Source organism: Schistocerca serialis, chromosome 4 (assembly GCF_023864345.2).
Source record: "Schistocerca serialis cubense isolate TAMUIC-IGC-003099 chromosome 4, iqSchSeri2.2, whole genome shotgun sequence".
In the NCBI taxonomy this organism is placed as follows: Eukaryota; Metazoa; Arthropoda; class Insecta; order Orthoptera; family Acrididae; genus Schistocerca; species Schistocerca serialis.
Window position 1 is genome coordinate 647,123,163 of NC_064641.1, and position 68,026 is coordinate 647,191,188.

Here is a 68,026-nt window from a genome sequence, read left to right on the forward strand (position 1 = left end):
AGCTGTTTCATCTTAGTAACTCACAGAGGTAAGGCAGATGTGAGGCATCACATTTATACGAAGAATCATACAACTGATTCACGGTAGCATCGACATCAAAGCCTATTTCTACATTCATCAATAAAGAAGGTACCCAGGAAGAATTACTCGTTGTCAAGCATCATCAATCTTGCAGTTCCCTCGATAGTACCGTAAAACTGAATGCCGCAGTGTATCCTGACTGCAAAGTCGCTGCCAAGCAATCCACAGCCAGGAACAAAGCTACAGCAATTGTTAACAATATTCTCGCACCACACACCGTGTCCGAAGGCATAAGACAATTGCAAGAAGTTTCATTTTATGGCATAGGCACCGACACATCGAACTACAAGCCTGAAAAGATGTTTCTTTTAGTTGTTCTATATTCAATAAATAATTGAGTTCACTCCGAAATTTGAGGTCGCGACAATGGCTTTCTATACCACAGCATTTGATTACACAAGCTATTTCTTTTAATATACATCATGTATCTGATTGGATGACGCTATCTGAAACCCCAGATACGGTGATCACTGGAAACAGTATTATGTACCTGACTAAAAGTATGGTTAAGATTCCAGTCGACAATTGTTTGCAGAATCATATGTGTCTGAAGAGCTTTCTAGAAACTAAGCGTGACTCGGAGGAATGGAAGTCTAAACACTCCGTGGAAGTAAGGTGGATTTATTTTCTTAAGGAAACTGAAGACCAACAAGTCGACTGCTGCCAGAGACTGTAGAATCAATCTTACAAATGGTTCAGATGGCTCTAAGCACTATGGGACTTAACATCTGAGGTCATCAGTCCCCTAGACTTTGAACTACTTAAACCTAACTAATCTAAGGACATCACACACATCAATGCCCTAGGCAGGATTCGAACCAGCGACCGTAGCAACAGTGCAGTTCTGGACTAAAGCGCCTAGAACCGCTCGGCCACAGCGGCCGGCATTCAATCGTACAGTGCCAGTTTAACTACAAGCTGAGTTGCATTGAGTTTTGTAAATACGTACAAGGGAAAAAAGACTTGCTGAAAAAGGTTAAAATCGGGAACATATGGTGTACCAATTACTTCTGCCGCAACAAGTTCATTGTAATTGTTCTAAATAAAAAGTAATTATATTAAATAATTTTTTTACTTCTTATCCACTCCCCCATCTCAGAGTGCGCCAATGAGGTCCTGGGTAGATATGACAACCAGAGCCCTTAACCAGTATGGTGGGGTCCTGGGAACTCCAGCCACTTATATTATTCTGTTATTCCCACAGGGGCCGCTATTAGGAGCTGTGGTTCACAGTACCTTTCAGGCAGTAGCTTCTGAGCTGTTGACAGAATTGGTTGTTCTGCAGTAAGTGATTTATGAGTTTTATTCAATTATTAGTGGGGCGTGGGATCCGTGTGATCCCACCATATCATTACTGAAACTCTTTTATTAAAAATAATTGATATTGTTTCAGTCAAAAATGGCATATTCACAACGACAGTCGATGAATGTTAACGATCCCAATTTTCTGCAGTGGCTGAAAGGTGCTATGAGCGATTGTGGAAGTGACCAGGACTTTGATCCGGATTTGGAAACTGATCGTAATTCGAATTCGGAGTTAGATAATGGTACTGATGACAATCAGGAATATGAAGCCGAATCAGGTATTTCTTTGGGAAATTAAGAACAAGGATGCAGTGTGCAGGAAAATGTTGCATCTCAGGGCATGACAGCTCAGAATTATTTTGGAAAAAATAGGTTCAAGTGGTGTTCCACTCCACCTGCCATAAATGTATGAACCCATTTACCAGGAGTTATAGGTCCTGCTAAACTACTTGGAAAAAGTTGCTCTGAGCTAGATGCTTGGTCTTGTATTTTTACAAATGATATTTTAGAAGAAGTATTATTACACTCAAATATAAAAATAGTGGGCATAAGAAATAACTTTAGCGATAACAAATATTTGGTAGTAAATATTGATATTGTGGAGTTGAAAGCACTGCTTGGCCTTATCTTTTTTACGGCTATTTTCAAATCAGATGACGAGGATTTGAACTCAATATTTGCAGCTGATGGGATTGACAGAGAAATTTGCAGATGCAGATTTGCAATAATTTTAGCTGCCCTCCGTTTTGACGACTCAATTACTAGACAAGAGCGTGCAAAAACAGACCCAACCGCAGCAATTTCTCACATATTTAATCTGTTTGAATCGAGTTTTTTTAAAAGGGCGTATCTCATGCTGAGTAAATTTTTCAGGACACACAAAAAACTGTCAACTCCAGACTACGAAACATAGATGCTTTTTGGTGGTTTTATGAGATTAGTACAGCAATCTCTGAGTTTATGTGAGAAGGGTTTTCAACTTTTGTAATTATGCAATGTATAATTGAATTATAAACTTAATTGATTTACGCCCTTTTAAAAAATACATCCTCAATTTAAAACTCATATCAGAATTAAGCAAACTTTGCTTTTTTTTCAGTTTCGTTTAATTATTTTTCAAAGGTATACAAAATACTATAAAGAGCAATGGTTTGTGATGCAAATCATAATAATTACTAAAAAAATATAATACCAGTACTGTGATCAACCACATGCGGATATTCTTGCTGTAGTTCAAACTCCCGAGTATTATTCTTTTCCTCATTCAATTTGAAGTACCTACATCTCGTAATTATAAAACTCATCATTTTTATCATAATACACGTCTTCTTGTTCCTAATTACATACTGGACGCGGAATTCCTGTTTTCATTTCAAATACAAATTCTTTATTATCGATGTTTTATGAAAGATTGTTCATAAAAGTTGTTTACGTTAAGAAAAGGCAAAAATGAAAAACCAAATCCTCTTTATTTGGACCATGTCCGTTACTTTATACCGCGGAGGTAGATGAGTATCGTAGAAACATGAAAAGCAATCGTTTTCACAGTATCGAGCACATCATACAAATGCTGCATTTTTACATTTGCTACTGTACCATTACAATATGAACCCAACAGAACTGACCTGAGGCCACATCACTGCCGAACGCTGGCGGGGTATAGAACGGCTCGTCATAAAAGAAGCAGAGAAAATGCTGCGCCTGGTTGGCTTCGTGGATTCTGTTGTCGATAGGCTCGTTATCAACGTAGCAGGTGACACTTCCAGAACTGAAATGTATTTGTCGGATTCGGATAAGGAAAGACCTAAGAGATTACCAGACGACTGACTGTAAGTAATACCTTCAGTAGCTTCAATATTTAACTATACTGTGAAATCCTTCAATACTCTCTTACGTTACACACCGCTCATGCAGAAAAATTACCCTGTGGTTAAGTCAGGAATTTTCATAATTTTTGTTTTTAATTACAACAGTACGTTAGCTAAAAACGATAACGTGTTGCGGTTTGCGTCTAGTCGTCCAAGAACGTATTGTGGGAGATTTGCAGTGTATTATTTCATTCTGTTTAAAAAATAAATGACATTCGAAGCCGTATTGCTCCTCTGATCATCTCTTTTTACGTGTGAGCCGCAACTAGGCGTGTCACTGGAGGCTAGCTGTACCAGCTGACCGGCCAGTGCCATCCAAGTTAAATGCGCCAGTTTTTGTTGTCCCATATTGTCGCCAAGTTGATGAGCGCGCAACGCACAGCACAAAACACACTCTTATTGTCGTATCTGATAGTACTTGAGTCAGGCTGGCTGCAGTCCCACGTGAAACTGAAATCCAATGAGGTTACCGCAAACGCGGAAGAATACATAGTGCAATGTTTACATCAGGTTTATTCTTATGATGAACGGATTATAGTTACAGGCAGCAGATAGCATGTTACAAGCGGACCGCAGTTCGCTTGTCCATTGTAATTGTTCATGATGCTCTGATAACCTCGCTTAAATCTTTTATTTTCCATTTCCATTACCATATCCTTTCCCTTTTTGTATGTACTGTGTCGGATATGGTTGCCATGCTTGTCGTGTAGTAACACTATTATTTACAGGTTGGTTTCCAAAGACGGGTTTAGGCTTTTGTTTATCTGCAGCTTTATGTTACCTCTTCATAAATCAGGCCAATGGAATCCAAAACTGACAAAAAGTACTCAGTGTCATGTTCTGATGTGGTTTCTAATTTTTCCCTTATTGTGGCGGAAGTCGGTTCTTTAATATATTCAGTACATCCGCCTGTGATATGGGATTGGTCCAATAGCTGGTCGTTTTTAAATACTTTTCGAAATAACCCCGAAAGCTTCCATGCTTGCTATTAAATGGTGCCGGGTTAAAGACTTCACGTTTTACTCTTTCTTGAACGGCTTCCGACTATAGTTGAATTCTTTTATCTTGGTGGCTCGCGCATGCCTGCCCAGACGCGGGAGATTGCTGCGTTGCCAGTTCCACACGACACACGCGCCAAGAGAAGCAGCGCCATAGTATAGTATAGTTCGCAAACTTACGTTTAGGGGGGAGCGCACAGTTTATGAAGCTACCACGGCCGCATTAACCCTTTCGCTGCTACAGAGACGTGCTCCCCGCATTCCGCGCTGTGCGCGATTTTGTCACTGCACTGCTCGCCTGTGCTGACACATGGTGTTTCCGACTGCTTTGACACACTTATCATTCGATTCCACAAAAACTATTTGGCCCAAAAATTAGATTTTTACACATCTTCGTGACTGATACCTTCCCCCCACGTCCTTTGACTGATTGAAGTGCTTTAAAATAAAGCCAAACGTGCCCGGTGTAAATAAAACTTTTATTACAGTCGCGAAAGACGGAATATTTCTCAATATTACATATGACACCTATGTGCTACTTAAATTAAATGAGATATTGTTATATAGTAAATTTTATATGAAATTTAGGTGCCTTGTCCTCATTTCATTCTCAACATTATGGCAACCAAAATCGACCATATGGAAAGCATATGCTATGGACGTTTTACCTCTGCAAACTCTTCAAAATTTCGTGCAATGGTTTACTACATTTAATGCTACACAATAACTGGGTTGAACATCGAAACAAAATTAAGTCATTTATGGGGGGAAGGTATCAGTCAAGAAGTTGTGTAAAAATCTAATTTTTGGGCTAAATAGTTTTTGTGAAATCGAATGATAAGTGTGTCAAAGCAGTGGGAACACTGTGTGTCTGCACAGGCGAGCAGTGCAGTGATGACAAAATCGCGCACAGCGCGGAATGTGGGGAGCACGTGACTGCAGCAGCGAAAGGGTTAATGAAGGGACAAAGCACTAGAAATTTCAAAAAATTGCATTAAAACGAATACAATTCGTGAAGTATGACACTTCGATACTGTTTCTAAATAAAGAGAAATTTTAGCATCACACAGGATTTGAACTCTTTACCTTTCACTTACTAACCCAACGTCGTAACTGTTACGGTAGCGCAGCTCGTCCTGCAATGGTTCACCATAAGGGCTCTAACCGTCACGCAAAATTCTGACACACACTGTTGGTATGCCTATGAATAACTCGCACTTCGTCGAAGTACAATAGGAAATAAACAATTACTGCTGTTCTTTACTGCGAAAAAGCAGTTTGTGAAATTGATACAAACACTTTTCCTTGCTCTCACCTGAATTAAGAGTCTTATTGCTTGTTTGGTTTAATTAATTAATAGAAAATGAAGCAATTGGTATAAAGAATGGTTTTTCCAAACTTTCAAAAAACAAAGTGTGCTATCAAGACATAGCTTTTGTTCTATTACTTTATTTATGACTGAATGTTTCTAAAACTGAAGACACTCGTCCGTGCTCTGCTCTGCAGTCGAGATCTGGCAACGTCGTTCTCTGTTCATTGGCTGACTGTATTTTTTGACGTCAGATGCGCAGAACGAACCTAAACTCGGCCGCCAACATAAATGACGCGCACTTTAGTACTTGTCTAAGAACGCACGTTAAAATTGCTCGTAACAGTGACAACGTTCTGCCGTTTTAGTGCAGTGGCCCACAGAAGAACGCTACCTTGGGCGTAACCAACAACAAATCTTATCTTTTGAGCCTCTGTCCAGTTACGCGGAAATACGTTGCGGAATGCACTGATAAAATCTACCAGGTTCATACGCTTCCCATCTGTCGAGTACGTGGGAACCTGCCTATGTCTAAGCAACCCTGTATCAATGGAGATGGATGTTAAACATGTGGTATTATCTGACATTGGTGTGTTACTACAAGTGTGCGGAACACTGTGTGGCAATTTCACATGTGTTGTATGTACTGCTGTAGGTAAATTACGAATTTTGTAATCTTCAATTGTGCTCGTTATCGGGCTTGTGATAAGATGTAGATAGCTATTACATGGATCCGTCTTGGGCACAGGTATTTGAATATTTGCAACCTGACCTACTTCATTTGATGATTTCTTCATGGCCTATTCTACCAAGTCTACATACGCTTTGCATTCAGATACTACCTTCTGCGCTAATGTACTACTTTCTTCTATGGTACCTGTTTCTACTCTTATGGTTATATCGTCTAAATTTTTCCCTATCTAAGTTCTTTCACTTTTGGCACATTCAGATTCTAATTCCAGCTTTCTACTCTTAATGTTAGCTCCTCCACTGCCAATGGTAACCCTTCATAGTGCTTGTGTAGCTTTTCGACAGTAGTGGTCACTTCCTTTTCAGTACTACTCATTTGGTTTTGATTTGTGCTTTTACTATTATTCGTGTCCGTGATTTTCTTTAATTCACTTTCTACGTGTTCTTGATTGTCACTGACTGAACCTACCTTTTCGTTCCAAACATCAATACTTTCTTTAACGCCAGAAATAACCTCCTGTTCTAGTTGTTTTTTCATTTCTTTTAAATTTGCAAATATCTCCGTGTGTATATTTTCTGTCAGATCATTGAACTGTTGTATGACATTGTTTTGGAAATCTTCCAACACGTTTTTTTTTCAGTTTTGAAATCTGAAAAACCTTGTGACAAATCGTTACATTTTGTGTTCAAGTTACTAAGCAGTTGTTTAACTGTATTGAATTTCGTGTTCACATCGTTCACAGTTGTCAGTAATTGCTGTAATAGCGCATGGGTGGTACTGTTATCGTTGCTATTAGTTATACCTTGCATGTTAACATTCGGATTACCGATAATCGGTGTACGTCCTACGTTGTCAAAATACATTGCTGTATCATATTCCTCTGTTTCGTTTAGCAGCATTATATCGTTTCGGGGGGTGCGTGATACAGTCTCATCGACAGTCGTCATGGTATCGTCCTACTTTGTCTGTGCATCTGTGCTGTCATTTGTCACATCTGTCGTACACATATCTGATTTATGTCGGCTTTCTGCTAGCTGCGTGGTTGGCACTCCGTTTTCATTTGTCTGTTCGTGCAAATCACCGCCATCTTGGTTGACTGCACATTCTGTATTACGATCAACAATGGGTAATTTTGGTCAGTCATTTTGATCGTACTAACAATCATAGAAAAAAAACAGTAGAAAATTTTTTTATGTAAATAAATCTTGCATCTGAAACCTTGCAATTTTCTGTCAAATAGTGTTCCGAAAAATTCCGTAAGTTGTCTAAAAGTACTAGCCCATATCACGTGATCTGGGGTATTACGACGCAAATGATTGAAATTTTCGTAATAATTTACACTATACTGATGAGTCAACGTTTGTGATGATTTTTGATTCCTATCGATTAATAAATTTTCTAGTAGGTAAACGGTGAGGAAAGGGAAAGAAAGCTAAATACGACAAGACAGGCGCTACTAGGCGTAATCATGCAAACCATTGCGCAAATTTCCTACCTTCTATGCATAGTCAAGCAGCTCACTTAAGTCTCCTGTTGGTGGATAAATTGGTCTTTTTAATTATCCGATCCTCGTTTCCTAAAAATTAGGCTTTTGTTGCTCTCGTATTCATGCAATAAGAAAATAGACAATAATTAGTTTTTCTCTTACACAATAATGGCAAAATTTTTTCGTATGTTCGTTGTTCGTTTAACATTCGCTAGAAAAAGTCTGTTCATGTTTAGCTATGACTTTGTCCTGGAAAATCGGTCGCCAGTTGTGTTAGGTCTGTTGGTCGATTTTGCTAGGAGGCAACCCAACAGCTAACACAAAGAGTGTGAATCGGGATGAGATTTATGTAATGAGACGGCTCTGAGCACTATGGGACTCAACTGCTGAGGTCATTAGTCCCCTAGAACTTAGAACTAGTTAAACCTAACTAACCTAAGGACATCAAAAACATCCATGCCCGAGGCAGGATTCGAACCTGCGACCGTAGCGGTCTTGCGGTTCCAGACTGCAGCGCCTTTAATCGCAAGGCCACTTCGGCCGGCTATGTAATGAGAGATAACTGCTACTTCCAGTACTGGAATTAAAGCATGAATTCTTGTTGAAACTAAATTGGCGCCATGAACAGTCTTCCTCGCAACGTAAGAAAAATACAATGCAACGTACCAATACTGAAGTCACACAAACCGTATTTTGCAGCAAACTCGGTGCTTAAAAAAAGGTCAACTGTTCGATTACTACACTTGTGTATATATAACAGAAATCACAATTATGTTACGCTGTTGTTGTTGTTATTGTCTTCAGTCCTGAGACTGGTTTGATGCAGCTCTCCATGCTACTCTATCCTGTGCAAGCTTCTTCATCTCCCAGTACTTACTGCAACCTACACCCTTCTGAATCTGCTTAGTGTATTCATCTCTTGGTCTCCTTCTACGATTTTTACCCTCCACGCTGCCCTCCAATGCTAAATTTGTGATCCCTTGATGCCTCAGAACATGTCCTACCAACCGGTCCCTTCATCTAGTCAAGTTGTGCCACAAACTCCTCTTCTCCCCAATTCTATTCAATACCTCCTCATTAGTTATGTGATCTACCCATCTAATCTTCAGCATTCTTCTATAGCACCACATTTCGAAAGCTTCTATTCTCTTCTTGTCCAAACTATTTATCGTCCATGTTTCACTTCCATACATGGCTACACTCCATAGAAATACTTTCAGAAACAACTTCCTGACACTTAAATCTATACTCGATGTTAACGAATTTCTCTTCTTCAGAAACGCATACCTTGCCATTGCCAGTCTACATTTTACATCCTCTCTACTTCGACCATCATCAGTTATTTTGCTCCCCAAATAGCAAAACTCCTTTACTACTTTAAGTGTCTCATTTCCTAATCTAATTCCCTCAGCATCACCCGACTTAATTCGACTACATTCCATGATCCTCGTTTTGCTTTAGTTGATGTTCATCTTATATCCTCCTTTCAAGACACTGTCCATTCCGTTCAACTGCTCTTCCAAGTCCTTTGCTGTCTCTGACAGAATTAAAATGTCATCGGCGAACCTCAATGTTTTTATTTCTTCTCCATGGACTTTAATACCTACTCCGAATTTTTCTTTTGTTTCCTTTACTGCTTGCTCAATATACAGATTGAGTAACATCGAGGAGAGGCTACACCCCTGTCTCACTCCCTTCCCAACCGCTGCTTCCCTTTCATGCCCCTCGACTCTTATAACTGCCATCTGGTTTCTGTACAAATTGTAAATAGCCTTTCGCTCCCTGTATTTTACCCCTGACACCTTTAGAATTTGAAAGAGAGTATTCCAGTCAACATTGTCAAAAGCTTCCTCTGAGTCTACAAATGCTAGAAATGTAGGTTTGCCTTTCCTTAATCTATTTTCTAAGATAAGTCGTAGGGTCAGTATTGCCTCACGTGCTCCAACATTTCTGCGGAATCCAAACTGATCTTCGCCGAGGTGGGCTTCTACCAGTTTTTCCATTCGTCTGTAAAGAATTCGCGTTTTCCATTCGTCTGTAAAGAATTCGCGTTAGTATTTTGCAGCTGTGACTTATTAAACTAATAGTTCTGTAATTTTCACATCTGTCAACACCTGCTTTCTTTGGGATTGGAATTATTATGTTCTTCTTGAAGTCTGAGGGTATTTCACCTGTCTCGTACACCTTGCTCACCAGATGGTAGAGTTTTGTCAGGACTGGCCTTCCCAAGGCCGTCAGTAGTTCCAATGGAATGTTGTCCACTCCCGGGACCTTGTTTCGACTCAGGTCTTTCAGTGCTCTGTCAAACTCTTCACGGAGTATTGTATCCCCCATTTCTACTTCATCTACATCCTCTTCCATTTCCATAATATTGTCCTCAAGTACATCGCCCTTGTATAGACCCTCTATATAGTCCTTCCACCTTTCTGCTTTCCCTTCTTTGCTTAGAACTGGGTTTCCATCTGAGCTCTTGATATTCATACAAGTGGTTCTCTTTTCTCCAAAGGTCTCTTTATTTTTCCTGTAGGCAGTATCTATCTTACCCCTAGTGAGATAAGCCTCTACATCCTGACATTTGTCCTCTAGCCATCCCTGCTTAGCCATTTTGCACTTCCTGTCGATCTCATTTTTGAGAAGCTTGTATTCCTTTTTGCCTGCTTCATTTACTGCGTTTTTATATTTTCTCTTTTCATCAATTAAATTCAATATTTCTTCTGTTACCCAAGGATTTCTACTAGCCCTCGTCTTTTTACCTACTTGATCCTCTGCTGCCTTCACTACTTCATTCCTCAGGGCTACCCATTCGTCTTCTACTGTATTTCTTTCCCCCATTCCTGTCAATTGTTCCCGTATGCTGTCCCTGAAACTCTGTACAACCTCTGGTTTAGTCAGTTTGTCCAGGTCACATCTCCTTAAATTCCCATCTTTTTGCAGTTCCTTCAGTTTTAATCTACAGTTCATAACCAATAGATTGTGGTCAGAGTCCACATCTGCCCCTGGAAATGTCTTACAATTTAAAACCTGATTCCTAAATGTCTGTCTTACCATTATATGATCTATCTGATACCTTCTAGTATCTCCAGGATTCTTCCATGTATACAACTTTCTTTTATGTTACGCTGACATCATTAATTTATCTCTAATTTTCTGTGGTTGCCGATCATACAGTCTCTTCATCACGCAGTCTATCTATTAAATCTTGATGATTAGCACATATATATTTTAAGATGTCTTGCAGGATGGAAGAAATTACTGCCTCTTCTTATAGGCCTAATTGCAGGCAGAAGTCATGTTAATATTGGCGTAACAAATAAAAATATTCTTGCGTCTATGATAACACTTAAAATAAGTATTTTCATCTACATCTACATCATATTCCGCAAACCACCTAATGGTGTGTGGCGGAGGATACTTTCAGTACCACGACCTGATGCCTCTAAACCCTGTTCCACTCGCGAGTGATGCGTGGGAAGAATGGTTGACGTTAAACCTCTGTATTGAGAGACTGCAATTGGGAGATTCATACCTCATAAACTGGTAAGAGATAGAACTGATCCCCCATGGTACACAAAACAGGTCCGAACGCTGTTGCAGAGGCAAAGGAAAAAGCATGCGAAGTTCAGAAGAACGCGAAATCCCGAAGATTGGCTAAAATTTACAGACGCGCGAAATTTGGCACGGACTTCAAATGCGAGATGCCTTTAATAGGTTCCACAACGAAACATTGTCTCGAAATTTGGTAGAAAATCCGAAGAAATTCTGGTCGTATGTAAAGCACACAAGCGGCAAGACACAGTCAATACCTTCGCTGCGCAGTGCCGATGGCACTGTTACCGACGACTGTGCCGCTAAAGTGGAGTTATTGAACGCAGTTTTCCGAAATTCCTTCACCAGGGAAGACGAATGGAATATTCCAGAATTTGAAACACGAACAGCTGCTAGCATGAGTTTCTTAGAAGTAGATACCTTAGGGGTTGCGAAGCAACTCAAATCGCTTGATACGGGCAAGTCTTCAGGTTCAGATTGTATACCGATTAGGTTCTTTTCAGACTACGCTGACACAATAGCTCCCTACTTAGCAATCATATACAACCGCTCGCTCACCGATAGATCTGTACCTACAGATTGGAAAATTGCGCAGGTCGCACCAGTGTTTAAGAAGGGTAGTAGGTGTAATCCATCGAAATACAGACCTATATCATTGACGTCGGTTTGCAATAGGGTTTTGGAGCATATACTGTATTCAAACATTATGAATCACCTCGAAGGGAATGATCTATTGATACGTAATCAGCATGGCTTCAGAAAACATCGTTCTTGTACAACGCAGCTAGCTCTTTATTCGCAGGAAATAATGGCCGCTATCGACAGGGGATCTCAAGTTGATTCCGTATTTCTAGATTTCCGGAAAGCTTTTGACACCGTTCCTCACAAGAGACTTCTAATCAAGCTGCGGGCCTACGGGCTGTCGTCTCAGTTGTGCGACTGGATTCGTGATTTCCTGTCAGGAAGATCGCAGTTCGTAGTAATAGACAGCAAATCATCGAGTAAAATTGAAGTGATATCAGGTGTTCCCCAGGGAAGCGTCCTGGGACCTCTGCTGTTCCTGATCTATATAAATGACCTGGGTGACAATCTGAGCAGTTCTCTTAGGTTGTTCGCAGATGATGCTGTAATTTACCGTCTAGTAAGGTCATCCGAAGACCAGTATCAGTTGCAAAGCGATTTAGAAAAGATTGCTGTACGATGTGGCAGTTGGTAGTTGATGCTAAATAACGAAAAGTGTGAGGTGATCCACATGAGTTCCAAAAGAAATCCGTTGGAATTCGATTACTCGATAAATAGTACAATTCTCAAGATTGTCAATTCAACTAAGTACCTGGGTGTTAAAATTACGAACAACTTCAGTTGGAAAGACCACATAGATAATATTGTGGGGAAGGCGAGCCAAAGGTTGCGTTTCATTGGCAGGACACTTAGAAGATGCAACAAGTCCACTAAAGAGACAGCTTACACTACACTCGTTTGTCCTCTGTTAGAATATTGCTGCGCGGTGTGGGATCCTTACCAGGTGGGATTGACAGAGGACATCTAAAGGGTGCAAAAAAGGGCAGCTCGTTTTGTAATATCACGTAATAGGGGAGAGAGTGTGGCAGATATGATACGCGAGTTGGGATGGAAGTTATTAAAGCAAAGACGTTTTTCGTCGCGGCAAGATCTATTTACGAAATTTCAGTCACAAACTTTCTCTTCCGAATGCGAAAATACGAGGGCGGTTCAGAAAGTAACCTCCGATTGGTCACAGTGCGGGTTGTGGGGGGAGTAGCGACGCCATCTGTGCGTTCACGCACTCAACAGGTCAGTTGGCATCAAGCCGTGGTCGAGTGAACGTCGTACCTGCGCTAGTTTAGTTTTTGTGTCAGTTTGAAATGTGTGCTGCAATAGAAAACCCCGCCAAATGTGAAGTGCGTGCTGTCATAAGGTTTTTTACGGCCAAAGGATATTCTGCAGCAGCTATTCATCGTGAGCTTTGTGCCGTGTATGGACCAAGAGTTATGAGTGAAGGAGTTGTCCGTGAATGGGTACGTTTATTTAAAAGTGGACGAGAAAACGTTCATGATGAAGAGAGGAGTGGTAGACCATCATTGGTGACTGACGAACTCGTTCAGACAGTTGATGCAAAAGTTCGTGAAAATCGACGTTTCTCAATGTCGGAGTTGTCTACTGGTTTTCCACAGATTTCTAAGACTCTCTTGTACGAGATAGTGACAGCAAGATTGGGTTACCGTACGTTCTGTGAACGATGGGTGCCCAAAATTCTTACCGACCACCACAAAACTCAAAGAATGGCCTCTGCATTAGACTTTCTGTCACGTTATGAGGACGAAGGAGAACCATTGTTAAACAGAATCGTGACCGGTGACGAAACCTGGATTAAGTACGTGAACCCTGAGACAAAAGAACAATCAAAGATGTGGGCACATTCAAATTCGCCTACCAAACCAAGAAAAGCCTCGCAAGATTTTTCTGCCAGAAAACTGATGGCAACGGTGTTTTGGGATGCCAAAGGGGTGTTGTTGGTTGAATTCATGGAACGTGGTACGACCATGAATCAAGACGTGTACTGTGAACCAATAAAAAAGTTACGACGGGCTATACAGAACAAACGCCGTGGTATGCTGACTTCCGGCATCGTTTTTTTGCACGATAACGCCCGTCCTCACTCTGCTCACAGAACAACGGCCCTTCTTGAGTCCTTCAAGTGGGACGTTATCAACCATCCACCTTACAGCCCAGACCTGGCGCCAAGTGATTATCACCTCTTCATGCATTTGAAGAAATGGGTCGGGTCACAGTGGTTTGATGACGACGAAGAGCTCAAAGATGCGGTCACAGGCTGGCTCCAGGCACAAGCGGGTGATTTTTATGCAGAAGGAATTTCAAAGCTTGTGAAGAGATACGATAAGTGCCTCAATCGCTATGGAGACTATGTAGAAAAATAGTGCAAAGATGTAGTTGTAAGATGTATATATTAAAATATTTTTATTTAACTTGGTGTATTTTTTTAAATCAACCGGAGGTTACTTTCTGAACGGCCCTCGTATTTTGTTGAGCCCAGCCAACATAGGTAGGAATGATCATCAAAATAAAATAAGAGAAATCAGAGCTCGAACAGAAAGGTTTAGGTGTTCGTTTTTCCCGCGCGTTGTTCGGGAGTGGAATGGTAGAGAGATAGTATGATTGTGGTTCGATGAACCCTCTGCCAAGCACTTAAATGTGAATTGCAGAGTAATCATGTAGATGTAGATGTAGATTGGCTCTAATTACTCGAATTTTCTCCTCATGGTCAATACGCGAGATGTATGTGGGGGGAAGTAATACGTTGTCCGGCCTCCTGAAAAATGCTGACCCGAAATTTCAATAGAAACTCTCTCCGAGATGCACAACGCCTCTCTTGTAACATCTGCCAGTGGAGTTTGTTTAGCATCTTCGTAACGCTCTCTTGCAAGCTAAACGATTCCGTGACGAAACGCGCCGCTCTTCGTTGGATCTTCTGTATCAGTCCTACCTGATAGAGATCCCAGATAGGTGAACAATACTCAAGAATCGAGCGAACAAGCTCCTTATAAGCCACTTCTTTCGTCAATGAGTTACATTTCCTTAAGATTCTTCCGATGAATCTGAGTCTGGTGTCTACTTTTTCCACTGTCTGTTTTATATGGTTATTCCACTTAAGGTCGCTGTTTGTCATCAGTACTGTAGCTGTACAGCAGTGGATTTCTTTTCCTACGTATGTGCAATATGTTACATTTATTTACGTTCAGAGTCAACTGCCAGAGCCTGCAAAAAAAAAAAAAAAATGGTTCAAATGGTTCTGAGCATTATGCGACTTAACTTCTGAGGTCATCAGTCGCCTAGAGCGACGGTAGCGGTCGTTCGGCTCCAGACTGCAGCTCCCAGAACCACACGGCCACTCCGGCCGGCCCAGAGCCTGCACCCATAATCAATTCTCTGCAGATCTTACTATCTTCAGGCATTGCCATTTTGGTATAGACAATTGCATCATCTGCGAATAGCCTTAAAGAGCATCCGACACTTTGTACTATATCATATATATATATATTGTAAACTGCGAAGGTCCTGTCACACTTCCCTATGGTACTTCGGATATTACCAGTACATCAGTCGATTTTGTACCGCTAAGAGCGACGTGTTGAGTTCTATCTGCAAGAAAGTCTTGAATCCAATTGCAGGTCTGCTCCGATACTCCATAAGCTCGCTTTTTTGCATTAAACAGCAATGCGGGACGGAGTCAAATGCCTCACTAAATCAAGGAACACGGCATCAACCTGCGCGCCGTTATTCACTACACTGTGGATCTCGTGGAGGAACAAAGCGAGCTGAGTTTCGCAGGATCCCTGTTTGCTGAATCCAAGTTGATTTTTATAGAGGAGATGTTCATTTTCCCAAAAAGTCATAGCCGGCCGTTGGTGACCGAGCGGTTCTAGGCGCTTCAGTCTGGAACCGCGCGACCCCTACGGTCGCAGGTTCGAGTCCTGCCTCGGGCATGGATGTGTGCGATGTCCTTAGGTTAGTTAGGTTTAAGTAGTTCTAAGTTCTAGGGGACTGATGACCTGAGATGTTAAGTCCCATAATGCTCAGAGCCATTTTGAACCAAAACGTCATAATTCTTGAGCATAAAACATGTTCCATAATTCCACAACAGATTTACGTCAACGATATAGGTCTATAATTGTGTATATCTGTCTTATGGCCTTTCTTAAAAACAGCAATGACCTGCGCTTTTTTCCAGTCGTTCGGTACCTTTCGTTGCTCAAGTGATCTACGATAAATTACTGCTAAAAAGGGGAGCAAGTTCTTTCGCATATTCTTTATAGAATCTTATAGGTATCTCATCCGATACTGACGCCTTTCCTCCAATAAGCGATTGTAGCTGCTTTTCAGTTCCGCGACCGGTTATCTCAATATCTGCCATTTCGACGTTCGCACGTCTAAAAAGGTACACGGGCAGAATATACGTTGAAGTAATAATAAATCTTGTGAACGACATGCTCTACACTACATCGACGGATAAACAACGTACAGCTCTCTTTATAGCGCTATGCACCACGTGCGCTGCACATCCTGCACCAATAATGCCATGACAGGCTAAAAACATTGTTTGTCAGTCTTCGAGATCGTCCACCAAAGTTTATGTTGGCATTTTTCTGCTGCAAACATATCAGTTAAATTATTTTCTACGACAGTATCACATAGATAGTTTCCAGCAATATCTGGAGCTTCACCAGGCTCCTTTTTAAACTGGAAAATTTTCACACATATGGCTTCAAGAGGCAAGAATTATCGGACAAGAACAGGGAAGATTTTTTTGTGTTTCAATGACTAGATGCATTAGAAAGAATAATAATGCGTGTGCTTTGTACAGTTCCCGCTGCAATTCATCACGACAATGTGCGAGCACGTTAACAACAATGGCTTGGTATTTTGTACGGCCACAAGTGTACTGAGATCTGGAGCATTTTTGAATAAGTTTAAAAGTACAATCACATGAACGAAAGCTGTGGTTTTCTTGTATTAAACGAAAGGCACATGTGCCTGCACACAGTTTACGTTCATGCTCACATAGAACAATTTGCCGAAAGAAGCACGTTCAACTTCCGGAAGATGCGACGCTAGTACAGTAGAGCGTCGATTATCCGCACGTTGTGTCAACCGAACGACCGCTTAACCGAACTGTGTACTCGCTCGCACCTGTTACGCTCCCACCCTACTGTCCATCATCCCCCTCACTCCCAATCCAAGTTTCCCACAGTAGTCGCAGCACTGGGCCACCGCTGGCGGAACATTGCTTCTAATGGGGCCTTCACAAGGCGCTACTGACCGGCCATGCCGCCAGTCGCTGTGTTTCAACAATCAGCACACTTCCGTCGGCTTGTCTACTCGAACTCTATTTATTATGAATAGATAAAGGTTTTAAAAGTAAGTAAATGATAGTGTCTGCTAGTTTTTTGCTTAAACTTAATTAAAAATAGAACTATATTAGATTGTTTATGACAATGGATTATGCATACGTCTGTCGAGTACATCTCAATTTAGGATGTCCGACCTTTGCAAAACGTGAACACACAGTGACTGTAGGTTTACTGGAACAAAATACTTTATTGTGGCAACTGCATTCGGCGAACATGGTGAATAGGGGGTACAGCAATTATTACCGTCCGTCAAGTATTGATCGGAACGTAAACCCTGTGGAAATCGCTCTTGAGTGTACAAATCCTCGAGGGGAAATCAGTAAGCGATTACTGTAAGCCGTTGTGACAGAATCAAGAACGGAACATAAAACACAGAACGTACAAAATATATAAAAATTCGCAGCGAGGAATAAAGAATACACAAAGACGTTAAGTCGTATTTGAAAATGCAGCGCCCCCAACAGCTGCGCTTCACTTGTTATCCGCGCACACGCGATACTATACCCACAGTCCTATACCTCTGAACACACGAGCATCACTGGCGCGAACTTGACTATCGACTACGACAACGACACGCAACCGCATAGCAGACGCTAACATGTTACTTACCTCGTCTGAAGTTCCGAATTGAAAATGCAGTGCCGTTTCAGCTGGTTACCGTCAGAACAAACTGAATAAAGAACCTATTACCTGTACTGTCCTTGAATACTTAAGCCAACGAATTACACATGACAGCGTTAGGGTTACCGTCAAGCAAATCAGCTCAGTAATCCCAACTTCAGCGCTAGTGTAATTGAAGATGTCGAACTGGAACGCATCATCAAGTACGCCGTGTGAATGCACTTCTCTTTGCGGCCCGTCATGTTTGCTATATCAAAGATACGATATTGAAAAAAGTATAGCTAGTTGTACAATGCTAGAAATATAAAACACTACCTATTGAAAATTCACATGACCAATAATTAGGTTTGATTTTTAAAAACCAGAACGTTTAGGCATCTTGGCAGAATCCGATGAGAACAAGGAGACTGGACTAAAAAAATCGGAATTGTTCCTGCCTTTTTGGGACGTCAGGGCGCTTTAAAACAGAGCAAGGAGGAGCTGGCAGTCCAGGGTGAGTTCAAGACCCTAATGACTGCGCCGTCCCACACACTTTCCTAAAGGGTAATGAACAATTTTTTATAAATCACAGTAGTTAGTATAAATTGTGTCTTGTACATATAATAAAAGTAGTTGGTCGTATAATCGTATTTCATAATACATTTACTTAGGTACGGTTGATATAGCCATTCTGTGACCAAGAAAGCACGTGACATCGCTAAAAGTTATTGCTCATCATATTTCACCGTTGGGAGACCAGAATTTCACAAACTGCATGACAAACCACCTACATTGAAAATATTACAGAAACAGCTCACTAAATCGGCAGCTTTACACGAATTTCCAGAATGATTCTTATGCTAGCTTGTCCTTGAGGACTACAGTAATTGCCAAACAGTAGAGATAAAACTTTTGTGTGGAAGTCGAAACTGACTTATAAGTTAGTGAACGAACGTTTAAACAAAAAAAAAAAAAAAAAAAAAAAAATACTTTGGGAACGACATGACCAAATATTGGCTTACTTTTTCACCGCATAAGAGCACATGTATTTCTAAATCAGATTTGTGACAGTTAGCATATAGTCACGATACATGTATATCATGAACGTAAATCTTTGATTTATTTATGGATTTATACTAAAATATTTATTCTTTGGAATTGTGAACCCCGCACAGGAAGAAGTTGGTTAAATCAGTTTTGTTCTTGATGTTAGCATCATGTCGTCATCGCTTCCTTATTTTACTCCCTCAGAAGTGTATGTACATAACACGCCAGACGACATATGGGTGTCTTTCTTGGGAAAAATTTACGATCTAACGCCGCTGGTCAAACAGTATGAGGGAAGTGATATAATTAAGCCGATTTTGGCGAATGCCGGCAAAGATATATCCCACTGGTTTCAAAAGGAAACAGGGCAGGTAAGTGGACAATATCAGTAACCAGAACAGTAACTACGGATAAAGAGGAGTCTTCGATGCGAGTCGTTGGCTTTGGCGAGTGACGTAAAAAACAGGCGACAAACGTCGTAAATATTATGTCCAATATGACATCATATCAGTGTGGATTCCTTCAATGTAGCAAACTGAAACAGTGAATAAAAAAAATTTACAACGTCGCAAAGCAAGCATTTCGGATTACGAATATTGCAGTGAAAGAAATAGTTTTTAGAACGAAAAAGAAATCGAGTAGGCACTGTCGTAAAGACAGACACTACCGCTATGATGGACGTCGGAACATAAAATATGAAGTGGAAAGAATTGATTCTGGTAAAAATGGAAAGTATTCGAAAATACACCACTCAAATAATACTGTCTGCTTTGCGACGCTGTTAATTTTTTAAAACCACTGTTTCATATACAGGGTGCTCCATTGATCGTGATCGGACCAAATATCTCACTAAATAAGCGTCAAACGAAAAAACTACAAGGAACGAAACTTATCTAGCTTGAAGGAGGAAACCAGATGGCGCTATGGTTGGCCCCCTAGATGGCGCTGCCATAGGTCAAACGGATAATAGGAACCCCATTTTTTATTACATATTCGTGTAGTACGTAAAGAAATATGAATGTTTTAGTTGGACCACTTTTTTCGCTTTGTGATAGATGGCGCTGTAATAGTCACAAACAAAAAATGGTTCGAATGGCTCTGAGCACTATGGGACTTAACATCTGTGGTCAGTCCCCTAGAACTTAGAACTACTTTAACCTAACTAACCTAAGGACATCACACACATCCATGCCCGAGGCAGGATTCGAACCTGCGACCGTAGCAGTCGTGCGGTTCCGGACTGGGCGCCTGAACCGCTAGACCACCGCGGCCGGCAGTCACAAACATATGGCTCACAATTTTACACGAACAGTTGGCAACAGGTAGGTTTTTTAAATTAAAATACAGAACGTAGGTACGTTTGAACATTTTATTTCGGTTGTTCCAATGTGATACTTGTACCTTTGTGAACTTATCATTTCTGAGAACGCATGCTGTTACAGCGTGATTACCTGTAAATTCCACATTGCTCAAAATGATGTCCGTCAACCTCAATGCATTTGGCAATACGTGTAACGACATTCCTCTCAACAGCGAGTAGTTTGCCTTCCGTAATGTTTGCACATGCATTGACAATGCGCTGACGCATGTTGTCAGGCGTTGTCGGTGGATCACGATAGCAAATATCCTTCAACTTTCCCCACAGAAAGAAATCCGGGTACGTCAGATCCGGTGAACGTGCGGGCCATGGTATGGTGCTTCGACGACCAATCCACATGTCATGAAATACGCTATTCAATACCGCTTCAACCGCGCGCGAGCTATGTGCCGGACATCCTTCATGTTGGAAGTAAATCGCCATTCTGTCATGCAGTGAAACATCTTGTAGTAACATCGGTAGAACATTACGTAGGAAATCAGCATACATTGCACCATTTAGATTGCCATCGATAAAATGGGGGCCAATTATCCTTCCTCCCATAGTGCCGCACGATACATTAACCCGCCAAGATCGCTGATGTTCCACTTGTCGCAGCCATCGTGGATTATCCGTTGCCCAATAGTGCATATTATGCCTGTTTACGTTACAGCTGTTGGTGAATGACGTTTCGTCGCTAAATAGAACGCGCGCAAAAAATCTGTCACCATCCCGTAATTTCTCTTGTGGCTAGTGGCAGAACTGTACACGGCGTTCAAAGTCGTCGCCATGAAATTCCTGGTGCCTAGAAATATGGTACAGGAGCAATCGATGTTGATGTAGCGTTCTCAACACCGACATTTTTGAGATTCCCGATTCTCGCGCAGTTTGTCTGCTACTGATGTGCGGATTAACCGCGACAGCAGCTAGAACACCTACTTGGGCATCATCATTTGCTGCAGGTCGTGGTTGACGTTTCCCATATGGCTGAACACATCCTGTTTCCTTAAATAACGTAACTATCCGGCGGACGGTCCGGACAAAGGGATGATGTCATCCAGGATACCAAGAAGCATACATAGCACACGCCCGTTGGGCATTTTGATGACAATAGCCACACATCAACACGATATCGATCTTTTCCACAATTGGTAAACGGTCCATTTTAACATCGGTAATGTATCACGAAGCAAATACCGTCTGCACTGGCGGAATGTTACGTGATACCACGTACTTATACGATTTGACTATTACAGCGCCATCTATCCCAAAACGAAAAAAGTGGTCCGACTAAAGCATTCATATTTCTTTACGTACTACACGAATATGTAATAAAAATGGGGTTCCTATTTAAAAACAAACGCAGTTGATATCCGTTTGACCTATGGCAGCACCATAGCGCCATCTGGTTTCCTCCTTCAAGCTAGACAAGTTTCGTTCTTTGTAGTTTTTTCGTTTGACGCTTATTTCGTGAGATATTTGGCCCGGTCACTATCAATGGACCACCCTGTATATACCGGTATCTGTTAAAAAAGAATAAAACGCCAGAAATTACCAAAATAAAAAGTACGCATTGATATTCTCAAAATACAGCCCACGTAACCGAAATAAACCATGCTGCTAAACGAAAGAGTCAAAACTATCGCACAAAGAAAGTAAACTAGAAGTACACTTTCAGGCTCACCGGCTTTTCCGAAGTCTACTACAGTTGATATTGGCTCCCATAATTCTCGGAAATCACATTTGCTTCCTGAATACCCGTGGCTCATATAAGTCGGAAACAGCGAAATATTCCAAATAAATAATTACCTGTAAATCGAATCATATTCGGAACTAAGCCAAACAAGCATCACAACGAACGTTAGTATGTTGTCAGCCAATGACAATGGTATTGATTCGCAGATAATAAATTGAACTACATAGTTCAAATATTCGGCGAAGTCGTAAATACAAGTAGGATATTGCGAGGAGCATCATATATAACTACATACGATACAAATCAACCAGGTGCCGAATATTCGTGTTTGCATTCGTTTCCTTCGACACCTCAAGAAAATTTGCGCATTACACTTAACACAGATCTCTTGCTACACTACAGGTGAGTCTTACCACGTGTAGTTTTCTTGGCTTTAAAGAGAAAACTGTTGAATTATAACCTAAAATAGACCTCAGACTACGATGCAGATCAGCCTGTCACCACAGAAGTCTTTTCCTCTTTTCATTGGCTTCGCAAACTCACAACCAAACTGTTGTGTTCCAACGTCACCGAGACCTCAGGCTACGGTCCAGATCAGTCTGTCACCATAGAAAGATCTTCCGCTGTCAGATTCGTTGGCTTCGCCAACTGACAACTACGATGTTGCATTCCAACCTAACCTAGACCTCAGGTTACGTTACTGATCAGTGTGTCGCTACAGATACCGTTTCCACTGTAAGATTCATTGGCTTTACCAACCCACATCCAAATCGTCACATTCCATCGTAAGACAGACCTCCGGCTAAATCAGATCTTTATCGTGACATGAGGCTGTTCTATTGACTCACGAAGTAACCATTCTCTCGGAAATTCGGAACTTCTTCAATAGCTCCAAAATATGCGTCTCTCTTTTCACTCCACCTCCTGCTCTACATGTACTCAATTTCTGTCTACAAATTCGCTAACACCAACGTCAAACAATTGCCAACATCAGCACAATGCAAGAACCATGACACAGGAAGTCACTGTTAGACAAAACTAGAATGGAAATTAAAATTACGGTAATAGTGTATGCACCAGTACTTACCAATAGCGAATTAATATCCCCAGTAGGTTGGCGTCCAAGAAATTAAGGCTATTTGCGAACTATTAAAAAATCCTGATACTTCAAAACCAAACAAGAAACAAAATTAACCAAACAAAAGTAATTGCAAACATTAAAACGAAAAACGAAAAATGCAATACCATTCGAAAAAAGAAACTTAACTCTCTTTCTTTGGCAAATATGTCCTCCGCACAAACTCCATAAAAACCTCAAACAAGATCGATTTTGTGGAACATTCTTCCTCTAGAGATACCCATTTAAATGCCTATGTAGTACTCAAATTCTCTTTTTCCCTCGCCAAATAATACTTTTTATTGCCCCCAAATACTCTTCAACTGTGTTTGTACATGCCCCTGATTTTTGTCCGTAAATTCATGGTAATGATTCACAACCAAATGCACGTACCCATTTATCCAATTTCGTCTAATCCCTTACAACCAGCCCACCCATCTGACATTATGATTGACCCATCTGCTATATAGCTTTTTACTAACTGAAACACAGTACAAGCTGCCCTTTCCTTATTACCCTAAAAATAATGTCTGGAGAAGAGTGGTTCCCCGAAACAACTCCCCCCCCCCCTCCTCCACACCCATGGTCCGACAAATATCATGCCCTCGCCTACGATTTATTTTTTTGCCAAACTGCGATTTGTCAATTTCTGTAACCCCCGGTCCACCAGTTTTGCCCCGTCTCATAACAATATCGGAACAAGCTTCCCGGAAAAATGAATACCAGTCTATAACAGTTTTGCGGCCTATTTCTCTCTCATAAGCAGCAAGCCAACCAGGAGATCTTAAATAGAAAATGTAAGAACGTAATAAAATACTTTTCATAGGAAGTCTTGATTTCTCAAACCATGTCTCTCTAACGAATAGATCCCCATACAAAATCTTTTGCACAGCACCACATGAACAAATTGTTCCTGTGTTTATCCAAAAATTTGAAAATACGATGTCGTTGCCACAAACAATTAATTTGTGCTGTCTGGCAAAACTGGTGACATTCATTGATTCCCTCAATTCATCAGCCAGTTTCATAATAGTGAAACGAACGTGAGGAACATGTTGTCCCTAATTCCCACTCTTTTCACGCCTTAAAAATCAGGAGCAGAACTTGGCCCCGCACTTGCCTCATATTTCGCGATGCTACTATTACTTGAAAAGCAATTTCAAATCCCGCGCAAAGATTAACAGATTACTTTCTGAATTAACCACCGAGATTATGATCGATAGAATGTAAGGCTACACAGGAATTCAATTCAAAACAGCACCAAAACGTGACGTCACAGCAGCCATTACGTTGCAGGTCAAAGCCGACGGTTACGAGCGAACATTCCTCTAGACTAGGGTGACTAAACGTTCCGGAAAACCGGAATTGTCCCGGTTTTCATCCCTGTGTTCAGGTGTCCCGAAAATTTGTTTCGGGACGCTCAAAAGTCCCGGAATTCGGTTTTTAAATACATTTCATGAAACTTTCTCAAATTTTTGGGATTTCGCTATATTAAAGGAAATACAACACAAGAAATTAATATATTTTAGCTTATTTGTCTGAAACTTCCATTGTCCCATACTAGTAATCACAGTATCAGTATTGATACTCTCAGACAATAATTTACTTTGAGCGGTACTTTGGCCAACAAGTAGTAAGTTGTATTACTGTAACAGAGCTATGAAACCGTCCGACTGTCGCGCCACTTACTCACACACTCATTGTCAGAACAGTGTAGTAGTTGATGTTTTGTCAGACAAACTGCAATGGTTTTTTCTCATATTAGTGGTATTATTGCTGCAGTACTGTGACACGCAATGCCGAAACGTGCCTGCAAGTTCAGTGACTGTTATTCCAAGGAACGGAATTTCATTAAGAAAGGTCGTTTTGATTACGAAGCAGAGTGTTCCGTATGTAACTGTTTTATTAGTATAAGTCATGGTGGACCTTTCGACATAGTTGATCACATCAGGTCAAAGAAACACATTAACAGATACAGTACACCGAGCTGCAGTAAAACTCTACAAAATTATTTTGTGAAACATCAGTCAACTGAAGAGACGAAAGTTCGAGCAGCCGAGCTTACACTAGCCTACCACACGGTAAAACAACACGAAACTTATAGATCTAGTGATTGTACTAATAAGCTTAACAGCACTATGTTTGATGATTCTTCCGTTGCAAAAAAGTTTAGTTCAGCAAGAACTAAAGTGTCAGCCTTAGTGAAAGGAGTTATTGCTCCCCAGAGTGTAAAGGAAAGCATTGAATACATCAAAAAGTCTTCTTTCTACGGGATATCCACTGATGCCAGCAATCATAAGGCCACTAAAATATTTCCCTTTGTTGTTCAGTTTTTCTATATTAATCAGGGAATTCGAACCAAACTTTTGAAGGTGAGTTCCCTACCTAATGAAACATCTGACGAAATTTCAAGATTTTGTATGAATACTATCGAAATGTTTGATCCTGAGAAAAATAAATGTGTGGCATTTTGTTGAGACAACACCAACACAAACTTTGGTGGTTTAAAAAGACAAGGCAAATGCAACTTATTTACCAAATTAAAGGCAACATTGCATGAAAAAATTGAAAGCATAGGGTGCCCTGCACATGTTTTACACAATAGCGTGCAGACATCTGCTGACAGTTTGAGCTGTGATGTTGAAACTATCGTCATGAAGGTATACTCACACTTTTACATATATACTGTTAGAACAGAGAGGCTTAAGGAGTTCTGTGATTATGTGGGAACTGAATATATGAATGTAATGTGTCACTCGAAAACTCGCTGGTTATCACTGTTTCCAGCAGTTGAAAGAGTAATCCACCTGTTTGAACCGTTAAAAGATTTTTTTCCTAAATGAAGACAAAGCCCCCAAGATATTGGTTCAGTTTTTCAGTGACCCTTTAAGTGAAGCCTACTTATGGTTCATTCACAGTCAGCTTAGCACTTTGCAGCATGGGATAAAGGAAATTGAGGGAAGCACGAAAAGTGTAATAGAGGTAAATGATGTTTTGAAAAATACTCTGGAAACTCTTACTAAGAGGAGAGAACAGCAGTTCATTTCTTTTAATGTTAAATCTGTCCCTAAAAGAGCAGAAGTATCAGAAGCAGCGGAAAGGAGTTTTAGAGAAGAAGTTAACAAGTTTTATGACACTTGTGTAGAATATCTCAGCAAGTGGAGCGCCTCATATTTACCCTCATCGCCGGTGTTTGATTGGATGTTACTGAAGAGAGTGCCAAAATGGGAAAGTGTTGAAGAGACAGTTTCTTATTTGAAGAGTAAAGAGAATGAAATCGATGATTCCATTCTCTTTGATCAGTTCAGCATACTGACAAATTTTGTTGAAGAAAGTCTTCACAAGTGGAATGATGAAAAAAAAAAACACCATGAGAACGCCATGAGAAGTGGGTGAGTTTTTTTAAAAGCTGTGACTGTCTTCAGCATTAGTCAGAGTTGGAAATAATTGCAAGGTGTTAATTTGCAATCCCAGCCCATAATACCAATGTGGAAAGAATATTTTCGTTCATGAATATCCAGTGGACTGATGAAAGAAACAGAATGGAGGTGGACTCTCTTGAAGCAATCCTGCAAATGCTGTACAACTACAAAATGGATTGTGCCGAGTTTTATCACTGTGTCTCAAAGAACACAGTCATGATCAAGAAGGCTGGAGGCGGTGAAAAATACCCTTTTCTCCATGGACAGTCAGTTCCATCTACAAGTGCTCAGTAATATTAAAGCTCATGTTAATATTAATTGATTAAAAGTTGAATGGCTGTAAAATTTTGTAAAATCGTAATACATTTCTTTATTACTGTATACGTTTATTAAATGTCATTAATTATACAGATAATCTAGATAATATCAATCTTTTGTATCCTCTTATTAGTTATAATAATCGGATTAACAAAATGTATCAACAAAACATTAATATTTAAAATTAACATGTGGAATGAGGTGTCCATTGGCACCCAGGTGAATGTGTCTCGGTTTCCACCGAAAATAATTTGGTCACCCTACTCTAGGGAAAGGCAGCTGATAGCGGCAAACACATGGTTCAAGAACCATAAGAGAAGGCTCTACACTTGGAAATCACCAGGGGATAAATACAGAGACCAAATCGATTTTATACTAGTAGAAGAAAGATACAGGAATGGAATCAAGAAAGTGCACACATTACCAAGTGCAGATATTAATAGTGACCACAACTTACTTATGGCAGAAATAGAAATAAGAATGAAAAAACTGAAAAAGGCGACAATGGTGAAGAAGTGGGATTTAGAGAAGATAAGGTCCAACAAAGAACAAATTACAGAAATGCTGTCTCGGGACTTTCTAAACACATTACGAGACAAAGAAGCACCTGATAATGCCAACGAGTACTGGAATATGCTGAAAGAAGTAATCATTAAAGCAGGACAGCAAAATATAGGATATGTAAAAGGGAAAAGGTCAAAAAAAAAAACATGGGTCACACAAGAAATGATTTCCAAGATGGAGGAGAGAAGAAAATTAAAAAACAAGAACACTGAAGATGCAAGAAAGATATACTGAAGGTTAAATTACGAACTGCGAAGAGAAACAGAGCAGGCTAGGAAAAAATGGCTAAAAGAGGAATGTGATGAAATTGAAGAACTGGACAGGAAGGGAACATACGACTTAGTATACAACAGAGTAAAGACTATGACATGGGAACAAAACAGAGCAGGAAGTGCTACTATGGAAATTTTGAGTAAAGACGAAGAGGTAGTGTACAAAGATCGTGACGATGTCCTCCAGAGATGGGAAGAATATATAAAAGAGCTATATGACACAAATAGCAAACCAGAAACTCTGGAACTTGAATCACACAACAGTGTAAGTGATGAAGAGAAAGGACCGACCATCATAATGGAAGAAGTAAAGTCTGCCATTGCTGCAATGAAAAATGGCAAAGCAGTAGGTACAGATACAATACCGGGAGAAATACTAAAATGCTTGAACCACAATGGAATAAGAGAAATATTGAGGTTATGTAATAAAATATATGACAGTGGTGAATGGCCTGAGGACTTTTTGACAACAGTAATGATTCCATTACCGAAAAAACAAGGAACCAAGAAATGCAGCGAGCACAGGACAATCAGCCTCATTTCACATGCAGCCAAAGTGATGTTAAGAATAATTAATAAAAGACTTGAAAAAGTAATAGAGGAGAATCTCGGCGAGGAGCAGTTTGGCTTTTGACGGAATACGGGCACCAGAGATGCAATAGGGCTCCTACGAATCTTGGGAGAAAGGTTTATTCAAAAAGGAAGAGACCTATATATATGCTTCATCGATTTAGAAAAGGCATTTGACAATGTGGTTTGGGACAAGCTGGCGACTATTATGAGGGAAAAGAGAGTGGACTGGAAAACCAGAAGACTTATAAACTCATTATACCTTAATCAAAAAGTTTCAGTTAAAGTGAGAGGAGAAAGTACAAACTGGATCAGACTAGGGAAAGGAGTAAGACAAGGATGCTGTTTATCACCTACTCTTTTCAACCTGTACTTGGAAAATATGATTGACCAACGCTCATTAGATGACAAAGGAGTAGAAATTGGAGGAAGAAGAGTAGGGTGCTTGAGATTTGCTGATGACATGGTCCTCCTAGCCACAGGGGAAAAAGAATTACAGGATTTGGTGGACACCATTGCAACTAACGGGAAAAAATATGGAATGAAAATTAACACAAATAAAACAAAAGTATTGGCAATAGGAGGAAATAAGGAAATAAAATTTGTGCTAAATGGAGAAACACTAGAACAGGTGCAAAATTTTAAGTATCTTGGAAGCAGGATAGACACCGACTGGAAGTGCACCACAGAAATTAAAACAAGGATAGCAATGGCAAAAGAGGCGTTTTATAAGAGAAGGAGAATCTTCTGCAGCGGTCTGGACAGAGAACTCAGAAAGAGACTCATGAAATGTCTTGTATGGACTGTTCTTCTATATGGCGCTGAAACATGGACTATGAGGAAAAAAGGCAGAGAAAGGCTGGAGGCTTTTGAGATCTGGACATGGCGGAAGATGGAAAGAATAAGTTGGATGGACAGAGTAAAAAATGAAGAGGTACTGAGAAGAGTGGGAGAGAAAAGACAGTTACTAGATGTAATAAAGAGAAGAAAAAGAATTTGGATTGGGCATATATTAAGAAAGAATGACGGACTGATAAAAACAGTTTTAGAAGGTTATGTAGAAGGGAAAAGGAAGCGAGGAAGGAAGAGATTCCAGATACTGGATGACATGATGGACGGTACAACATACAGCAGCCTTAAGAAGGAAGCAATGGATCGCAGAAAATGGAGAGGCAAAGGACCTGCTAATATAGCAGATAACTGATGATAATGACTCTAGACCCAGTGATCACTTCATGTAAGCACGTAGCGAGAGAAGCAACTTGAATGATGCAAAAGATTAGTGAGGGTAAGTATAGTTCCTTTCGTATTGTCTGGGAGCCATACTTACAGAAATCGTCACGAAGTATTAATCTTAGATCTATGAAACGTCAGGTGAAATATGGTTAGCCAAATACAGTATGTGAATAGCATGAAAGTGTCTTCATTATTGTTTCCGTTCAGAACACTGCACTGAAATAAATGTACCACTTAATAACAATGTAGAATATTTTTGTGATTTGATAGGGTTCTACAGTCCATTACACTTATTTGACGAGTTAGCTATCATAAGATGTTCAGAACTATGGTTGTACTGCACTGCATGGCAACAAGCTCGTGAGCACGTGGACTCTCTCTCTCTCTCTCTCTCTCTCTCTCTCTCTCTCACACACACACACACACACACACACGAGCGCGCGCACGCGCACGCGCGCCATGCGATCGTTCAAGAGAGCGGAAAAGTTCTTAACCCTTTCAGACCCAAATTATTCTCAGACATGAAAAAAAATATCTATTCATTGTTCATTGTAATAGTTAAAAATGGGTATTAGAAACATAATAAATCCAACAAAATCACTGAAAACATTTTTATTTACATTTTACAGAATGTCCATTGTAATGGACGAAGAGTATCAATGGTTGTTACACCCTGCATTGTGGAACATTTTGAAACAATTCCTTCCTTTGACAAAACAATAGATGAACATTACATTTCTCACAAAAACATGAGTTTTATTCTTACAACTAGGCATTTTAGACCTTGAAGCTTCTGTATTATCATGGTACTCAGGAAAATGTCCAGTATGATCATTCCGAATGTCTGGTGCCGGACGAATCTCAGTTCTTGCTCTTTTTGCTTTTATGTCCTGTAAATCACTACTGGGTCTGCCACGTTTCACTTTGGTACTAGTGCCCATTTTTACAAGAGCTTCCCCTATTCTCATTTTAAAATGAAGCAAATCCATTGTCTCTTTCTCTCCCAGTGATTCAGTATTTCTTTTGTATTCCAACCAACTGTTCACACACGCTAAATCTACCGTGTGGAACAACATTCTCAATGTCCATTTTCTAGATTTAATAAAAATCCTATGCATGCTAATTAACATATCTATTTTGTCAACACCACCCATAGCATGGTTGTAATGACGTACAACTTCAGGCTGTGAGACAGAAACATATGTCTTTCTTAATTTTTCCCAGTGCTGTACTTCATCTTGACTACCACACAGTACAAAATTTGATGCCAGAACTACTGGTCTGTTGTCAAACCATTTACACATTATCACTGCTTCATTCATGCTCACCACTTCTTCAGAAAAACCGCGCCCTTTCTTTTTCAAATCCTTATCACTGGTGAAAGGTACATTTGGCATGTGACATAGTCTTGCTGTTCCTGCTGCGTATATATTTTTTATTTTTAATATTTCTAGTAAGTTGAATGTTGTGAAGAAATTATAAAAATATAAATAAGCATGTTCCCTGTTAATTCTCTCAACAAGTTTTAGAACAATAGATGCCTCTAAACCAAACTTTTTTACAAAAGTGTTTGAGATTTCTGGAGTATCTCCTTGGTACAACAGAAAGTCATAGCACAGACCACTTCTTCCACATAATAAAAACAGTTTTATACCCCAAGGTTTAGGCTTTCCCTTACAATACTGCTTTACTCCTAAATGACCTTTGAAAGGAATCATTTGCTCGTCAACACATAATTCTTCCTCAATCTGCAGTTCCAAACAGCTATGTCTAATACAATCATAAATGGGTCTCACTTTGTAAAATTTGTCTTTGCAATTTTCTGGCCTTGCCAAATTGTCAACTACATGGAAATTTGATCTCAGTTGGAAAAATCTCTCTCTTGACATACTTTCCACAAAGAGATCTAAATGCAATGCTGAATCCCAATACATTCTAACTCTGGGGTATTTCAAGCATCCCATAATTATATGAAGTCCTAGGAAAGCCTTTATTTCCGTTACATTTGTCGGTGTAAATGTTTTCCCATGTTGCAATGCATACATGTTGGATTTTTCAACCATATTTTCTAAGCAAGCATGAGAAATGTACTCTGAAAAATATTCAATGGGTGTCATATCACACTCTGATGGCTGCACTGAATACTGGTCTGCACCTATAGGTGTCCTTTGGAGTGTAGGCGATTTTCTTCTCCATCTAATATAACTTTTTTCAGTAAACACCCACTCAGATGGAATAATAGTTTTCAACATTTGAGTCCTGTGCATAAGTATGATTTTGGTCATCTTCTTCTGTGCTGCAACTATCGTCCTCCAGTTGTTCCTCTTCGTAGTTTGTGACTACATCAGCACCTAAAAATGACAATGCAGTATAGCAACAACCAGATCAAAATATATATAATAGTCAGGTGAGATTGATAGTTTTATTATTACATACCAGGTCATTGTGGAATAGATTCTGCATCATCAGGGCCACTTTCATCGTTTTCTGAGAGCTCTAAGTCAGAAACCTCACCTGACATCAGCAAATCCAGTATTTGGGAAGCATCCTTCTCAATATGAGAAAATTCTGAAAATCAATATGTCAGATGTAAGCAATTTCATGAACAGTGTTGAAACAAGACGCAAATACCAAGTCTGAAGCAATAACATCAAGTACAACTACAGCAATATTGTACATAAATGCTTGGAATTTTATCTGCTGAACCTTTGGTAACATAAAATAAATTAGTTTCGTCCCCTACGTTACAAAATAAGTCGCAGTTGCATCACAGAAGTTATTTTCATATAGCAGAGATACATTACAGGCGCACAAGTAAAAACAACCATTGGGACTAAATGTCCATTTCAATGGACATAAATTTTGTAAGGTCGATAATACAGTGATTTTCCGAAGCATGTATCTAATTTTGCTATAGCAAGTATCCAAAACCTTACTAAAACAAATAAAACTTAAAAACAAGGGGGACTCTAACCTTTAAACACGTAAAATTGGTCGAAATATGTACCCACCTTTTACATGCTTCCTCTGTGCGGCCGTCTTGTCTCAAACAACGTCCAAATACTTCGTGACTTCACCACTAGGTGGCAGGATCGCCCGTCAGATTGATTAGATTAGATTAGATTAGATTAGATTAATACTAGTTCCATGGATCATGAATATGATATTTCGTAATGATGTGGAACCAGTCGAATTTTCTAATACATGACATAATTAGGTTAATTTAACAACATACTTAAGTTAATATGACAACTTTATTTTTTTTGTGTTTTTTGTTTTTATTTATTTTTTATTTTTATTTATTTTTTAAATATTTTTTTTCTTTTTTTTCTTAATTATCTAAAAATTCCTCTATGGAGTAGAAGGAGTTGTCATTCAGAAATTCTTTTAATTTCTTCTTAAATACTTGATGGTTATCTGTCAGACTTTTGATACTATTTGGTAAATGACCGAAGACTTTAGTGCCAGTATAATTCACCCCTTTCTGTGCCAAAGTTAGATTTAATCTTGAATAGTGAAGATCATCCTTTCTCCTAGTATTGTAGTTATGCACACTGCTATTACTTTTGAATTGGGTTTGGTTGTTAATAACAAATTTCATAAGAGAGTATATATACTGAGAAGCTACTGTGAATATCCCTAGATCCTTAAATAAATGTCTGCAGGATGATCTTGGGTGGACTCCAGCTATTATTCTGATTACACACTTTTGTGCAATAAATACTTTATTCCTCAGTGATGAATTCCCCCAAAATATGATGCCATACGAAAGCAATGAGTGAAAATAGGCGTAGTAAGCTAATTTACTAAGATGTTTATCACCAAAATTTGCAATGACCCTTATTGCATAAGTAGCTGAACTCAAACGTTTCAGCAGATCATCAATGTGTTTCTTCCAATTTAATCTCTCATCAATGGACACACCTAAAAATTTGGAATATTCTACCTTAGCTATATGCTTCTGATTAAGGTCTATATTTATTAATGGCGTCATACCATTCCCTGTACAGAACTGTATGTACTGTGTCTTATCAAAATTCAGTGAGAGTCCGTTTACAAGGAACCACTTAGTAATTTTCTGAAAGACAGTATTGACAATTTCATCAGTTAATTCTTGTTTGTCAGGTGTGATTACTATACTTGTATCATCAGCAAAGAGAACTAACTTTGCCTCTTCATGAATATAGAATGGCAAGTCATTAATATATAATAAGAACAACAAAGGACCCAAGACTGACCCTTGTGGAACCCCATTCTTGATAGTTCCCCAGTTTGAAGAATGTGCTGATCTTTGCATGTTACGAGAACTGCTTATTTCAACTTTCTGCACTCTTCCAGTTAGGTACGAATTAAACCATTTGTGCACTGTCCCACTCATGCCACAATACTTGAGCTTGTCTAGCAGAATTTCATGATTTACACAATCAAAAGCCTTTGAGAGATCACAAAAAATCCCAATGGGTGGTGTTCGGTTATTCAGATCATTCAAAATTTGACTGGTGAAAGCATAAATGGCATTTTCTGTTGAAAAACCTTTCTGGAAACCAAACTGACATTTTGTTAGTACTTCATTTTTACAGATATGTGAAGCTACTCTTGAATACATTACTTTCTCAAAAATTTTGGATAAAGCTGTTAGAAGGGAGATTGGACGGTAACTGTTGACATCAGATCTATCCCCCTTTTTATGCAAAGGTATAACAATGGCATATTTCAGTCTATCAGGGAAAATGCCCTGTTCCATAGAGCTATTACACAGGTGGCTGAGAATCTTACTTATCTGTTGAGAACAAGCTTTTAGTATTTTGCTGGAAATGCCATCAATTCCATGTGAGTTTTTGCTTTCAAGCAAGTTTATTATTTTCCTAATTTCAGAGGGAGAAGTGGGTGAGATTTCAATTGTATCAAATTGCATAGGTATGGCCTCTTCCATTAACAGCCTAGCATCTTCTAATGAACACCTGGATCCTACTATTTCCACAACATTTAGAAAATGATTATTAAAAATATTTTCAACTTCTGACTTTTTATTCGTAAAGTTTTCATTCAATTTGATGGTAATACTGTCTTCCTCTGCTCTTGGTTGACCTGTTTCTCTTTTAATAATATTCCAAATTGTTTTAATTTTATTATCAGAGTTGCTGATTTCAGACATGATACACATACTCCTGGATTTTTTAATAACTTTTCTTAATATAACACAGTAGTTTTTATAATTTTTGATAGTTTCTGGGTCACTACTCTTTCTTGCTGTCAGATACATTTCCCTTTTCCGGTTACAAGATATTTTTATACCCTTAGTAAGCCATGGTTTGTTACAAGGTTTCTTACGAGTATATTTAACTATTTTCTTGAGGAAGCAGTTTTCAAATGCATTTACAAAAATGTCATGAAATAAATTATATTTTAAATTGGCATCAGGTTCACGGTACACCTCATCCCAGTCTAACTGCTGTAGGCTTTCCCTGAAATTTGCAATTGTTAAATCGTTGACTGAACGTACTACTTTGGAGGACTGTTTAGTATTGCTGAATGGAGCTATGTCATATATTGTAACTAGCTGTGCACCATGATCAGAAAGACCATTCTCAACAGGCTGAGCATTTATCTGGTTAAACTTATCTTGGTCTATAAAGAAGTTATCTATCAGTGAGCTGCTATCCTTTACCACCTGAGTAGGAAAATCAATAACGGGTGTCAAATTGAAAGAACCGGGTAATACTTCAAGGTCATTTTTCCTATTACCCTCTTTCAGAGAATCTACATTGGAGTCCCCACAAATAATAATTTGCTTCCCCCTGTCTGACAGATAGCACAACAAGGAGTCCAAATTTTTCAGAAATAGATGAAAATTTCCTGATGGGGACCTATATACAGTTACAATTATAAATGTGCCTTTATTTAATTTAAGCTCACAGGCACATGCTTCTATATGTTTCTCTACACAAAACTTTTTTGTTTCTATACTTTTTGCACAATGATAACTTTTGACATATATGGCAACTCCTCCTTTCTCCATATTTTCTCTCATTACATGTGCAGAGAGCTTATATCCACTTACATTTACCTTATCCATATTAGTAACAATGTGATGCTCAGACAGGCATAGTATATCTATTTCATTCTCAGCTTCTAAATCTTCTAAACAAACCAGAAGGTCGTCTACTTTATTCTTTAAACTCCCAATATTTTGATGAAATATACTTACATTATTTTTAATTATACTTTTGTGAGAACCTTTCCTTATTCTAACATTTGCAGTACTCTCCTGTCTGAGTTTCTCATTGTGCTTAGGCCTAGTTCCTATACCAATGGTCACATGGTGTTCAGAGAGGCAGATTATGTCAACTGGCTTGGGTGACTTTAATTCATCAATGCAATTACCTAGGACTGAGATACAACTTGGTGGAGATAAAATTTCTGGTGATTGGTGAAAATTTATAATTGATAGCTGTGATTGGTGATCAAATGTGCTAGAATTGTGCTGTTTAATTTCTTTCCTAAACTGGAGATTTGTTTCAATCCTGACCTCTCGTAGAACTTGACATCTTTCTGTCTTACCTATCCTAAAAAAGGTGCTGCTCCAACACCTGTAACCACCGGTATTTTACCATTCATGGCAGTGCCTCCCCCCCTTAAATTTCCTGCTATTACCCCAGCCAGTTTCCCCTTCCCTTTCCAGTTGAGATGTAGGCCATGCCTGGTATAGTCCCACCTACTGAGATAATCAACAGGAACAACACCAATATGAGCCCCCGCACCCGACCCAAGCAGCTGTTCTAACTCCAAATTAACTCTCCCAACAGAAGAGTTCAAATGAGGCCGGTCATGGCGTCTCAGGACAGATACAAACTCAACATTGGTGTGTCTCGATGCCGATGCAATCTTTACCAGGTCACACTCTATACTGTACCCAGGATCTCTGTCGATGCTGTTCCCTGGCCCTCCCACAATAACCACGGTGTCTTCCCTGGTAAATCCTTTACAGAGTGAACCTAAATCCTCTGTCACCTGATCCAGACTAGCACTTGGTTTGAAAAAATTTGTGACCTGGTATTCTGGTCCTAATTCCTCCTGTAGAAGTTGGCCTACACCTCTGGCATGAGAACTGCCTAACAACATAACTTTCTTCCTTTTCAATGACTTTCCTACATTCTTTTTCAATTTCCTATTGAAAGTTTGTTGTGTCCTGTCTACGCCTACCTCTGCTTGAGGCTCATCAGTTTCTAACTGAAGCAACAGGTCAAACTTATTTTTGACATTCACCACAAAACTGTCAGACTTAGTTCTAGGCCTGTTCCTTCTGCTACCTGTTGCCACTTCCTGTTGCCACAAGACTTCCATTGCGACGTACAAGCAATCCTAAAAACATCTGTGCTCTCAGATATGGGATATTACTCTCGAAAAGTAGTGTCCATTGAAATGGACAAGGGGTCTGAAAGGGTTAAACAACTACAGTGTGTGGCACAGAGTCAAATATTTCCTAAGGCATTTAAGACATCGAGAGGATGTTTTCCACCCGTAAGAGTATACTGAAGGGGAAAACAATTATGGTTGCGTCGATGCTCGTGTGTTTTGAAAGGTCACAAAACAGAATTAACATTTTTTTACTGGATATGCGTAATATGCAGTATTTTCAAGAGCCATGAGAAGAAAAGAGTTGTGAAATGACATTTTATTCATTACGGAGTATGGAGGACTATTATGTTGTTAGTTGTTAGGACACTGCTCCGGCAACGAAATGATGTGAGGGCAGCACACTGCATAAACTTCGGGAGTAGTTTGTTGAATTTCCTGAAGGCTTCCCGAACCGTCTCGCAAGGTATTCATTCAGTGTAAGGCTGGATAATTTATTCTTGGTGCTGTGGTCACTTACGAAGATCACGCTCATAATCAACTGTGACTGTTGTCCACATTGAAGCGAGACACAGGGAAAAAGACGGTACTGACTCCTACTTATCGATAATATTGGTTTTTTGAGGGAGAGAAAGAGAGAGAGAGAGAGAAAGAAAGGGTGAGAAGGTGTATAGTCATTGATGTAGCTCGATAACAGAAAGAATTTCTATTACTACTTTGCTCAAGATGTTGCGTCTTACGTAATGGTTAATGCAAATGAGTGGGAGTCATTTACATGCCATTCCCTGCTCTGATTGGCCAGTAAGTTTTGTATCATTTGCTGGTTTCTTTCGTGGTGTTCCATAGTTTAATACTATTCAATATATACAATATTTCAAAACTGATAAATGGAATGTTTTGCAGATTAGGCACTATATTCATCCAATAATGGACGTCTCTGTACCATATGCACCACATGGTCCACTGCCCCATATTGGACCTCAAGTACCAACTACAGCCTGGAGGCAGCTAACACATCCTCCATGGTGGGAAGATAAGAAGCTTATCGTGGGGAACCTCACAAAGCGAGCACGGCCTATTCGACTGCGTAACATGAACACTGGGGAGCAGTTCACGCTTACTGTAAGTGCATTTTATTGAAATTACGTCACAGGGATAAAGTTATCCAACTTTTTTGAAATACATCTGATTCATTACGTGTTGAATAAACAATTGAAGGAAACATATATTTTTAAATTGTGCTGAGAGTAAATGCTGAAGGATGTGATTTGACATTCGTAAACGAGTTACCGATACTCGTAATTTTCTGAATTCGCTTTGTAGGTAAACTTAACAAAGGACGTGCTTTACTCAGAGATGTCAGAGTACACATCTATTGTTGAATCTTTTTTCTCATTTCTGAGAGCTTCTCTTACATCCCACGTAGAGAACAAATTAGATAAATTTAGTCTAATAGAACAATAAGAATCACTGCAAAATACCTCGTACTTCTTTAAATGACTCAGAAGAAAAACCATTTGTTACGTAATATTACGCTGTGACACTGTTGAGTATTCTGTGGAGAGACGAGAATATGTGATTTCCTTCGTCCTTCCGAAGTATTTACTACCACTTACTTGAAAACTTTAATTAAACACTCACATTTAAATAGTATCGACAGTTAAAATGCTCATACTACCTAAATTCACACATTTGTTTATTTTGAAACTGTATAGCCCATCCCACATATTTGTAGCCTTTAGTTTTGTATGGTGGTACTCGTTGACAAATGGAGATTTTTACTGTTCCTTCTTTCTCTTCGTGTTCTTTTTATGCTGTTCTTTTAATTCTATTCCTTAAAACAGCTTTAATTTTTATGACCATGTTTGGGACAAGGAAAATTATAAACAAATTTACGTACTTGAGTATAGGAGGTTGGTAACAAAAACCTCAGTTTATATTTATAGTCTACAGAAGACAATGAATAGATTTTAATGCTTCGACCATAATATAATAGACTGGCCCCTGACGTCATTTTCGTGGCTCCAACATCTCTGGGTTAAAGTCACGTGAATGTTGGCAAAACATGGTTGTTTCGTGTTGCGCTTATGGCAGTACTCAGCGATTTGTCGGGGGAAATGGCATTACATTTCATGCGTGTTTCTATGATAGTGCAGATGCGTTTATTGAAATCTGCTGAAGTCACTTTTATATATTTTTTTTACACTTGAAATAGAGTATAACGTAAATTAAAGTGTTGAAAGTGATGGCTGTGAAGTCAGACTCATATTACACTTTGGAAAGTATCTGTGATAATTCGGTTACAGAAGTAAGTATAACTGTTTCTCGTTCCTACTCATAGGTTTCCTAAGGATGAAAACCGAAGGCAGCTTTGGAAACAGGCCCTGAAACGGAAAAAATTTAAGCCATCTGCACATACGCGCCTTTTTGTATATACAAGTGAGATTATAATAAAGTAAGAGCACCTATAGTCGACACATTAAGAGAATGTTTTTCTACCTTCTAATACTATTAAATAAACGTAGACTCCAAAATTATTTTCTGAAACTTCGAAGTCTCACCTGTCATCTAAAATATCATTTTTTTAAAACTGATAGTTTAAACTTTTGTAAAAATAGTAGGAACTGAACTTTTGAAGTGCACCTAAAATTGATACTCTAAAATGGACCTGCTCCTAAAGTCGACAATTTTGGCACCTATAGTTGACAGAATTCCTATATCCCATTTTCTTTTATAAGTGACTAGAGCTCGAAACGCGGCGAATCCAATATTTAAAGTGTTGACACGAGCCCACTCTTACTGTTTAAAAGAATTTTAACGACATTTTACTTTAATTGATAGTTTGTAGTAATTTCGTCCCACTGCCCACCAGAGGGGCGTTCGATCTATTTGTTAGATTTTATAAATGGTACTGTGAACAAATCCAGGTCAAATGTAGTTCTGACATAATTTTTCGCAAATAAAAAAGTAATTTTTGTTGGAAGCGTTTCGCAGTCAATTGAGAAATGTGGGTAAAATACGATACAAGCATAGGATGGCAGACCGCTGATTTGAAATCTCGCCACGTTTTGCCAACAGTCACGTGGTTTATGTTGGAGCCACACCAGCCCTATAGCTTCTGCACAGCAAGGCCAGTCTACTAGTATCTATGGTCGGAGTTTTAATGATTATTATTTATCTTTCCCCGGAGGTATGCGATTTGATATTAATGATTTCTTCCAAATATTAATATTGACACATACTGTCTTACCACGATTAAGCTTGCAGGCAATAGCGGATTGCAGTTTTTATTCATTAAATTAATGCTAATTGCGGATGAGTAGGCAAATGGGTCTTATCAGTTTGAATGGTGTACGGGAACTCACTGTCTTTGTTCATCGTATCCATCTTTGAGAAAGAGGGAGACAAACGAAACGAATCCACAGATGAATTACGAACTGTGGCCTATATAATTACAGCTTGTGTTTACTTATTGCTCTATTTATTTCAAAATGACTGGTCTGTTTGGTAGCCGCCATGGAGATAGAAAATAAAAATATGTTACAGATTTAACGTCATTCAGCAATCTCCCAAACTGTTATGTAACAGAGCTAAGTTCTGCTTGCTATTGCAACTGTGCATAGTTTCTATTCACATTTGTAGTTCGTGTAAAGTACTGTATAAAACAAGGTGTAACTGTTGTCATTTACCTCCGCCCTCGGTCAACATGTTTTCACAAGTACTATCGTGTTATTATAGGGTATAAAGTACGGATGTTATGATCTTCGGTGTACGGTTAAAAGCCTCTAGACGCCCATACCTGTTCGTTCCGAAGAGATGTAGCTACTTGTTAGCTTCAGCTATCGGAGAAGGGCTTCCACTGAATTTCCCAAGTTGTAACAGGAACTATATGCCAGTCTTCTTGATGATTGTTGAATAACTGTTTCCATGTTTTTGAAAGAATAATTTCGCGCACAACAGATGGTCCAGCTTACTCTAAAGATATTCGTTGAGCCACAGGTCATCAGTTTGCGACTGTAGAAAATCCACTTAATTTTCTTTCGGTTACATACAACGGTGTTTATTTTGTAGATACGTTCATTATCAGGTTGATAAGATCCGATGAAAACTGTTTTTCTCTGTGTTTCAGAGGAAGCTTCTATTATCAACAAAACTACTGGTCTGAGCCCAAATGAGCCACAGACTTTCTATGAAGAAAAAATATGGGAGTACGAGTGCTGCCATATTCTTTAGAGTGACAATTCAGAATGATGACAACAGTGAAAGGCAGAAACGACACACACACACACACACACACACACACACACACACACAGGCTTTCGCTTTACCCCACAAACTCAATTCATTTGTTAGAGTTTCATTACTCCGACGCTATACATACAAGGTCCTTCACCACATATATAAGACACTTCAGGGCAGCCCTACGGCTACACAAGGCCTCTGCGAGGGATCCGCCAAAATAATATCAACCTAAAGAACAAACCACACCAAATCTTGTCACACACTGAGAAAAAAACTTATAAATATAGGCCCTACCTACAGTGAATCAGTATAACAAATCTTCAATACTGCTACGATCAAAAATTACAAACAAAAGAAAGTAGTTTGTACAAGTAGGCATGTAGCGACTCAATACACGCCACTACACAAGCACGGAGCAGCCATTTTGACGCTTTCTCCCACCCTCTCTCTCTTTCTGTCTTTCGCTCTGCATAACCTCATTGCCGGCCGGAGTGGCCGAGCGGTTCTAGGCGCTGCAGTCTGGAACCGCGCCACCGCTACGGTCGCAGGTTCGAATCCTGCCTCGCGCATGGATGTGTGATGTCCTTAGGTTAGTTAGGTTCAAGTAGTTCTAAGTTCTAGGGGACTGATGACCTCAGAAGTTTAGTCCCATAGTGCTCAGAGTCATTTGAACCATAAACTCATTCACACACATCATGAATATTTCACTATGCTATCTCCATCTCCCTCTCTTCCACAAACACCTCAAAACTTCTTAAAGGATTTCTTCGCTTCGCTATCAATGCTTCACTGCCCGGGGCTATACACTGGCGAGCCAAACATTATGGCCACTTAGGTAATATCTTGTTTGTCAGTCTTTGGAACGAAACACTTCACTGATTTTGCGTATCAGGGTACCGATAGTTTGTTGGTAGATTTATGGAAGTACACGCCATTAGATGTTTATGAACAGGTCACGTAATTCGCGTAAATAACGGGCTTCTGATTTGCGTACATGGCGATGGCGCCCGATAGCGACCCAGATGGGTTCCATAGCATTTACATCAGGCGAATTTGGTCGGCGAGACATCAACGTGAGTTCATTGTAGTATTCCTCAAGCCAATGTAGCACGGTTCTGGCTCAGAGGCAGGGACAATTATGCTGCTGAAAGATGACATTGTTCTCGGGGAAGACATAAAGTATTAAGGGATGCAGGTGGTTCGCAGCTGTCAGCGTGTCCTCGATTACCACCACAAGTTACATGCAAGCACAGGAGAATGTTTCTCATAAGTTAATATTGCTGCCACTGGCCTGTGTCCGTGGTGTTCCGCACGTTTCGGGCCGTCGTTCACCTCGACGATGGCGTTCGTGGAGACGACCATTGATCTAGTGTAGCAAAAATGTGATTCATCCAAAGAGCCGACACATTTGCATTGATCGACGGTCGAATGCCTGCAGTCGCAGTTGGCGACGTCGTTGGGTCAACATGTAGACACGTAGGGGTGGTCTTGTCATGAAGCTCCATGTCCAACAATGTACAATGAACGGTGTGCTCCGAAACACTTGTGCGTGCACCAGCATTATGCTCTTTCGGCAGAGATGTCACACCTCACCATCTATTCTACTTTACAGAGCAGACAGACCTCCGAACCCCACATTCTGTGAAGAGTCATGGACGTCCAACCATTTAGCGCCTAGTGGTAGTTTCACTGTCCTATTTCTTTCCGTAGATGCTCACGAAAGTAGTACGTGAACATTCGACCAGCTTCGCTGTCTTCGTGGTACTCGTTCTCTGGCCTTACACAATGATCTGTCCCTCCCCACAGTCACTTATCTCCGTTGATTTCCCCATTTGCAGTCCGATCACAGCTCGCCACGTGTCGCAAAGTTACCAGGCGGCATCCAGTGGGCAGTGGTCATAATGATTTGGATTATAGAGCGTCCGTTGAGTATATGAGGTGATTTTGGTGTTTTTTCGACCCCGCATCCTCCGTTGGTGAGATGTCGTGAGATTTGGCTCGACCCTCCCTCACCCCTTATCTCACGTGAGACTTTTCAAAATGCGTATTTTCAGTGTAAATACGTTAATCTGTGCTTGATTGCCCTGGATTTGTTTAAAAACCAAAGTTTTCTTAATTATTTTTATGTATTGCTTGTTAAGACTAGCATTTAAGACAGAACGTAATCTAGCATCACAGTGAGAAAATATAACAATAAAATACTGAAATAAAAGGAACTAATAAAATTCTTAGAGGAATATGTTGTGTTGGCAAAAGAGCCAACACCGTGTTACGAGAGGAGCCCGAAATCCATGCGTTTTAGCTCACGCAGGCTGGCGTGAGGAGGGAAGGACTATACTGACGGGAGGTCTGGAACACGACAAGGAATTAGAATCCAGAGAGCCGACGTAATTAGTTTGATACTTAACTTTAATCCATTAACGATGAACGTCGCTCTTGACGGTACATGACTCACAATATTATCTGTTCAGAATACATTCTAGTAACTGAATACGGCGCCTTGCTAGGTTGTAGCAAATGACGTAGCTGAAGGCTGGCTAAACTGTCGTCTCTGCAAATGAGAGCGTATGTAGCCAGTGAACCATCGCTAGCAAAGTCGGCTGTACAACTGGGCGAGTGCTAGGGAGTCTCTCTAGACCTGCCGTGTGGCGGCGCTCGGTCTGCAATCACTGATAGTGGCGACACGCGGGTCCGACGCATACTGCCAGACCGCGGCCGATTTAAAGGCTACCACCTAGCAAGTGTGGTGTCTGGCGGTGACACCACAGAATATTCATTCTAATTGAGTCCACGGGGACTAGTGTGGTCTAAAGAGTGACTACTGTCCATGTGATTTTCAGCAAAATCATCTGCTCCTTCAGCCTTGCTCTCATTTAGCCCTTCCAAACCGCTGTCGCTTGCATACAGAAGCTCGGTAGAAAGAAAGCTGTTTAGCTTTCCTTATTAAGGAATGCCAGAGTAGTCCAGGCCTTTCTCTCCGGCGCTTCTCTGAGGAGCTGTTCGATCTCGTGCTGAACGTGCAGCATCAAGTCTTCCTTTTTCCGGAACGTCTGCTTCGCTGCTTTCCATAACTTCGCCACTTCTTCCTGGCAGCACTTCTTCGTCCTGTAGACGTGTCTTTTCACGTATGGAACAAAACAAGCATGCTAAATCATTCCGAATGAGTGACAGCGTTGAATGAGCCGTCGAGTAACGAACCATTTAGGGGCTAAACACAAGTTGGGATCTGTTCGTTTACGCCGCGGCGTTCGTCGAGTCGTACGTTTGGCTGGTCGTTGGCGACTGAGGGCTACTGTGCTAGTTCGTGGCGCTCGCATAACCGTGACAAATATTACTGTGTAGGATTTGGCCATATTTTAACGGAGTAACATGTGTTACTCAGTTTAACCCAGTTTTTTCGCCATTTTACACTTTTTCTTGAGGAAAAAAATTACGTGACATTTGCCGAGCCATTCTTTTCCCCCATGTTTAGATTAGATTAGATTAGTTTTTCGTTCCATAGATCCGTGCTGAGGAGATCCTCGTGGATGTGGAACATGTCAATTTTTTTAAGCTGAAATAACAATACTACTAGTATGAATATATACAATACATCATTTGTTTCTATTAAAAAATTCGTCAATGGAGTAGGAGTTGGCCACTAGTAAGTCTTTCAGGCCCCTTTTAAACTGATCATTATTTGTAACTAAATTTTTTATGTTTGCTCTCAAATTATTGAAGGTGAGTGTTTCTGAGTAGTGGACCCCTTTTTGAACTAAAGTAAGTGCTTTTAAGTCCTTGTGCAGACCATTTTTGTTCCTGGTATTGTATGTGTGAACTGAGCTGTTTGTTGGAAAAAGAGATATGTTATTTAGGACAAATTTCATTAAGGAGTAAATATACTGAGAGGCAGCAGTTAGTATACCCAGTTCTTTGAAGAGGTTTCTACAGGGCGTCCGTGAATTTACTACACAAAAAATACGTATCACACGCTTTTGGACTCTGAAAACTTTTGTTTGACTTGAAGAGTTACCCCAAAATATTATACCATATGACATTATGAAACGAAAGTAGGCAAAGTATGCAAGCTTTTTCATTTTTATGTCGCCTCTGTCAGCTAACACTCGGATTGCAAATACAGATTTGTTAAGGCGTTTCTGCAGTTCAGTGGTGTGCTCCTCCCAACTGAATTTATTATCAAGTTGTAATCCCAGGAGTTTAAGACTGTCAACCACTTCTATCTGCTCTTCTTCATATTTTGTGCATATGCTGGATGGAAACCTCTTACAGGTTCTGAATTGCATATAGTGAGTCTTTTCGAAGTTTAATGTCAGTGAGTTGGCTTTAAACCATTTATTAATATCCATGAAAATATCGTTTGCAGATCTTTGTAGAACTATACTCGACATACTATTTATTGCAATACTTGAGTCATCTGCAAACAAAACGAACTCTGCTTCTGGCAGTGTAACTGATGAGAGATCATTAATGTACACAAGAAAAAGCAATGGCCCTAAGATGGATCCTTGTGGTACACCACATGTTATTTCTTCCCATTCTGATGATGATTGATGACTTAATTCACTAGTCCCTTGCACTGACATCCTTTGTTTTCTGTTAGCGAGGTATGACTTGAACCATTTTGCAGCACTGCCCGTGACACCATAGAATTCTAATTTATTTAAAAGGATGTTGTGGTTCACACAATCAAATGCCTTTGACAAATCACAGAAAATACCTGCTGCTTGTAATTTGTTATTTAATGAATTAAGTACATTTTCAATGTAGGTGTAAATAGCCTTCTCGGTATCACAACCCTTCAGAAATCCAAACTGTGTTCTTGATAAAATGTTATTTGTGGTCAGATGGTTGAGAAGCTGCCTGTACATTCTTCTTCCTCTTCAGTAGCTCTACAGCCCTTGGTGAGCCTTGGCTTCTTCAACAATCTTCCTCCACACTTCTCGGTTATTTGCTGCTCTTTTCCACCCCTGGACTCCCATATTGCTGATATCCATTATTACCTCATCGATCCATCTTCTTCTAGGTCTCCCTTTTCGCCTAACTGAATGGATCATATCTTTCATCATTTTCTTTCGAATTCTATCCTCTGCCATTCTCTCCAAGTGTCCTAGCCATCGTATTCGCTGTGATTTCACAAATTTTACTATGTCCCTGCCTTGTATTAACTCTTGTAATTCGGCATTGTAGCGTATTCTCCAGCCTTCTTCCTCCCTTATTGGCCCATAGATTTTGCGTAGTATTTCCCGCTCAATGCTTCTTAGAGCATTTTTATCGTGTTCTGTCAACGTCCATACCTCTGAGCCGTATGTGATAACTGGGCGGACTAGGGAATTATATATTAGCAGTTTAGTTTTTCTTGTAACAAGGCTATTTTTGAAAAGCTGCATATTTGCAAAGTAAGCTCTGTTTCCTGCTTGTATTCTTTCCCTTATAGCCTTTCCAATACTGTTATCATTTGTTATTAGGGCTCCCAAATAGTTAAAAGAGGACACTCCATTGAAGCATTTCCCATTGATGTTTAGGTTTTTAGGGGTTCTTCTGGCCTCAGATCGTGACATTACCATATATTTTGTTTTGTTTTCATTTACTATGAGGCCAATTTTTAAGGCTTCTGTTTCCATTGCCCAGTATGTTTCTAGGAGTGTATTGGTATTTCTTCCTACTATAGCAATGTCATCAGCGTATGCACATATCTGGCTAGTTTTCATAAATATGGTGCCTCTTTTGTTGATTTTATTTACTGCACTATGCAGGGCTATGTTGAATAGGACAGTGGAGAGACTATCCCCTTGCTTCACACCTTTGTTAAAGTCAAAGCTATCACTTGTTTTGCTAAGGACCTTTACTTTTGCTGTTGTCTCTGTCATTGTCATTCTGATTAGTCTTATTAATTTAGCACATATACCAACTTCTTTCAGTACTCTGTATAGTTCTTGCCGATTGATGCTGTCAAAGGCTTGTTTGAAATCGATGAATAAGAAATGCAGATCTATATCATATTCATAGAACTTTTCCATCATTTGGCTTATCACAAATATCTGATCAGTTGTTCCTCTGCCTGGTCGAAAGCCACACTGATATTCCCCTAGTATGCCTTCTGCACACTTCTGTATCCTTTCGTTTAATATACTTGTGAAGATCTTATAAGCTGTACTTAGGAGTGTTACACCTCTATAGTTTTCACATGCTGTTCTGTCCCCTTTCTTATAAATGGGGACTATTATTCCAATTTTCCAATTATCTGGCATAGTTTCTGTTTCCCATATATCTGATATTAGTGTGTGCAGTTCCTTTATTACAGCCTCACCACCAGTTTTTATTAATTCAGCAATTATGCTGTCTTCCCCAGGGGCTCGATTGTTTTTTGACTTGTGCACAGCCTGGGAGACCTCTTGTAGTGTTGGCTTTCTTGCCTCACTGGTTTCATTGTCTACTTCCAGCTCCACTCTTCCCTCCTGTGCAGCTGTCTCTTCATCTTCTAGGCTGGTGCTTAGTGTATCTTTGAAATACTCTGCCCATCTTCCCACTATCTGTTCTTCCTCCCTTATCATTTTCCCATCTTTACTGGAACAGGCCGTTGTTTTTGGTTGGAATCTATTCTTCATTTTGCCTATGGCATGATAGAACTTTCTTATTTCACTCTGTTCCTTTAGTTCTTCTAGTTCTTGAAATTTCTTCTTATTCCACTCTCTTTTCTTTCTGTTGCACAGTCTGTTAGCTCTTCTCCTTAATTCTCTATATTGTTCCACATTATTTCTGGTTTCTCTCTGTAGCACTTTTGTTCTTGCCCTGTTCTTTTCCTCTATTGCTGACCTGCAATCTTCATCAAACCACTCCTGGGTTCTTCTGTTCCTTCTTATGCCTATTATTTCCTCTGCAGCATCCTTAATGGCTTTTTCAAACCTGTTCCACCTTTCATCTACTCCTACTGTGGTCTCTTCATTGCTCAACTTTCTGCTTAGTGTTATTTGGTATTTTTTTTACTTCATCAGCGATGTTCAGTTTGTCTGTATTCCATTTCATCATCTTTCCCATTCTGTTGCCCTTTGTTAGTGACAGTTTCTCTCTCAAGACTGATTTTATCAAAAAGTGGTCTGAATCACAGTTTGGTCCTCTGCAGCTCCGTACATCCGTAACTGACGTGGAGTGGCGTGCAATCACTAAAATATGGTCAATCTGAGTGACTACTCCATTGGCTGCAGACTTCCAAGTACCCAGATGGATCCTTTTATGTGGAAAGCAGGTACTTTTAATAATCATATTATTCCTTGCTGCGAATTGGCATAGTAAGTCTCCATTCTCATTGTTTTCTTCATGTAGTGAATATTTTCCAGAAACTCCATACGGATGTTCATTCCTCCCTATTTTTGCATTAAAATCTCCTATTACTAGCATCAGGTCATATTTAGGTACTGCACAGCATACTTTTTCCAAGTCTTCGTAGAACTGTTCTTTAATTATATCCTCTTTTTCCTCTGTTGGTGCATGTGCATTAACTATTGATATATTCCTAAATTTACCTTTTAGTCTGAGTCTGCACATCCTTTCATTTATAGGCTCAAATTCTAGAAGGCTTTTCCTAACTTCCCTAGTTATTATAAACCCTGTTCCAAGTTGGCCTGTTCTTTCTTCTGGTCCACTATATACCAATGGGTACTCAGGTTTATCTATCTGCCCATTCCCCTGCCATCTTATATTATAAACCCTGTTCCAAGTTGGCCTGTTCTTTCTTCTGGTCCACTATATACCAATGGGTACTCAGGTTTATCTATCTGCCCATTCCCCTGCCATCTTATTTCCTGTAGCCCTACAATATCATACTTGAATTTTAAAATTTCATTGGCTATTTCTTTCATTTTTCCAGGCTGAAGCATTGTTCTCACATTCCACGATGCTACTGTTAGATCCTTTATCCATTTCCTTTGCTGGGGTCGTGATACATGCTTTCCATCCAGTTTCCGAGGCTTCTGTTGAATTTCCGTAATATTCTGTACATTACTGTACATTACATATTCTGTACATTACTTTTTCTAAATTTTTTGAGAATGCTGACAAAAGTGAAATCGGTCTGTAGTTTGATGGTATCTCTTTATCCCCTTTCTTGAATAGAGGCTTAACATCTGCGTATTTTAGCCAGTCAGGAAATGTCCCAGTTATAATTGATTGGTTACACAAGTAACTTAGAATTGTACTAAACTCATAAGAACATGCCTTAATTAACTTTGTTGATATTTCATCGTAACCACTAGAATGCTTTGTTTTTAAAGATTTTATTATGGAAGTTATTTCTTTTGGTGAAGAGAGTCACATATTCATGTACCTGAAGCTATGCTGAGGCTATTTGTAAAGGCTACTGATTCTGACAATCCCATTCTATCAGACGGGGAGAGGTTCGGCTCCACCGCCTCGCCGACTAAGCGCCTCACGTAATTAATGGAAGCCCCGTTTTTAGTGGTAGCCTATAGATCCGCGCCATGCAGCACAGGGCACAGTTCTTACTCGAGTTTGCTATTATTAACACGCAGTCAGATTCGGCACGGCGAAAAGGAGGTGTGACGAATCTTGCATCAGTCTCGGATTTGTTGATTCTAAAGTGGGCGAAGCGCATGCTACCGCTGACAATTTAATAAAACCATCTTGGCAGACATAACACAATACATGTTCGCTGAATAATCTGGAAAGCAACTTTCTGTAGCGCAGCTTTCAGACCACTATTTTGCGTCGAATCAACCGCCTCGCACGCTGTATCACACAATAACTACTTGGTTGCCTTCAGCACAACAATCAGCTTCCAAATGAATGAGTCAGCTGGTGTTTCAGATTGGCCTTCTTGCTGATACAAGGGATGTTCAATAATTAATACAACACATACATTTCTCGACCAATTTTGGCTGAAAAAATGCGTCATTTGTTGTGGGACACCGTGGAATATTCCCTCTTCAGTACCTATAGTTTAATGAAGTTCCGATAGGTGGCAGCGCTATACGTAGCTTTCATAATGGCTTCTGTTGCAGAGGTACGTTCCAAGCAGACAGCTCTCATTTTCTTTTGGCGGAAAACCAGAGCAAAGCAGATGTTCATAGGCGCTTGCAGAAAGACTACGGGGACCTGGCAGTGAACAAAAGCACGGAGAGTCGTTGAGCGAGGTGTCTGTCACCATCGCAACAAAGTCGTGCAAACCAGTCTCCCCCGTGCCAGCCGGTCGCACACAGCTGTGACTCCTGCAGTGTTGGAACGTGCACGCACTCTTATTCGAGGTGATCGTCGGATCACAAACACCTCGTTGCACAACTGGACGTCTCTGTTAGTAGTGATGACATACTCGCCACCAGCCGGCTTACTCAAACGTGTATGCCGGCTGAGCTACTCGCCACCTAACAGAAAAAAAAGAACAACAAAGGACCATCTGTGCAGAATTACTTGCATGATACGAAGCTGATCGTGACAAGTTTTGGTCGAACATCGTCACAGACAGTGAAACATGGGTTCATCACTTCGAAACGAAAACAAAACGGCAGTCCATGGAGTGGCGCCATACCAACTCTCCTTCGAAGAAAAAATTTAAAGCTGCGCCCTCAGCCTGTAAAGTCATGACGGTGGTTTTGGGATTAAAAAATGGTTCAAATGGCTCTGAGGTCATCAGTCCCCTAGAACTTAGAACTACTAAAACCTAACCAACCTAAGGACATAACACACATCCATGCCCGAGGCAGGATTCGAACCTGCGACCGTAGCGGTCGCGCGTTTCCAGACTGAAGCGCCTAGAACCGCTCGGTCACAACGGCCGGCTGGTCTTTGGGACTCTGAAGGGGTTATTTTGTTTGAGATCCTGCTTCATGGTACAACAATTAACTCTGAAGTGTATTGTGCTAACCTAAGGAAATTGAAGAAACGACTTCAGCGTGTTCGTTGCCACAAAAATACAAAGGAACTTTTCCTTCTCCATGACAACGCAAGGCCTCATAAAAGTCTGCACACCCGAGAGGAGCTCACAAAACTTCGTTGGACTGTTCTTCCTCATCCACCCTACAACCTGGATCTCGCACCTTCCGACTTCCATCTGTTTGGCCCAATGATAGAAACATTTCTTGGATGCAGCAAAACTTTGGCTCCTGTGTCGACTAGTAAAGTAGTACCATGCAGCCATACAGGGCCTCCCACTAAGATGACGTAAGACCGTCGCGTTGAACGGAGATATGTTGAAAAATAGGGTTTTGAAGCCAAAAGTATGGGGAATAATATGGCGTGGTGCAATCTTGAATACAACCAATCTGCTTTCAGAAAAAATCCTTTGTATTAGTTTCTGAACGCCCCTTGTAATTGTACGATATCCATATAAAACATCCAGGCGAAGATTTGCATATGTGCACATTGTCGTCAATTAACACCACCAGAAAAGAAATTTCTAACACGATTAACAATTTTTTTGCAATCAGTCATCTCGAATGGAATGATTGTATCGATATTTGTACAGAAATGACCAAGGCAATGACAGGTAAAACGGTAGATGCAAACAAAAAGTAAAGCGCCAAACTGTAGTTACAGCCATTGTATCACGCACAAACAAGCACTACCGGTAAAGAAGACGCTGCCAAATCCACAACTGGTTGTTGATGGATCAATAACAATAATCAACTGCATTAAATCACGCCCTCTTCTGTGCCGATATTTTTCAATGTTGCGTGAAGATTATGGTAGCAGACATAACACCGGGGTTAGATGGTTATCTCGGGGTAAGATCTTAAGAAGAGTATTCGAACTAAGGGCTGAATTACGAAGTTTAATGACTGACATTTCTTCTAAATTTAAAGAGCTTTAGTTATGGGACTTGGCTGTTCAGACTAGCTTTCTGGCAGATCTATTTGGAAAAATTAATGAATTAAACCTGTCCTTACAAGTAAAACAGGCACCAGTTTTCAGCTAATGACAAAATAACCTCCTCTAAAAAAAGATCGATTTTTTGGATTGTCTGTAATGGCAAGAGGGAACTAGAAAGCTTTCGAACACTGAATGTCTTCCGTGGTGAGACAGCAGATTTCCTCATGTGGGATTATGTTAAACACAATGTGTGTATATCTCGCCTGTACGCGACCTTGGCGATCTACACGGAAAAATTGTGGATGCAGTAGCCTCCATCACTCCAGACATGCTTGTGCGCACGTGGATTGAGGCAGCGTATTGTGTAGACATTTTACGGGTTACAAAAGGTGCCCATGTAGAAGTGTATTAATTTTTTATACTAAATTTTTTATGCCACAGCTTTTTTTATAAGTGCATTTGGAAATCAGCGAGGTTTAATGTGGAAACTTAACGTATTCACATCATTCGAGATCGTTACAATGTAGACCTTGCGGAGCTCAACAATTCCTACATGGGCGTGTGCGTTCACTAATATCAATCAAAATCAACAACGATGTTATTGGCGCTCTCTTTTACGTTACGGTGACCCTGCTGATAGTGGATCGGATTTTTTCTTTCTACCATTAGTAATTTCGTGTGGCTCAACGATTTGCTACAAGTCTTTCGATTACACGGTACTTCGGCGGACTTGTTTGTCCCCAATCTGCCACAGTAATCCTACTGGGACAAAAGGGGGCCCATAGTTTACCGTAGTATTCGAATCACACATCGTTTGTGGCTAATTGTCACATCATTGAGAGGTGAAATACTACGTGGTCCGACCGGGATTCTGTCCTGCAGCCTTTCAGCTTCCAGTTGTTCGCTGTATCACTTGTCCACCAAACCTCGACTTCTTGCTATTGACATGTTTGATCTCTGACTGTACAGTTTTTCCCAGATTTCACCAAGTTCCCATTCTTCCCAATTTCAGCAGAAAGTTTAAATGCACTCACGTTAGGGCTTACATAACATTTCTTACGTGTGTATATGCAGACAGAAGCGACAAGTGAAAATTCATACCAAGTCTGAGATTCGAACCTGGGTCTCCCACTCTCTAGGCAGATGCGCTAACCACTACATAACCCTGGCACAATGGCTTTGCACAACATTCCCAGCACAATTCCCTCCTCAATCCAAATTCCCACTCACGCCTCAACCCACTTTGTGCTCCCATAAACTCGAACAGCATTGCAGAAGCTCTCTAACTGTATTCAATAGCATCTGAGCATCAAACGAAATGAGAGATCATACCTGAAACCCAGGCATCGGTGCGAGACAAGATGGTTCCAAATACCATTTTAACTCTCAGGCATCTGTGGGTGTATATGCAGAGTGAAGCAATAAACGAAAATTTGTAACAATGCCGGGGTTCGAATCCGGGTCTCCTGCTAACTAGGCAGATGGGCTAACTATTACGTTACCCAGGGACAGTGGCTTTGCACAACTTCAAAGACAGCACTCCTCCCTCCTCAATCCGAATTTCCATTATGCCAAATGGGCTGAGGCGTATATTGGAATTCAGACTGAGGAGGAGCCATGCTATCTGCGCAGTTGTGCAAAGCCACTGGCCCTGGGTAACGTAATAGTTAGCCCATCTGCCTAGCGAGCAGAAAGCCCGGATTTGAATCCCAACCTTGGTACAAATTTTCATTCGTCGCTTCACTCTGTATGTATACATCGTACATGTTTGACTCTTAGAATGGTCTCTCGTGACATACACTGTAGTTTCATTTGATTACATTTTTCTCTCGTTTCCTTCGTGGTCCGATATTACAACGGGGTTATTTGGCGTCATTTGAACGAAGAGAAGGGAAATTTCATCTGTAGTTGTGTGTTTGGAATTCTGAGTAAATGAAATTATACAGGGTGTTACAAAAGGTACGGCCAAACTTTCAGGAAACATTCCTCACACACAAATAAAGAAAAGATGTTATGTGGACATGTGTCCGGAAACGCTTAATTTGCATGTTAGAGCTCATTTTAGTTTCGTCAGTATGTACTGTACTTCTTCGATTCACCGCCAGTTGGCCCAATTGAAGGAAGGTAATGTTGACTTCGGTGCTTGTGTTGACATGCGACTCATTGCTCTACAGTACTAGCATCAAACACATCAGTGCGTAGCATCAACAGGTTAGTGTTCATCACGAACGTGGTTTTGCAGTCAGTGCAATGTGCAATGTTTACAAATGCGGAGTTGGCAGATGCCCATTTGATGTATGGATTAGTACGGGGCAATAGCCGTGGCGCGGTACGTTTGTATCGAGACAGATTTCCAGAACGAAGGTGTCCCGACAGGAAGACGTTCGAAGCAATTGATCGGCGTCTTAGGGAGCACGGAACATTCCAGCCTATGGCTCGCGACTGGGGAAGACCTAGAACGCCAAGGACACCTGCAATGGACGAGGCAATTCTTCGTGCAGTTGACGATAACCCTAATGTCAGCGTCAGAGAAGTTGCTGCTGTACAAGGTAACGTTGACTACGTTACTGTATGGACAGTCCTACGGGTGAACCAGTTGTTTCCGTACCATGTACAGCGTGTGCAGGCACTATCAGCAGCTGATTGGCTTCCACGGGTACACTTCTGCGATTGGTTCATCCAACAATGTGTCAATCCTCATTTCAGTGCAAATGTTCTCTTTACGGATGAGGCTTCATTCCAGCGTGATCAAATTGTAAATTTTCACAATCAACATGTGTGGGCTGACGAGAATCCGCACGCAATTGTGCGATCACGTCATCAACACAGATTTTCTGTGAACATTTGGGCAGGCATTGTTGGTGATGTCTTGATTGGGCCCCATTTTCTTCCACCTACGATCAATGGAGCACGTTATCATCATTTCATACGGGGTACTCTACCTGTGCTGCTAGAACATGTGCCTTTACAAGTACGACACAACACGTGGTCCATGCACGATGGAGCTCCTGCACATTTCATTCGAAGTGTTTGTACGCTTCTCAACAACAGATTCGGTGACCGATGGATTGGTAGAGGCGGACCAATTCCATGGCCTCCACGCTCTCCTGACCTCAACCCTCTTGACTTTCATTTATGGGGGCATTTGAAAGCTCTTGTCTACGCAACCCCGGTACCAAATGTAGAGACTCTTCGTGCTCGTATTGTGGGCGGCTGTGATACAATACGCCATGCTTCAGGGCTGCATCAGCGCATCAGGGATTCCATGCGACGGAGGGTGGATGCATGTATCCTCGCTAACGGAGGACATTTTGAACATTTCCTGTAACAAAGTGTTTGAAGTCACGCTGGTACGTTTTGTTGCTGTGTGTTTCCATTCCATGATTAATGTGATTTGAAGAGAAGTAATAAAATGAGCTCTAACATGGAAAGTAAGCGTTTCCGGACAGATGTCCACATAACATATTTTCTTTCTTTGTGTGTGAGGAATGTTCCCTGAAAGTTTGTAACACCCTGTATACAGGGCGTTCCACGTGCTACCCGGGAGCCAGAGAAAGCGGGCCCCGATTACCTCAGGACACACTGTTTGACAGTAGCGCACCTGTTGTAGTCGAGGATAAAATGCAATTTTTTTTTTGTGATGAGGCACGGCTGCATTTAGGGAGGTACCTCGACTCACAGAGCAATCGTCGCTGAAGTTCTACAAATAGTCATCAGTTACAGTAATGAGCCTCTAAATGATGTGGAAACGGAAGTGCGGTGTGCAATTAGTGCAACAAGATTTATTGCACCAATCTTTTCTCACCACGTCATAACATCTGATAGGTATATGAAGAAAATACCAAAATATTTTTTCAGAAAACTAGCAACTATCGAAAAGATCTCTGTGTATTTCATGCAGGACATTCATTGCAGACGCACACATCGCCACTTCGCCTGTCGCAGTGCAGGAGATATTTTAATCCTATCCATCTTGCAGAGATAGCAATGGCCAGCTGCATTAGCAATGTCTGAATCCTTCGGTCGATGCTTCGTACGTGCCAGTCTGAAGTGCTAGAAGGCACAATGGTTTTTTTCCCTACACCTTTCCAAGCCTAGTTAAACGCCTGAAACGGATACGCCCTATGCAACACTGTCCGTGAGCGCCATGCGGTGATCGGGATCTGCCTGTAGCTGTATCTCATCTGCATCTACATGATTACTCTGCTATTCGCGATAAAGTGCCTGGCAGAGGGTTCAATGAACCACCTTCAAGCTGTCTCTCTACCGTTCCACTCTCGAACGGCACGCGGGAAAAACGAGCGTTTTTCTGCGGGAGCCTTGATTTCTCTTATTTTATCGTGATTATCATTTCTACCTATGTAGGTGGGTGCCAACAGAATGTTTTCGGATCGGAGGAGAAAACAGATGATTGAAATGTCATAAGAAGATCCCATTGCAACGAAAAACGCCTTTATTTTAATGATCGCCATTCCAATTCACGTATATGTCTATGGCACTATCTCCCCTGTTTCGCGATAATACAAAACGAGATGCTCTTCTTTGAACTTTTTCGATGTCATCCATTAGCCCCACCTGATACGGAGCCCACGCCGCACAGCAATACTCCAGAATAGGGCGGACAAGTGTAGTGTAAGCGCTGTAATAGATCTGTTGGACATTCTGAGCGTTCTTCCAGTGATACGCAGTCTTTGGTTTGCTCTACCCACAACATTATCTGTGTGATCGTTCCAATTTAGGTTATTTGCAATTGTAATCCCTAAGTATTTAGTTGAATTCACAGCCTTCAGTTTTGTGTGTCTTATCACGTAATGGAAATTTAGCGGATTTCTTTTAGTACTCAAGTGAATAACTTCGCACTTTTCTTTATTCAGGGTCAACTGCCACTTTTCGCGCCATACAGATATCTTACCTAGATCATTTTGCAATTCGTTTTGGTCATCTGGTGACTTTACAGGACGGTAAATGACAGCATCATCTCAAACAATCTAAGACAGCTACCCAGGTTGTCTCCTACGTCGGTAATATAGATCACGAACATCGGAGAGCCTACAACACTTCCTCGCGGAACGCCGGAATTACTTCTGTTTTACTCGATGACTTTCATCTACATCTACACCTACATTTATACTTTTCGTCTATTACTACGAATTATGACCTTTCTGACAGGAAATCATGAAACCAGTCATACAACTGAGGCGATATTCCATAGGCATGTAGTTTGATTAGAAGACGCTTGTGAGGAACGGTGTCAGAAGCCTTCCGGAAACCTAAAAATATGGAATCAATTTGACATCCCCTGTCGATAGCACTCATTACTTCATGAGTGTAAAGAGCTAGTTGTGTTTCACAATAACGATATTTTCTGAATCTGTGCTATGTGTCAATAAATCGTTTTCTTCGAGGTACTTCATAATGTTCGAACACAGTATATGTTCCAAAACCCTACTGCTAATCGACGTTAGTGTTATGGGCTTCTAATTTAGCGTCGGCCGGTGTGGCCGTGCGTTTCTAGGCACTTCAGTCTGTGACCGCTACGGTCGCAGGTTCGAATCCTGCCTCGGGCATGGATGTGTGTGATTTCCTTAGGTTAGTTAGGTTTAAGTAGTTCTAGGGGACTGATGACCACAGATGTTAAGTCCCATAGTGCTCAGAGCTATTTTTGAACCTCTAATTTAGCGGATTACTGCCACTCCCCTTTTTGGGTGTTGGTGTGACTTGAGCAATTTTCCAGTCTTTAGGTATGGATCTTTCTGTGAGCGAGCGATTATATTTAATTGCTAAATATGGAGCTATTGTATGAGCATACTCTGAAACGAACCTGACTGGTATAGAATCTAGACCGGGGGCCTTGCCTTTGTTAAGTGATTTAAGCTGCTTTGCTACACTTGTATGTTTTTCATCTTGGCAGTTGTTCTTGATTGGATTTCAGGAATATTTGCTTCGTCTTCTTTGGTGCAGGAGTTTCGGAAAACCGTGTTTCATAACTGTCATCAGTGACTTCTCCGTTGTTATCGCGCATTAAAGGTATTGATTGCGTCTTGCCACTGGTGTGCTTTATGTATGACCCGAATCTCTTTGGATTTTCTGCCAGATTCCGAGACGGAGTTTCGTTGTGGAAATTATTAAAAGCATCTCGCATTGAAGCACGCTCTATATTTCAAATTTCTTCAAAAATTTGCCAATCTGGGGGATTTTGCGTTCTTTTAAATTTGGCATGCTTTTTTCGTTGCATCTGCAATAGCGACCTGACACGTTTTGTGTACCATGGGGGATCAGTATGATCATTTATTACTTTATGTGGTACCGGTATATATCTCTCAATTGCCGTCGACACTATCTCTCTGAAATCATTCCACATCTTTTCTACGCTTACATGATCAGATCGGAAGGAGTGAAGACTGTCTCTTAAAAAGGCGTTAAGAACATTTTTATCACCTTTTTTTTTTAAATAGATGTGCTTTGCGTTTCTTTTTGATGGTTGTAGGTGTTACAGTGTTCAGCCTAGCAGCAACTGCCTTGTGGTCGCTAATCCCTGTATTCGTCACGATACTTCCAATTTGTCCAGGATTATTTGTTGCTAGGAGGTCAAGTATGCTTTCGCAACTATTTAAGCTTCGAGTGGGCTCATGAACTAATTATTCAAAATAATTTTCTGAGAAAGCTTTCAGTACATTTTCGGATGACGTTTTATGCCTGCTGCCGGCTTGAAACATATAATTTTTGCAGCATATCGAGGGTAGATTGAATTCATCACTGACTATAATTGTGTGAGTGGGGTATCTATTTGTATTGAGATTCAAGTTTTCTTTGAACTGTTCAGCAACCATTGGCTATCCCGCACAACATCGGAGATGATGTTTATGTCGTAAGTGAAACATATTTTTAATGCTCTTTCCTCATCTCGTTGTGTCCTTCCTGTGTTTATTTTGTCAAAAATTCAAAAGAACACTTGACGCAACAGGGTGGCCGAATATTAGAGAGGGGCACTTGAAATAATTCTACCGTTTCTACTTTTGCAATGTTGCAGTGTTTTAGTGGCTGCTATGGCAATTCAGTAACAGCACTTTTGTTTCTTGTCGACAGGTTTGCTGTGAAGATAAACTGAAGCGAATAGTGGAACGCGCTCTTCCGTTTAACACACATGGATTCAGCTACACCTACAAATTTGAGGGTCGCGTGTTGGACTTCAACAAGACCCTGCACGACAATGGTATTCCTGATGAGAGAGATCGCTACCTCAGTGTGGGATTGGACGAAAACTACTTTATTCCAGCGCTTGCAATGTATTTCAATGACGACCTAACTGTAGCATGAATTATGAGCAGCATCTGCTGTAAATTGTCTGTAACGTCTCTAACTTGGCAATTTTATATGTATTTTTTTTTATATATACTATCTCCAACCAGATGTACTCAGTATACATCCTTAACACTTCTAATGATGCAGTGTTATTTTTCTTCGGACTACAGAAACACACTGTCCAGAACGAAAATCTTGGAAAAGGCGAAGCTAGTAGTCTGTTTGCTTGTCTTGAGTATGTATGGGAAGTAATTGAAGTACGGTGAAAGCCCGAGTGGGCGATGAGATGTCGCACATCCACGTCTCGTCACAGAACATAGAGTAGGGGCTTGCCTCTTTGTAAATCACAAACGACATCGTCAATAATTACGGTTATAGTGTGCACCGGATCATCGAGACTGGGCCATGGATCAATGGAAACGTGTCACCTGGACAGCTGAATCACATTTCTTGTTACAAAGTATCGGGTACAACGTCATTCAGGTGAGCGGCTGCTCGAAGCATGCACCGCGCCACAGATGCAGCCAGTGGTGGCAACAACAAGCTATGGAGGATATTCACCTGGCCTTCCGTGGGTCTTGCGGTAGAAGCCGAAGGCACCAGCTGTGGACTACGAACGATCTGAATCCCTTTATGCTTGACCAACTTAACCCCCACTGCTAGGCTCGCGTAGTCTGTATGGTCTGCACAGAACTTTTTGTTTTTGTTTTTCTTTAAGCGAATTTTTCTGCACAGATTTTTTGTTTTTGTTTTTCTTTAAGCGAATTTTTATGTTGTTCATAGCTTGTAACATCTCCTGAACTTTTCACTCTAATTAAGGTCATAGAAGCACAATCTTTTCCGAATGTACTTCTGACCAAACGTTCTTGTTAATCGTGCCTTTTGCGTTCTTGTGATGATATTTCCATAGAAACCATCATCCTCTAATATATATTTCTTTGTATTGAGAAGTGGAATATCAGTTTTCGTAGGTTTAGTTTTAAAGTTTTTCTAATATAACGAAATATTTTCTTAAAATTTTTTATCTCCTAGTTCACCCCTTTAGGGGTTGGATTTCCAAAAACAATTAAACACGTCATTTCCGAGATGGTAAATACCGATTTTCAAACATTTAGCTTTAAAATACTTTCACAACAAAACTATTTGTAGAGCCTTGTATTGTAAGGAAGAAAGGGAGAGGATGTTGTTATGGGTGGCCGGTATCTTTTTTCTACAACACAAATGCACGCATGGATTAATACGGTTCCTTATTTAAATGAACCTTATCTTCAATAGAGTCCATGTGCTGAGGTACAAGCTCATCAGTAACAGTCCTTTTGCAGACTATATCAGTAATCTTGCTATTACAAACTTTAGTCTCACTATAGACAAAAAAATGGTTCAAATGGCTCTGAGCACTATGGGACTTAACATCTGAGGTCATCAGTCCCCTAGAACTTAGAACTACTTAAACCTAACTAACCTAAGGACATCACACACATCCACACCCGAAGCAGCATTCGGACCTGCGACCATAGCAGTCGCGCGGTTCCGCACTGAAGCGCCTAGGACCGCTCAGCAGTATAAGGTGAGCATCCCCTCCCAATCAATTTCAAGTTTCTATCCTTAGCGTTTCGGCCTGACGGAAATTTTGCAAGGTTGCGTTTATTTTGCCACACAATAGTATAAACAGGTGATAGTGAAGTACAAACAATGTAAAGAATACAGAATGTAATCAACTGCAACATTCATAAAGGTAGACAAAAATTTTCTTCGTTTCTTTTTCAACTTAACGTATTTGAACATACATTCCGACAACTGCTTAATGTGCTCAGTATGGGGTGTGACCACCCCTGGCACCAATACCAGCCTGACAACGATGGGACATACTGTGAATTATGTCGTCAGTCTCATGTTGAAGCAATAACACCCATTCTGAGACCACCCCTGGCACCAATACCAGCCTGACAACGATGGGACATACTGTGAATTATGTCGTCAGTATCATGTTGAAGCAATAACACCCATTCTTCCTACAGAGCTGCTCAAAAGTCTTGGAGAGTGGTTGGTGGATGCTTATGTGATGCAACCTGTTTCCCTAGTCACCCTAGACATGATCTATTGCACTAAAATCGTGAGTGTGAGCAGGCCACACCATGAGTGCAATATCTTCCGTTTCCAAAAAGACATCAACCACCCATGATCTATGAGGTCAAGCATTATCATCCATCACTACAAAAGTCTGGGCCCACAGCACCTCACAACAATCGTGCATGAAATCCCAAGATCTCCTCAGAGTACCTGACATAAGTTAAATTTTGCTGATTCATCTGTACAATTTCATGTAGACGTGTTCGAGTGATCAACATAATCCCTGCCCACACCATTAGGGATGCCCTTAGATATCGGTCTCTTTTCACAATGTTTGGGTCCTGAAATCATGTTCCACGTGCCCTGCAGATGAGAATCCATCGAGAATCAATCTCTAGACCATATCGGGAATCATCTGTGAAAAGAACATTGGCCCACTGTCCGACCGTCCAGGTGACATGTTGACGGCTCCATTCTAGATGTTCCCTTCTGTGAAGATAAGCCAGAGCTAAACAGACAGCAGGTCTCCAACAATAAAGGCCACTCTGCTGAAACCTTCTATACACGGTTCGCCTCGATAGAACACGTCCAGGTGAAGCTATGAGGTCAGATGCCGGTTGCAGCGCAGTACTAACGTGGTACCTTCATGCCCTTACATCCTAATAACGATCCAATCTTTCTGATGTCACACGTGGTTGGCCCTGTCGTGGTCTCCAGGATATAGTTTCAGTCTCTATAAACTGTTGCCTCATCCGAGAAACAACAGAACGATTCACATTAGGCCATCGGGCCACATCAGTTTGCGACTCTCCTGCTTCCATTCTTCCTATGGTCCTCCACTGCAGAGAGTCTGTAGGCATCTTCTCTGTGCTACATTGCACCGTCTCTGACTGCGTATACAGCGATTGTGGGTGTGGGACTATCCTGCAAACCTACTCCACTTGATAGGTGCCCTGACATCATTGTTGACGTGGTTGTCTTTTGATCGGAATGCCATCTTCCATTCGCACCACGATCGTAACGACATCTGTTGACTGTTTGATTATAACGTGAATTAGTCATAGGACGCGGAAATAACAGTTTGTTGCTTTAATTTTGACGCCAGTGTATATACATTTCTTCTTCACCTATCATGACATCTTCCAGCAGGATAATTGTCCGTGTCACAAGGACAGAATCGTGCTACAGTGTTTTAAGGAGGATGGCAGGGAAGCCATGCTGATGTCTTCGCCACCAAATTCGTCTGATCTGAACGCAATAGAAGGCATATGGGACGCTGTCTTTGTCTAGAAACTACCGGCCCATTATTTACGGGAACTACGTGACCTGTACATAGACGTGTGGTGCCACATACCTCCAGAAATCTACCAAGGACTTCTCTATTCCATGCCATGCAGAATCGCTGCTGCATTGCTTTCCAAAGATGGACAAACGCACTATTAAGCAAGTGGTCGTAGCGTTTTCGCTCACCAGTGTTTGAATCCGTGTGTTCTACACGTAACTTGCGAAGGCCAGATGTTGTCATCAGAGGAAACGGCCCAGCACCAATCACAGCAGGTGTATAACTTTGAAGTCAAACATGCAGACGTCAAAAATCTTTAGCAGTTACACTTTGGTGGAAGACTGGGTGACCAAGCAAGAAGGTACTCCTACAGTTGCTTCTGCTGCTGCGAATTCTCAGAACGAGGAAGAAGCCAGAAGCTATTTTGAGTTGATGCACAGTGTTGAGGTTGATGTCACTTAAAAGTAATTTTCAGGTAATTTCATTTTTTAGAATTTTTTGTCGCTGTCGTGAACATCGTTTTTGTTCTCTTTTTACCGTTAAATAAGTTAGTTTTTCTGGGTGAAATAACGCCATCTTCGTATTTTTATACTCCAGCTTTGTGGAAATTTCATACTTCTCTTTAAAATAAAACGTATTCTGTTTATATTCACAATAATTTAATTAAATCCTTCAGTCATTCCTAAACTATCACCGAATAGCGGCTTTTGCAACTGAATGTTTGCTTTGTAATTGGATTGATGCATTTGCAAAACCTGCTAATTGCTATACTGGGTACAAAAACCTCTAAGTCAATATGCCACTTAAGACTTTAATGTGAAAAAGATAATCTAAGATTTCAACCATTAACACTAAGTAATTAATTATATTTTACTTATTTTTAAAACAGATATATAGTCTTTAATAGTTTTGGTGGGACGAGTTTTTCGCGATTATCTCAGTTTCGCTCTTTATGCAGTTTTACATGTGAGGTGCTCAGCTGATGAATTTTCATGGACATTAATAAACCTCCCTCCATTCATATGTTCCACAGCTGCCCAGAGTTGTAGATGACATAGGGTGGCAAAAGTTCCCCTGATGCACTGCCACACATCATAATGGAGCAACTAGATTTAGAAAAGATACAAATCCTTTTTGGGTATTTTGCACCTCAGCAACAGATAACTCTGCTTTTACCAGGATCGTCTGTGAGATTTGTCTCATCTAGACTCCAGATGTGTGATGGTGTTACATCTCTCGTTACATCGAACAGATTTTCAGTGCAACATGGTTTCATCAATAGCTGCCCTGCTGCATTTGATGTTGGTGCCAAATCTTTCAGTCAGTTGAGAATGTTGTTGAAGGAAATCTTTTGTCCAATCTTTTCCTAGTATATTGTTGGAAAATGCTTTCACATTATGTCCCATTCGATCGAGATAAGATTTTACTACATAGCGCAGATCATCAGAATTTACAGGGAAGCCATAATCATTCATCATTTCTATATACGGTGCAAACACGTTCTCCTCATCTCCATTAAAATCAGGCTTGATTCCTGGGGTATTTTTGGTTAAGTTTGTTTAAAATTGTACGTCTTGGGATTTTTAAGTGATCTGCAGGCTTTTTGTGGTAAAATGTACCATTCCTGATACTTTCCATGCATTGTTCCAACTGTTGGGGGAATAGTCGATGTGTCGATGTGATCCTGGTTTTCTTTTATATTCACGAGCCATATCTATCAGAAATAATACAGAAAGATAACTAAGATATATTTCGCAGAAATGAGTGGGGTTACTTTGCTCCATTTTATGAATGGTGCAAAGTAGCCCCACAATTGTAGAAAATGTAAACTCTCTAATATATTTTTGAATAAGAGAAAAACAAACGCAACCGCATTATCAGGCAAAGTAAATTTTAATTCAGCATTAAATTATACAACAAAAGGTTGTATACTTACCCTTTCAGTAATAAAATTCTGTTCTGTAGAGACAACTTTTCAAACGCAAATTTCACTTTAATAAATAACAAGTCATCTCAATGGCTTCCACTCAACAACTAAGCTGAAAATGGCAGACCCGGAAAGTACTGGAAGGAAGACTGTGATGCCATCTATGATTTAAAGCTGAAAGCTTTTGGTTGTAGTTGAAGATTTTCCCTCCAGAGGGCTTTGAAATTTTTTTCAATTCTGGAGCAAAGTAACTCCCATAGGAGCAATGTAGCCCCAATTTACGGTACATCACTCAGGTACACACATTTTCAATTACGTGCCAGCAACGATAAAAAGATTAACTACTAACAAAGCTGAGCTTAAGAAGAGACTACAAGATACAGTAAGCCCCTCTTTATCCGAATCGCGTTTATCCGAAATCCGTTTTACCCAAACAGATTTTTCGGATTTTCGCAGCTCACATTGACGCTGTCTGACGCATCGTGCAGCTACGCTTTTAGCTAGCTAGACTGACACTTGACAAGTTTCAACTTGTCTGCGCTTGGAGCCATGCATTCGCTGGTGTTTTTCGGAAGTCTACTGCTAATCGGTGCACTGGAGCGTGTCAAAAGTCCAAATGTCGTCAATTCATGCGCGTGTTGGTTGAAGTTTTAGCATGTTTCTTGTTCGTATTGGAGGCAACGGCTTTGCCGCAGTGGATACACCGGTTCCCGTCAGATCACCGCAGTTCAGCGCTGTCGGGCGTGGGCGGCACCTGGATGGGTGAACAACCGGGCCGCCATGCGCTGTTGACATTTTTCGGGGTGCACTCAGCCTCGTGATGCCAACTGAGGAGCTACTCGACCGAACAGTAGTGGCTCCGGTCAAAGAAAACCATCTTAACGACTGGGAGTGCGGTGTGCTGACCACACGCCCCTCCTATCCGCATCCTCATCTACTTCTTGTGAACAATGCTCCTTCTCACCCAGATGATCTATAAGATGGGAATATCAAAGTTGTGTTTCTCCCACAAAACGTCACGTCTCTATGTTAACCGATGGACCAAGGTGTTTTTGAAGCATTATAGACGCAAGCTGCTGGAATGCTTAATCGGTGCGATTGATGCTGAAGAAAATGTTGTGCAAGCTCTTAAAAAAAAAATCTGTTTTTTGAATGTCATTCACTGGATTGCTGACGCTTGGAATCTAATTCATCCAATTTCTCTCGTTAGGTCTTGGAAAAAACTGTTGGATCATAAGGCAACTCATCAGTGGTTGGAAGAAGGAGGCAACACCGAAACTCAAGCTGACGTGCCAGAAACAGATGAAAATGTAATTTTTGTGAATTTACTGGAGAACCTATCGGGTTGTGGCGACGCAAACTTCGAAGACGTTGAAGGGTGGATGGAAAACGTCTTTTTGATTTGACTGAGGAAGAAATCGACCATATTGCGACCAATCAGAAAGCGTCAGAAGAACATGTCTCTGATGACGAAGCAGAGAAAAAGATTGCTCTCACAGTCGGTTACGAAGCGATCCTAACCGCCCTGGAGTACACCAGCCAACAGGAGGAGGCAACTTATCCCGCAATCGTTTGTTTCCAACGTTGGAGATATATTGCCGCAACAAAAGTTTCTCAAGCTAAAGAACTAAAAACCATTACAGACCTTGTTACCAAAAAATAAATTATAATGAAGCGTCCTAGAACTTCAACGTCCATAAGTTAATTTTTTTTTGTTTCATAATTTTGTACGGTAGTTTATTTTTTATTCGAAAGAGAAGGTAATAAAATTAAAACTCCTGTTTTTTCCTGTTGCCAAACAAGGCGGATTTTTTTTGTAAGAACGCAAAATAAACGAGCTTTGTTATTCAGCATTTAAAAACTTTGAGTTTTCAATCATACTTTGGCGCCTTTTTAACACGTCAACACAATTTTTTCAGTCAAAAACATTCAGGCTTATTCACAACCATATCAATAACATTCTAAGCACGATTTGCGATCATGTTTCGCGGTATTGACCCAATTCCGGGCGTTACACGCGTGAAAACAGGGGGGATTTTCAAACGATAAATGTGCTGTTTCTGGCCCATCCGTAAATCGCAATTCTAAACAAAGTATTGAATCATACTTTTAACAAATTTCCTTGCGCATTTCATAGCTTGAATCTGTTCCTCTAAATAGCACACCTTTAACTTCTTTTGCGTCCTCCTATAGTTTTTTAATTTTATTAAGAGTTTCATTTTCTGCACTACGTCCATCGCAGTCGCAAAGACAGTCGATGTGTCTTAAATGTTCCAGAGTTCCAGAAACTAGTGAGGGATTTTCGAAATTTTAAGTGATTGTCTCTGCAAAACTTTGCATAAGTTTGACACTGCATTTAACATATCGTCTAAAATCACTAGGCCTACAATGAAATTGGAATTCATCATTTCTAACAAGATTCCACCACCTAACTTGTTAAATCCACGCCGTCCTTGTGTATATGTTCACATGCCATTATAATGGACTTGTAGGTCAGGAAAAGAGCATGAACTGTGCGATAGGTACTTAACCATCGGATGTCAACAGCTTCGGGTATTTTTAAAACAAGTTGCTCTAAAGCACGCTGAATTTCATGCAAAACATTTTCTCCATGAAAAAGTTTGTAAATGTCTTTAACAACATGTAAAGTGCGTTTTATAATGGAGTGTTTATTCTTAGAGTTGGTGGCAGCAATTAACAAAACATGTGCTCTACAGTGAATGTATGGCAGCTTATGGTCCTCCCTCTCTGACAACCGAGCGCGGACTCTTGAGAACGACTAAAATTAGCGGCACCGTCGAAAGAACAAGATAATAATCTGTCGTAAGAAAGTTTTCTTTTCTTTAGTTCAGTATCAATTGCTGTAAATATGGATTCTGATGAAGTGTTTTTCAACTCAATGAGACATAAAAACCTTTCCTTCACTTCAAACGATGGAGACGGTGCAATGTATCGATCTACTAAAGACAGTTCACTTCGGTTGGAAACATTTGTAGATTCGTCTGCCATTAATGAAAAATATTTGTCATGGACAAGTGTTTCATCTTGAAAGTCTAAAGACTCTCCCAAACAAGTCAACAATTCTGACGCAATATACTCTGGACCTCTCGCTCTGAAATTTTAACCACTTTTCAAGATTAATGTCGCTTTCCAGTACTACCTTACGAATTAGAGGTTCATATTTTGTTGTGTGGGGTATTTATTCCTGACTAAGGAAATACAGACTTAGAATTAACAATGACAATGCTTGGCGGTTTAAAGCTTTTTCATTTTCATTTTGTTTAAATATCTCTGTATGAACTGGAGCGTTTAATCCCTGTAATCTACAATTTTCAAGTGCAACGGCTGTTGCTTGTTTTTCTGAGTTGGTGCGCTTTTCTAGTTTTCCCGTGCTTCCGGTAGCTTTTCTAAATTTAGTGAAAGGTACAGAAATGAACACTCCTCCTGTTTTCTGTAGAGCTTCGATATCGTTTTTTAAATGCATTTCACACAATTTGCAGAAAGCCCCACCCCGCTCGTGATCAAACTACAACGAATTCCACTTACAATCCCACTTTTACTGACACTTAATCTCGCATTCAATACTTTGTTTAGAATT

The 68,026-nt window shown here is 40.4% G+C and overlaps 1 protein-coding gene across 1 annotated transcript; it reads left to right on the top strand.

The window, feature by feature from the left end:
- The first annotated feature begins 19,049 nt into the window (after nucleotides 1-19,049).
- Nucleotides 19,050-59,164, top strand: LOC126474658 (cytochrome b5 domain-containing protein 1). Its single transcript, XM_050102136.1, has 3 exons — nucleotides 19,050-19,250; nucleotides 37,691-37,909; nucleotides 58,934-59,164. Exons 1-3 carry the CDS (start codon nucleotides 19,050-19,052, stop codon nucleotides 59,162-59,164), a joined length of 651 nt encoding a protein of 216 aa, XP_049958093.1.
- The last annotated feature ends 8,862 nt before the right edge of the window (nucleotides 59,165-68,026 follow it).

Excerpts from the sequence above, each read along its gene's own strand:
- LOC126474658 (XM_050102136.1), top strand. The coding sequence starts at position 19,050 with ATGTCGTCATCGCTTCCTTATTTTACTCCCTCAGAAGTGTATGTACAT. Across the intron at positions 19,251-37,690 it reads TTCAAAAGGAAACAGGGCAG|ATTAGGCACTATATTCATCC; the intron begins GTAAGTGGACAA and ends AATGTTTTGCAG. Across the intron at positions 37,910-58,933 it reads GGGAGCAGTTCACGCTTACT|GTTTGCTGTGAAGATAAACT; the intron begins GTAAGTGCATTT and ends TCTTGTCGACAG.